Source organism: Zingiber officinale, chromosome 8B (assembly GCF_018446385.1).
Source record: "Zingiber officinale cultivar Zhangliang chromosome 8B, Zo_v1.1, whole genome shotgun sequence".
In the NCBI taxonomy this organism is placed as follows: Eukaryota; Viridiplantae; Streptophyta; class Magnoliopsida; order Zingiberales; family Zingiberaceae; genus Zingiber; species Zingiber officinale.
The window spans coordinates 51,187,221-51,259,309 of NC_056001.1; the positions used below are offsets into that span (position 1 = coordinate 51,187,221).

Here is a 72,089-nt window from a genome sequence, read left to right on the forward strand (position 1 = left end):
AATTTAAATTATGTGTAATTTTTTAAATTCAACTAAGTCCCCTAAAAATCTATGATAATATATTATTTGTATTCCAACAGTTGGTTGGAAACGCGGCTAGCGATAACAAGAAGAACCATATCATTCAGTTGACCATGAAGAATGATGAGGAGCTTGGCAAGCTCCTAGCCAGCGCGACGATTTCCATTGGTGGGGTTGTGCCCAATATCCACCCGGCTTCATTGCCCAAGAAGCAAGGTGGAGAGCGAAGGGTAAAACAGAGATTGCATCAGCCTCACTAGAATTTAGGTTTTTTTTTTCCATACTGTTCATCTTCCTGTTTTAGTTGCATTCTATTCATCTTCCGGTTTTGCTTGCAAAGGTAGCTTTATCTGATATCTTCATTGAATTTATGATCCTTGTTCCTTGATATTACATGCTTTTGATCTTAATTTGTCTTCTGCTGCAGAAGGATTGAATCTATCATAGGCCTCTTTTCGTATATTTGTAGGAATTACAAAAGTATTATTATCTAGTCAGTAGTTGTAGTTTTTAATTATTAATATTGTAAAATTATTTCCACCATTTTAATCAATAGTAGCTACTTTTAAATCTAGTTTAAATCATTCCTAAATCTTGTTTGAATCGCTCTTATATTCATGGTTTATAAGAGCAATTTAAAATTATTTTTATCTCCAATAAGCTTTAGAGCGGTTTCCTATATTTTTACCATCTATTTTTAAATTACTTTTATATTATGACATTTAAGAGCGGTAGATAATTGTTCTTATATTCAATGGTTTCAGAATGATTTGAACCGCTCCTAAATATCTGACTTTAATGGTGTTTTAAGGTGTGCTTATACTCATGACATTTAATTGTGGTTTGAAATTGTTCCCCAATTTTTTGCATTAATAACGTTTCAAAATAGCTCTTATATGCATGATGTGTAGGAACAGTTTAAAACCATTCTTATACTCAACGTATTTTACAACGGTTTAAACCATTCCTAAATTTCTAGCTTTAACCTATACACAAGTTATTTAAGAGTGATTTAAAACTACACCTATATTTCTTGCATCAATAGCATTTTGAAATCGCTCTTATATCCATGGTGTATAGAAGCGATTTAAAACTGTTCTTACACCTAAAGAATTTTAAAGCGGTTTGAACCGCTCCTAAATTTATAACTACAGAAGCAATTTAAAATCATTATTATATGCACAACATATAAGATCGATTTTAACCCGTACCTACAAAAAAAATATTAGGAGCGGGTTTCCAACTTGTACCAATGGTTACGAAAATCACTTCTATAGGATATAGGAACGACAATAAGATGAGCGGTTTTGTAACCGGTGGTAAAAGTGTAGGAGTGGTTGAAAATCACTCTTGAAAGTCAAAACTGTTGGATCCCGTGGTTGTTTTGATGTGATTAACCAAGTTAGGTTATGTTCTGTTTTGTTTTGATTCCTGTGTCTAAGTGTGCAGGAGTATAGGAGCACAGAAAGTCGAGCGGAAGACACAGCTAGCGAGAATGATGATACGGGAAGGGAGCCAACTAGCTCAGTGCATCGAAGGGACGAAGTACTGCGGAAGAGCACATCGGTGGACGAGAAGAACGTACGTGATGTTTGAGGGGCGAGAAGTCGGAGCGGAAGCCTGCCCGAGAAGAAGACCGGAAATTGGGTTCGGGTGAGCTCTATTTCAGTTGCCCACAATCACCCAAGCGATCGGAGCAGCAGAAGAACCAAAGGAGTTGGAGAATACTGCTGGAGGCGCCCTCAACAGGAGTTGAAGGCGCCTCCACCACTTTCAGGCGGAAGGCGCCTTCCATAAACATGGAAGGCACCCTCCATAAGCATGGAATACGCCCTCCATGAGTATGGAAGGCGCCTTCAGCCAGTCAAAAGTTACCGTTGGCAATGGATAAAGCTTTATCCACTGCGCCTCGCTGGAGGCGCCCTCCAACCCCATTGGATCTGTCTTCAAGCCACGGATAAGATTTTTTAGGAGCTATAAAAAGACGCCTAGACCTAGGAAATTAGTATCAACTCTTTCTTTCATTTCCTAGCACATTCCTGAGCTTTTTAATAGTGAATAAGTTTCTCCGCCTACATGAAGGAGATCTTTTAGTGCTTTCTTTTGCCTTAAATTAACAACCACCTAGGTTGTAACCAAATAATTCCTTTGTGTCTTTTTGATTTATTAGTTGCTTAATTTCATTTATATAAGTGTGCTACTAATCCAGGTTGAAGAACGAGGAAGGGGTTTATTTTTCTATTTCAGGCAATTCACACCTTCCCTCTTGCCAGTCCCGTTGAGCCAACAAGTGGTATTAGAGCCCAATCGCCTTAGAAGGACTAACCGTCGACTGATGCATTAAGATCAAGATAATGGCTGGACCAATGAGCTATCCACCAAAATTCGAGGAAGAATTTGCGTCCTAGAAGAAACGAATGGAGGTATTCTTCAAAACTGATTTTGAAATATTATTGATAATTAAATATGATTTTGTAGCTCCAAAAATCCCCCAAGGAGAAGAAAAAGAAGAATATCAATGGACCAATAAGGAGCAAGTAGACTTCGTAGCAAACGGACGAGTCGATTTCCACCTACTCAGCGTACTTCCACCCCAGGAAGTAAATCAAATCGAAGATTATGACTGAGCAAAGGAATTTTTGGAGAAGTTCTTGGAACTGCACGAAGGAACTTCCGAAACAAAGCTTACGAAATGGGACGCCCTCCGGAATCAACTGACGAACCTATAGATGGAAGAAGGAGAATCAGTAGTACAACTACACGGAAGACTCAAGGAGCTAATCACCGGATTATCAGACCTCGGAGAAATGGTAATGAATCGGGACAAACAAAGATATACATTAAATACATTTCCAAGAACATCAGAATGGACATCTATAGTAGACTCCTACTATATTTCAAAGGATCTCGAGGTAAGTACACTAGACAATCTCTTTTTCATTTTCGAATTACACGAATCTCGGTATGCAGGACAAAAGAGACCGAGTCAGAACATTGCCCTAAAGGCAAGAGCGAACGATTTAGACTCTGACAAATCAATCAATGAAGTCGAAGCTGCCCTAATGTTAAGAAAGTTCAATAAATTTATTTGATCTAATAAATTTAAATCACAGACGAATAAGGATTATCGAAGCAAAAGGAAGACCCGCTACTATAACTGCAATGAAGAAGAGCACATCAAGGATGAATGCCCTAAACTAAAGAAGAAGGAAAAGGAAAAGTACAAAAGACTAACATCCTCCAAACACAAGAACCTGAAGGCCACATGAGATGACTCATCATCCTCTGAGTCCGAGGTTGAGGCCTTCTCAGGACTAGCCCTAATGGCCAACCATCAAGTAGAAGATGAAACCATCTCAGAAATGAGCACTGATGAAGGGAGAGAGTCATCAGAAGAAAGTTCTAATGAAGGGGGAGCATCAAAAATTAAGATAAATAAGATACGTACTCTATCTCCTAAGTAGTCTTTTAACTTTATCAAAATTATTTCTAAAGATTTAGTAAAGTTAGAAAAGAAAATTGCTGAGTTAAAATTGAACTTAGCTAAGACATGCCCCTTGGAATTATTTAACAATTTAAAGTTAGAAAATGATAAATTGAAAATACAAATCAAAAGTTTAAAAAAAGATGCATGCTTGAAACCAATTAACTTCAAAAATCAAAACTTAGAATTTATAGAAGGTTAAATTGATACATTAGAAAATATCAGGGACAACTTAGAAGAATTTCCAAAGGATATGTACCCCCAGATTCTTAGCTAACTCAGTATGAAGGAACCTATATTGAGTTTCAAAATCATACTTAGATTAAATATTTTTTTTGGATTTAAGGGTTTCAGAAAAATTAAATGTTTAAATTCTTTAAGTGGCTTTGTCTAGAAGTGGTTGATGATCCAATAACCAAGAAGGCCTAGTGCTTCGTCATAGCCTGAAAGCCAATTATTGAATTGAATATTTAATTGACAAACTGATAAGCATGTGATAAGATACTGCTTTTAATATTTGTCAATTGTTTGGAAATTTCATAACTTCAAAATTTCTTTTGTGACTTGTTTTCTTAACTTTCAAAACTTATTATTGTACCCTATTTTTTTTATGTGATTAAAGGGGGAGGAATAGGTAGGAACAAGTTTAGAGGGAGTTAGGATTTTTAAACTTTTGAATTTTGCTAACTCTATTTTTTAGTTTGAATTATACTTGATGTTGCAATTTCTTTTATTGCAACCTTATGCTTAAAATGTTTGTTTTACAATTTTCTTTTATTACTGCTTGTTTGTTTGTACCCTAACTTGAACTTGGGTTGATGCACATCAAAAAGGGATAGATTGTTGGACCCCGTGGTCGTTTTGATGTGATCAACTGAGGTAGGTTAGGTCATGTTTTGTTTTGATCCCTGTGTCTAAGTGGACAGGAGCTTAGGAGCACAGGAAGTCGAGCGGAAGATACAGCTTGCGAGAAGGATGTCATGGGAAGGTAGTCGACGGGCTCTGTGTATCCGAGGGATGAAGTGTTACGGAAGAGTACACCGGTGGATGAGAAGAATGTACACGATGTTCGAGGGACGAGAAACTGGAGCGGAAGCCTGCTCGAGGAGAAAGCTAGAAATTGAGTTCGGGTGAGCTCTATTTCGGTTGGCCGCAATCACCCAGGCGATCGGAGCAACAGAAGCAAGAAAGGAGCTGGAGAATACTACTGGAGGCACCCTCAACAGGAGTTGAAGGTGCCTCCGCCACTTTCAGGCGAAAGGCGCCTTCCATAAGCATGGAAGGCGCCCTCCATAAGCATGGAAGACACCCTCCATGAGTATGGAAGGCGCCTTTAGCCAATCAAAAGTTACCGTTGGCAGTGGATAAAACTTTATCCACTGCGCCTCGCTAGAGGCGCCCTCCAACTCCATTGGAGGCACCTTCAAGCCACGGATAAGATTTTTCAGGGGCTATAAAAAGACCCCTGTACTTAGGAAATTAGTACTAACTCTAGCTTTCATTTCCTAGCACATTCCTGAGCTTTTAAAGAGTGTAATAGGCTTCTCCGACTACACGAAGGAGATCTTTTAGCGCTTTCTTTTGCCTTAGATTAACAACCACCTAAGTTGTAACCAAGTAATTCCTTTGTGTCTTTTTGATTTATTAGTTGCTTAATTTCATTTATATAAGTGTGCTACTAATCTGAGTTGAAGAATGAGAAAGGGGTTTATTTTTCTATTTCAGGCAATTCACTCCTCCCCTCTTGCCGAATCCGCTGAGCCAACAAAAACAACTGCTCTTATATGAGTGGTTTTTTTTTTTTTTTTTTGTAGTGAATGGTTGACAAATGAAAACTTCAAAATACAAACTAGAGGGAAGATGTAAGATGCAGTAACATGTCAAAGGTATAGGAATAATACCATAATCAAGAGAAAACACTAAATACCTTGAATAAGCTCAGGTGTCACCGGACAAGATTTTTCAACAACAACATGTGTGCACTCAGAACTCCAGCTATTGGTAGCATATGCCCCTTAAATTAAAACTTCAACTATTAGTGTTAGTAATTAATAAAGTGAATATCTTAATTGACCCCGCATGAGAACAAAGTGGCATACAATTCAAAGGAGAAGCCACTATATTACAGTGTAATAACCATTACTCAAAGTGGATAAAAAATTACGATGTAAATAAAAAGTGAGAAAAGTTAACATAGCCTTGGTATGGCAAGTCCTCGAGTTGACCAGTATAAGATTATTAAGTTGACAAATTAGTCTTTTTATAGTCTCAGTATGGCATGAGACTTCTTGTCCAGCAAACATCCACCCAGAATTAGAGCAATCAGTATTAGCAAAGGTAGTCACTTTGCAGTACCACTTGAAAATACATAGAAATATATTATCTAACTCATTGTGCAGTACACTTGTAGTTTAAATCAGTATACAAGAGGACGGTACATTATGTATAATCTAACTCCTAAATAAATTTGGAGTAGCACATTATGTATATTCCACATATAACTTTTTAGATGATCAGAAAATGAACCTAACTGATTTGCTCATAAAAAAAAAAAATCCAAATTCAATAAATGTCTATAGAAGCGATTAGTCCTTTTGAGGGTGTTGCACTCTGATACCACTAAGGCGATTAGTCCTTTTATAAATATTTATTTAAAAATAGATATTTATCGAACTCATAAAAAATAAAAAATTTTTAACCGTCGACAGAAGTAGTTAGTCCTTCAAGACAATTACCTCATATGTCTATATAATTTTTTTATAATTTTAAAATAAAATAGTACTTTTCATCCAACATAAATATTCGTTTATGTCTAATTATATTTAAAATACATGTTTATGGATACATTTGATTGATGAAATCTTTTAAAGTAAAATGTTGAAAATATGAAATATTTTTTAAAAAAATTTGATGGGTCCGTGGGTTGGCCCGTCAAACCCATAACCTGCCTTGGATTGGCTTAAAGATATGAAAATTTTCCTGACTCCACAACGATTCGCATCTTCATAGGTGCCTTTTGGCATGGGCATGCCACTGCCCCTATGATTCCCACGGCCAAAGCCCAGGTTTTTGACTTTTCCCCTGCCAAATGGCACGGACACCAAGTAATAAAGGGAGCCAACCGTGCTAATTGGTACGGGCACAAGACGAACAAAACATAGCCATTCTAGCTTTGCCCGTGCCAAAATGCACGACCTTAAGGAAGAAAATGTGGGATGTTAGTGCCAATTTGGCACAAATCGTACCATTTGCCAAATTGGCACGAGTAGTGCTAATAACACACGGTTGGGCTATAAACTCTGCCGTGGTCGTGTCTTAGGGCACAACAGCCACCCCAAGTCCCAACTACCTCTTTTTCCACTATTCACCTCTCTTCTTCTTCTATATTCTTTTCCTCAAAATCTCTTCTTCTTATATGAGATATGCTACTCCAACCCTCTAAATCTCTCCTTATTTTAAATAAAAGTGGATCTCAAACAAAAACCTCTTTTCTTCTCTTAAGATCAAGATATCTTTTTCTTTTCTTACTTAGAATTAGTTTCTTTACTTGCAAATAATTCTCCCCAATTTGGACATGTCTAACATCATGAAGAGAATTCATAGGTTAGCTAGATCTAGTGGAGGGGAAGATCCAGACAAGGGGAAAGGGAAGGGCAAGGCACCCATGAAGGAGAAGGCACCAACGAAAAGAAAAGGAAAGCGTCCTACGGTAGATGAAGGTAACACCACTACAAGAAAACATGGCTTCAGAGACGAAAAAATCTGTCTCTGAAAGATAATTTTCTGTCTCTAAAGAAAATTTGAGACGGAATATTCCATCTCTAAAATCTGTTATTGAAAGCCCCGTTGCTAATTTAAGAGACGGAAATATTCCATCTCTAATTTAAAAACAGATTAGAAATCAGTTTATAAATCTATTTTTAAATTGACCAAATTAATTTAGTTTCAAATACAAATTCTGTCTCTAAATTTTATTTTAAATCAGTCATTAATCTGTCTTAAATGACATATCAAATATAATTTAAATCTATTTATAAATCTATTTATAAATCAATAGCTAATTTTTTTTATTAAATTCTATTTATATATTCATATCTACATATTACCTTTACAAGAAACACTCACACATTTCAAATAAATTTAAAATATTTAAAATAACTAATTTCTAATCCAAAAGTATAATACAATTAATATTGAGATAATAAATATTCACATAATCTAAATAAATTTCACCATAATCAAATTGTAAGATATTGATAAATTTTTAAATCCAAGTACAATAATTTAATATGTATTTCATCTATCACAATGCTCATGGGGATTAGATCCTTCTAGATATGAATGATTATATATTCCACCTCTTGAATCATCTTACGAACCATCTTCTTGAGTTTTTCTTCAATTTTCCTACCTTTCTCGATAAGCTTTTCTTTACGAATACCAATTTGTTGTCAATAAACTGGGTACCTTGCTTTCTTTTATGCATTCATTCAAAAACTTCTCGTCCCAAATCTTTTTTCTACAATCATATATAAATATGTCAATATAAAATAAAACAATTGAGATACAAATTGGATTATGCATGTAAATTGAAGAATTTTGAAAAAGAAAACATTTTTAGGTAAATTATGAGTTCTTGTGTCATGTCGATGTTGTCAATGTTAAAATCTATGACTTAACAAGTACATGAATGGAAGATTACTTTTACAAGATAGAATGAGTTGTGAAAATGATAATCATGATGGCTGGATTAATTGAATGCAAGATAATGAATGGAAGAATTGGTGATGAAAAAAATAAAGATTACTAGTATTCAATTTGAACGTTGAAGCATGACAAAGCATGTCTGATCAACACATAATAAAACACATTGGAATCATAACAAATATCATAAGATATAGTACTAGTATCAACGTTGTCAACGCATTTTGGTGATTGAGAATTGTATATGCTTTTGTTATTCATATATACTACACTTTGTCAACATGTTTCATGAAACAAAATAAAAGAAAAATTACCGAATTGATCAAATTGAAACCTGGCATTTCTATGGGAAATAATATCTCATGACATTATGCAATGTATGAAACAAATGCCAAGGTTAGCAAAAGTTTAATCAAGTTTTGGAGCACAAAGAATAAAATGAACAAGTTGTTTATGTTTTTTAAGGAAAACATCCTAATTGATGCTAACATTTATCAAATCAAATCTCAATACCTAAACTAACATAAAATGAGCCATAAAGAAGAGGCACATGAATATTTCCTACAAATTTTTTGAAATGGTTAGGCAAAAGCAGCACAAAAGAAAAGAGGAATAAATAAATGGGAGAGATTTGGGCTATTTGGGAAATAAGCATACCCACCGCAGCTAGATGCCAATGCTCAATAGTTTTAGGAACTTGATTATCAATATTTGATTCATAATCAATTGCCCATGTACTGCTACTTCTTCCCTAATGATGAAGAAGAAAGGATATTTCATCCAAAAAAAATGAAGAAGGATAAACGAAATTTCAATAAAGGGCATTACACAATGTATCCAGAAAAATGAGGAACAAAAAAAAGCTAGATAAAAGAACTTATCTTCAAAAGATATGACCCTACAAAGGCTTCATCTCCTTCTAAGGATATTTCATCCAAAAAAACAAAGAAGGAAAAAAGAAATTTCAATAAAGGACATTACACAATGTATCCAGAAAAATGAGGAACAAAAAAAATAGTTAGATAAAAAACTTATCCTCAAAAGATATGACCCTACAAAGGCTTCATCTCCTTCTGACATTCATCTAGTATGCCTTAACAATGTTGGTTCAACATTATGTACAAGCTAAAATAAAAAAAAATACATTACTTATTTTAAGGATAAAATAGTGATTGCTTCAACACCTAAGAAACAATATGACATGGAATGAAATAATGAATCATGTAGAGTAGTATCAACGTAAACAACATATTTTTCAAGCACAAATATTCCTGAAAGGTCTTAGAAATGAATTGATACAGATGTGAATAACTGTACCTCCATAATGTTGGGATTATTCCATGGCCCTTTGTTGAACTTCAAACATCCACCTTACTAGAGCAAGTGCATAAGTCACTCAAGAAATCTAGAAGTTGGCTGAAATTTGAAGAGCATGTAATTTAACCATCAAAAGAACAAATATTAGTAGTATCACGACGAGAAAGATATGACCGTATAAAGAGTTGATAAGTTCAAGAAATGCACTCTAGAACTTTGTTCCCAGTACCTTCGTGATATAGTAGTCAAAACGTATTGCAATAAATACCAGAAAATAAGACACTTTCAATATTAGAAAACTTACATGTATCTTTGAAGTTGTTTTTGGGTCAAGAAAACCTTTAATGGTGTTCCAAAGGAGCCTAAAGCCAGTAGAAAAGTTTGCAGTTTAACAAGCAAAATATTGAAGAGAGGAATAACAAAGATGATGAAAATGGATAAAGTCCAATACCTCAGGATAGTAGTCTCCATCAAATTTCTGCATTTTGAGCAAAAGAACTCTAGCTATCTTGATGAAATTCTTTAAACCCTAACTCAGTGGAATGCAACTTGAAAGATCAGTATCGCAGCTTGTTCGAGGGCACGCAATTGCTGTCAAATCATGGTTGATTCCAAAGGAAGATATTGAAGCAACAACTAGAGCTTCACATGAAGATTCAGCATAAGAGCCAAAGAGGTCTGACCCCATTCCAGCAATGCCACCGACATTATCACCGACATTATCACCGACATTGTTGGCAACAACAGCTGGGTTCCTTGGATCATCCTCGGGAATGTTCCTCTCGACCTTCCCAACTAGATCAGCCCCAACATCAGTAGCTTTGGTATAGGTACCGCCGCCAACCCTACCAAAGAGAGCCATGGAAGACTCACCAAGGCCATAGCTAGTGATAGCCTCAAAAAGACCTTCCCAGTCATCACCATAATACAATTTGAATAAGTTAATAGAAATAAAGAGAACTAAAAGTCCATTAGCGGCTAGCAAAAAGGCCATGACAGCGCCTGATCGGAATGCAGTGATGAAAGTCTTCCCAACACCCTTTCTTGCCTCAAGAGTTGTCCTAGCATAAGCATATGTTGCAATCTTCATGCCAAGGAATCCAGATACCAAACCTCCAAGTAAGAAAGACAATGTGATAAAGATGGCATTGGCAAGGGATGGCTTGCAAGTCTTGTCCTTGTTGTAAGTGCAGGGTTGGCTCTTTGTGCTGAAGCCCTCGATGGAGCCAAGGAAGAGGAAGATCAGTATGGAAAAAATAGCCATAAAGATTCCAACATACTGGTATTCAGTGAAAAGGAAAGAAGTAGCTCCTACCGAAATGCCTCTCTGGATCTCGGCACACTTGACGACCACATTGTGATCATTGAGCCCCTCCTCCTCGTCGATCAAGTACTCAGAGTACCCATTCTTGCCGGTGCCCTCCGCGTCAGCCTCCGCCGGCGATAATCACACCTTGGAGACCAAGATCCACTGCAAGAGCGCGAACGTGATCCCAACGATGGCCGTCACCGTGATTAGGACATTGGTGAAAAGATCTGAAAGGATCGCCTCCCCCATCGCCGGATCTGCCACACCACCGTCCAATACGCTCGAAGATCGATCGATCGATCGACCAACACGGACGAAATTGCTTCGAAGGTTTCCGAGCTCCGCCTCACGGATGAAATTGCATGTGGTTGAGGTCGCACCCGACCTCGTGACCTCGTAACCTCCCTGCGAAGCAGTGGCGGGCACGGCGAGGTCGCGCCTCTGCTGCCCTGTCGACAGATTGCGGTATCCTTTTTTGTTAAATCTTAGGGAAGCGATCGCACCCTACGCTCTTGTCGTCGTCCATGGCAGAAGACCACGAACAAGTAGTTGCAGGGTCGTGTGGATGCGACGGGTGTCAAACAAGGAAGAGAAGATTAGGGATTGAGGAGAAAACAAATTTTATTTTATTAAAACAAAATAAATTAATAATTATCTAATAAATCCTTTCTAATTTATATAAATTAAAAATAAAATTTTATTCGTTTAAATTTTTTAAAAATAGATTTGTTGGACAAATATAATTTCGTATCAGATTTTATTTTTAATCCATATTTATTTTTGTTTATAAAATTATATTTATAAATTTGTTTCTAATTCATTTTAAATTCTATCTCAATTTTTTATTTGTATATTACATTTTATTTATGTGAAACGGAATGATAATTCTGTTGCAAAACCGTCTCTGATTTACTAAAATCTAAAACAGATTTTAATTTCATTTTAAAAATCCATTTATGAAGCCCTATTTTCTTGTAGTGCACTAACGAATTTGGTGTTATGCTTAGAAATGAAGATAAAAAATCCAGATTTGATAATTTGTTAAGCCGTAAGTTAGTTTGTACACTCTACATGGACAGTACCACCATGGAGTATCTAGGAATCAAAGATGATGTAGATTGGTTGATTGGTAATCTAGATTGTAGTGATAATGTGACATGATGTATACTAGTGAACCAACCTACCCACGACTTGCCCTTGAATTTTTGATTTCTTTAGAGTCTAATTTCACTTTTGATGATGATCATGACGGACAAATTAGTTTTAGATTAATGAATCATGATTACCTTTGGACTTTGTATGAATTTATAGGGGTGCCTCACAAGTTTGATTCTAGATATAATGCTAACTCCTTTTGGAGTTTAATCACTGGTCTGAATGAACCTCATGGCCAGTCTAGATCTAAAGCCTCCCAAATGCAAAACCTTGTCTTTCGATACCTCCACCGTGTTATGAGCAAGACAGTCTATGGTAGAAGTGAGAGTGACAGAGTGGTAAGGAAAGTGGAGCTTTACTCTATATAGGCTATGATTCACCAAGTTGAATTTGATGGAGGGTTCTACTTTTTACAAACTATGCAGAGGGCAGGTAAGGTGAACTCAGGGGCAATTGTGTTTAGGGGATACATTACAACCAATGCTAAGAAACTTGAGCTAGATCTCTCGTGTTTAGAAGCTATACATGGCAATATCAAAATAGATATAGACGCATGCTTAGCAATAAGGATGATTTGTTGGGACAAAAATGGGTTTAGTTTTCCTAGAAGGGATGGATTCCCTATCCCTTTACCAAATCCTGACTCCACAACGATTCGCAACCCAAACAATTGGATTATCAAAGATCCAATTCCCGGTTCCTCAACATCCCCTAGAGAGCATCATGAGTTTCCATTGTCTAGAGGCCCACCGTCGGTCGGATTTCCTGACCCGACTAGATATTCATTTGCTTATGGTAGTACGAGTTCTTCTAGTTTTGATTTCTCTGCTTTCCGTACATCATTGGACTCTCTTCATGAGAAGCAAGACATTTCTCATAAGATGTTAGAGGATCACTGTGACTTTACTCCTGATCAGTTCAAATATGTGTAGGATCAATTTCAGAAGTAGGGGTATCTAATTTTGTGGGAGACTATTACACTTACTAAGAGAGAATGAATAAATTCATGGACTCCATGGATATCATTAGACAGTAGGTGGCCTCGATATATCGTTACCATGAGAACATGAGCCACCTCCCTTGAGTCCCTAGATATCTCCCTGGGCCAGATTGCAGACCTCTTTCGGGTAGTCAATCTACCCGATTCCCTCCCCCTTTTCGTTACCCACCCCCATAGGTTTACTTTCATTGAGGGCAATGAAGTGTTCAAGTCTGGGGGGTATGTATAATTGTACTTTATTTTTTTCCATGTTTGCTTTCTTAGTACATTTGCACTTTATTTTCTCTCATGATTTGAGTCATTTAAGTTACACTATCCACACTATTATTGCTGACTTATCCAAGAGTAAACTTCTAGCATGTTTATTATCTGGATTTCATGAGTTACATTTTTTCAATGCTAGTATATGTAGTGATTAAATTTTTTTTTCTATCTTTAGTGAACCAGAATGAGCATAGCATTTGTTTGATAACAAAATTTTTCACACGTTTATTGTTTAGATCCATATGATTGGTAATTAGTGCTAGTATGTTTGGTGATCTATTTTTCTCTATCTTCAATACTAGGACATGAGCATTGGATTTTATTGAAAAGATTTGATTCTAATCTAACTTAAGGATCTCTTTACACTTTGCCTATTTTGATAGTTGACAGTTCCGAAAATAGTCATGATTCATTAGACTTGATGAGTACTTGAATTTTCATGATGATTTCTTAACTACATCTTGGTCATTAGATTGATGCTCGAATCATTAAAACTCATTTGGAAAAATGTAAATCCCATCAATTGCATTTTTACAAATGTGCAGTTGAAGAAAAGAAAAAGAAAAAAAAAGAGAAGCAAATGATGAAATAAGGGATTGAAAAATTTGTTGTCATGAGTGGAAACTAGTTGTTTGCCCCTTTGAGACCGAGTTAGATTACTAGGAAAACAAACACTAGATTTCTCTTAATATCTAGCACATTCTTTAGACCTTAGGTAGATTTAGGATAGATGAACTAAGCAGTGTTTCTATTGGAAATGAAAGGAAAAGATGGTTTAATGACAACTTGACTAGGATTAGGAGTGAATACTTGAGGAATTTAGGCCACGATTTGCATTGAACATGGAGAACTTATTCATAAACTAAGATTAAATCCATTTATGGTCATGCTCATTATTGATATTATTTGATAGAGTTAAGTTAATTCACCAAGGATTATGATGCACTTATTCCTACATATGTTTCTAGACTGTAAAATTTTATTTGATAACAATTAAGTGCTTTATTTTAGACCATTCTTGATTATTCTCATTGATTTTGCTAGTTTGATAGAAATGGATACAATCATTAGGTATACACATTTTAACTCATGAATCTGGATTACAGATTTTGCTTGACAACAAGCAAAGGTTTAAGTTTGGGGGTGTGATGTACGTATATTATATATGTTATTTTGTAGGGTTTAACGCACATCTTCTTGCATTCATTATGTATAATATATGCTTTTGCACCCTGTATCATATTAATTTCAGCATAATTACTCTCTTGCATTCAAAGGTATGCTCGGAGTCTATTTTCATTTTTAGAAGCAGTCTGGAGTGGAAATGTATTGGGGTTGCAAGGTTGCAAACATAGTCCCACATTGAAAATACATGAAAAAGATCATGGGTTTATAAGAAAAAGATATCTCCATTAGCATGAGGCCTTTTGGGTAGAGCCCAAGAATAAAGACATGAGGACTTAGGTTCAAAGTGGACAATATCATACTATTATGGAGATATCTAAATTTTTTTCGATCCTACAATTGGTATCAGAGAGAGGTCGTTCTTCACCGGGCTAACCTTTAGAAGAAGCACGAGGCAAAGCCATGATCCAAGATCGAACCATGTGGATGAAACCTTGAACGAAGTAGGGGAGGCCCTGAGCAAGTCAGTGACCTGATACTTGAGGGGACCCTGAGCAGGTCAAGAGTGACCTGATGCCCGAGGGGAGACCCTAAGCAGGTCAAGAGTGATCCGATACTTGAGGGGGGCCATGTGGTCCTTTGTTTGAGGGGGGGGGATTATTGGGGTTGCAAGATTGCAAACATAGTCCCATATTGAAAAATAAATGGGAAAAATCATGGGTTTATAAGAAAAAGATATCTCCATTTGAATGAGGCCTTTTGGGTAGATCCCAAGAGCAAAACCATGAGGGTTTAGGCCCAAAGTGAAAAATATCATACCATTGTGAAGATATCTAAATTCTTTTCGATCCTACAAAAAGGATTCTAAAGGTGCAAAGGAAGATCATTTGATGAAGACCGGGACTTGGCTTTGTCTACCCGTGGAGAGAAAAGCTGAGGAATGTAGTGCCCAAGGTAAAGAAGCGAGCAAGAATGGCTCTGGCTGTGCCAAAAGGCATGGCCAAAGACCTTACCCGTGCCACATTCTAGAGCCAGAATGGGTTTGGTCATGCCTTGAGGCATGACCACGTCTCCAGATTTCCAATTTTGAATAACAGGTTATGCCAAATGGCATGGCCATGAAGGCAAAACAAGTCAACCTCTGCCTAAGCCGAGCCAAAACACACGGCTAAGTAGACAAAGGAGAGCTTTGGCCGTGCCATTTTGCATGGCCTAGCTATTTGAGCCAGAGCCAACTTGGCTCTAGCTGTGCCTTAAGGCACGACCAGGTAGCCAAGAGCCGGTTTGGCCATGCCTAGAGGCACGACCACCTCGTGCCTCACCCTTATAAAAGAGGCACTTCATCTCCTTCCTAAGGGGGGAAGCTTGGTGGACAGGAGGAGACCATCTAGGTTGAATCCTTGCATCCGGAGTCGTCATCTAGACGATCTGAGGCTATTTTGCTGCTCCATCCTCATCGACATTCTAAGATCTACATCCAAGCACTTCACTTGATGTTAAAGGATAAGTTTCTACTTCCTTTCCTTATGGTTTTGGAAATTTCTATGTTTTTGAGTTTTGGATTGTATTTCTTCCTATTATGGAGTAGATTTATACTGTTCTAGAACATAAGATATAATTGTAATATGTGGATGATGTAAACTCTATGAATTGCCAATTTTCTAGTTTGATAAAGTTTGTATGCACTTGTTCTGTTTGATGAAATGCTTGCATAGAAGCTTTCCTTTATGATCATTAATTTGTCTATCTACATTGCATTTTTGTATGCATAGATCTTATTCTGAGTAGATACATTGCTGTGTGTCTAAATTGGGACTATGCATGAACCTAAATTTTCATTGATCAGATGCATAAATCGCCATCTCTTTTGAGTGTGCATTCTGATATAGCTTGGTATGACTTTAGGATGTTTGTTTCTAAGTTGAGTATCTAAGGTAACTATCATTCTATATGGAATGTAATCTCCTAAGGGATGACGATTATATGGATGAATAAGTCTATCACTTAACTTAATAGGCTTTCCTAATCATATGCTACGTAAGTGACCTACGTAATTTATAGACGTATACCTGGGAGAGACCTTGTGATAGGAGGTACTCTACTAAAAACCCGGACTCTCTAAGTTACTTCCTCACTTGATGACATACTTGGTTATTGGCAAGGGAAGTACTCCGATACACCATCGCGGGGTGACATTCGGTAAATCTTTAGACTGTCCTACAAACATATAAGAAGAGAACTAGGAATGAGTCAATTCGTAGTACAACATTCACCATTACAATGAAACCTTCGACCTATAACATCTTCTGAATTAAAGACTACCTCAATTTTCTTTCTTTTACATATATATTTGATTGAAAATCTCAAAACAACCTATTATCGATTTTATCTAGTTAGATTTGAAGTGTAGGACCAACTAGCATTTAAACTTCAATTCTCGTGGGATCGACTTTTATAAATTTTATTACTTGACGACAACCGTGCGCTTGCGGTTCATCCACATTAACAACTTCAATAATATTTTTATTCTATGCTTTTGAATGTATTGAATATTAAATATTTTATATTTTTGAAAAATTAATATTCACATAGTTTTTTATTTTTATTTGTATTTTTAAATTAATTAATTTTTTATATCAATTATAGTGTATGGTCAGCCGCAAGTAACTTTGAATCCTGGCTACGCCCCTGCTGAGCATATACCGGCCATCCTATATGTTCTTGTATTAAGTCGCTTTTTATATATTGAAGGTTATTTAAAAATCCACTCGGGAAATAGCTTTGGACATGTTGGGAGTCTGATTGAGAAACAATATGATAACATGTGCATGCTGGAAATCCGTCCGGGTAGTAATATGAAGCTAAGCACTTTAGACCCGGTCGGTATTTTGTCCGGCTGAGTATATAATTAGCCTCTGGAGAAATGAAGTTGTGTTCTGAGAGGTCCGGTCGATATTTTGAACCAAAATACCTTAGGCTTGATCGATCCTTTATCCGACCGAATGTATAGTAATTTATAAGTAAAAGTGCACTTGGAATTCTGACCATATTTATAAAGTTTCCTTAGGCCCGATCGGCCCTAGTTGAGCTCGCTAATTGCTACTGGATTTGGCACCAGATTAATACTTGACTTAAAGGCAAATAATGACAAATTACACGTACGGAAATTTAATTAAAGAAAGAAAATGAATGATTCGATGGCAACAACTTTAATTAATTAATTAATACTAAACCCCTTGAGCTCGGTAATTGCTGCTGGGTTTATCCTTGACTTAAAGTCCTGATTAAGCTCGTTTAGCATCATTAATTCCATATATATCCTAATATTTCGCTTCGCGGCAACTAATTCTGTTTAGTTTAAGTGTGCTTGCGATTTTCTCTCGTTGAGTTCCATTTCCTGCTCTATTTAAACTCCCCCTCCCTTTCCATTTTAATTTCCACTCCAACTCGATCGAAACCTAATTAACATCTCCTCGATCTCCAGCCTTCCACTACTTTCGTATTTCTAATATCATCAAACAGACTCATCATGGCTGTCGCAGTCGTCAACAATAACGATGTGCTAATTTCCTCTTCCGCCGCCAGCGCCAGCAGAGTCGAGGTTCGCTCCGTGTGGGCTCATAACCTCGACGAGGAGTTCGCCCTTATCCGCTCCGCCGTCCCGTTCCACCCCTTCGTCGCATTGGACACCGAGTATCCTGGCGTCGTCGTCGCTTCCAAAAATCCCTACTGCACCCTCACCCTCCCCCAACGCTACGAATTGATCCGCGCCAACGTCGAGGCCCTCCGCATCGTCCAGGTCGGTCTCACCCTCTCCGACGCCGCCGGCAACCTCCCATGTGCCATCTACAGCGACGGCACTTGTGTGTGTTACGTGTGGGAATTTAATTTCCGCGACTTCGACATCAGCCGCGACCGTTACGCCCCTTCCTCCGTCGAACTGCTCAAGGCTAATGGCGTCGACTTCCAAAAGAATCAAATATGGGGCATCGACTCTTGCAGATTCGCCCACCACTTGGCCACCTCCGGCTTGCTTTCCTTTGGCCATTTTTCTCCCGTCTCTTGGGTTACCTTCCAAGGCGCCTATGACTTCGCCTTCCTAGTGAAGATGCTGACATGCGACTGCAAATTACCAATGACCGTTCGTGAGTTCTTGCACCTCGTTCACTTCTTTTTTGGCAAAAGGGTGTTCGATCTGAAGCACCTTTGCAAGCATTGTCCTGGGCTTCACGGAGGATTGGAGCGGGTGGCCTCTACCGTCCGAGTTGAGCGAGCAGTGGGCTCTCGACATCAGTCCGGCTCCGATAGCTTATTAACATGGCAGGTGTTCTACCAAATCGCTTCTCGTGTCAATCCACAACTCATCCATCGCCCAGAACACATGGGAGCACTCTTTGACCTCCAACTGCCTTAGGGTTCATGGTTTATATATCACATTTATACGTTGATAGTGGTTCAGCATCACATTAATTCTTTGGATCATGAGTAGTACTTGTTGTTTTGCTTTGTCTTAAATATAATCATCCCCTAGTGTGTTTTGGATCATACTCTGCTTTAAAAACACTGCATGATTGATCTTTTGGAAGGCTATTAATGTGAATAGAAATGGCGCGCTAGAGATGACATTGAATGATGCCTTCATTTAAAAATTGATGCAGAATATATATATGGTTAGGATCTTATTAATTAATTATTATGTGTTTTTGAAAAATTGTAATCAAGACTTGGAATACAAAGACCTCAAAATATTTGGCTTTATTTGTTGAAGACTATAAATGCTAAAAATTTGTTTTCTTTGATAATGGTAAATTATCATGTGGAGCCTTATTTCATCTTTTTTTTTCCCCTCTCTTCATAACGTTATATATTAACTTTTTTGTTTGGACGAATCATTTATTGGCTACATGAATTCTAATTTGGAAAGAGGTTTGATTTAGTTATTATTTACTTGTATGGAACCATTTTCTTGATTTTTTAAAAAACTAATTTGTGGTATAGATTTACATCATACTATAAGATTATGAAGGAAATTTAACTTTCTTAACCATTAAAATAAATGATTTTTTTCCTTTTATTGATAGTTATAGTAGCCTCAAGGGGTTTATAATCACTATTTTAGTGAATACTGTTAGTGTTACATAGGTGAGCGGTAATTTGCACTAAAAAAAACTGATTTTTAGCAAAGAAATTTGAGACGAATTTGTTAAAAAAATTCGTCACAAAATATTTTGCGACGAATTTTGGGACGAATATAATTCCGTCCCAAAAATGGCGTTGCAAAATTTGGCGGCAAATAAATAATTTTTGCGGCAAATTTCAATTTTCGTCGCAGAATTCGTTGCAAATCTACAACGAACATTAATTTGTCACAAATTTCATCTTATATCTGCGACAAACTTATATTTTCGTCCCAAATTCGCAATGAAAATTTTTCGTGGCAAAAAACGTTGCATAATTACAAATAACTATAAGGAAAAAAAATCCTATTTTCGTCACATATTTGCGAAAAAACATATTTTAGTTGCAAATCTGCAACGAATCAATATTCTTCGCAAATCTGCAACGAATCTGGATTTGTCGCAAAATTGCAACGAGCTGGATTCGTCGTAGATTTGCGACAAATCTGGATACATCCCAAAAAAATGTCACTTTAAGCTCGTCCAGCAAAAAAAATCCTTTACAAATTTGCGAAGAAGTTTGGGACGAATTTGGATTCGTCCCAAAAGTTGTTCCTAATTTGCTATGAAAACTAAATTTTGTCTCAAATCTGCGACGAATTTTGATTTATCGCAAAAGTTGTTTGTTTTCTCGACCAAAATTTGCGACGAAAAACTAATTTTTGTTCCAAATTTGTGACGAAGTTTGGGACGAATATGTATTTGTCGCAAATTTACAGTGAATCTTGATTTGTCGTAAATTTACGATAAATTTGTGACAAAAATTTGTCACAAAATTTATCCCAAAAACAAAAAAAAATTTCAAAATCTTTCTTAATTTTTCTGTTATCCTGTTTACATGTTACACTTACAACATCTTCAACAAATTATATCTAATACATCCATATCCAACATCTAAACAAATCATCCCAAAACTAAACACATCCTATCCAACATGTCCATATCTTACATCCAAACAAATCATCCCAAAACTAAACACATCATATTCATATATACAAATAACCAAAATCCAAACAACAACAAATACAACAAATCATAATATCCAAACATGAAAGTTCTATCATAATCCAAACAACAAATGTAACAAGGTATCCAAAGGAAAAAAATATATATCGTCATGTCTCAGGAGCTTAGGTCACCTTCCGTGCTTCTTTTCCTGCGTCAAATTACAAACAAACAATAAATATCATTTATAACTAAAAAAAATATATCAAACATATTAATGATATCTATATCTAACATTTACATACATGAATGAAATTTGTTACTAAGATCATTTGTCATAGCATGCAAAGTATCATCATGACATAAAATGCAAAGTATCAAGGTGAAATTAAAGTTGTTTGCAATTCATATCCTTTGTTCAAGACTCATGTTTCTTGTTAATCTTTTGTTTCATATTTCTTGTAGATTGTTGTAATACCTACCAATGTCAAACTCATAATATTGTTTTGAATATATTTTTTTGTACAGTTATGACAAATAATGTACTTGTAAATATATACCAAACATGACATAAGATGCAATGTATCAAGGTAAAATAAAAATATATAATCAACTATAACATGACATGAAAAAAAATTCAAATATAAAATTTACCATAAATTTACGAAGAATTACCACTACCGCCATTATCATCATCACCATCATCACCGTCATCGGGAGTTTGACTTGGAACAGAACTTAATTGAAGATGTCGCATAATAAAGTCTTGTTATTGTCACATTTCTCTCATTTCTTCATCCCTTTCCTTTATAATGCCCTTCAACTGGGAAGAAGATATGCATCTGCTAGTATGTGAGGAGTAGGAAGAAGATATACGACCAACTCTATGGGTTCTACTCAAAGAACCCATTCTGAATATTTCCTCCCCCTTTTGGCCCCTACTCGCCTGTAGCGATAAATTGAAATTAGTATCAACAGATGGTTCAAACCTCTCAATATCAACACTAGTAGAAGCTGAATATCTCTGTGCTGCCTCTAGCTTAACATATTTTTCTTGTATCGTAATTAAAAAAAATAAACCAAATTTACAATAATAAAATTTTAGGAATGCAAGAGTATAAAGTTAGAGTAGGTACATTAATAATAGAATCTAAGTTATAAATTAAGATCCAAAGTTTATTTAAATCTTAATTGCTTTAGCTCTGACCCCGTTTCAAGTCTTATCTTTTTTCTGAAATGTGCGGGTGAAAGTATCTATAAAATTAGACTCCTTTCACAATTCTTTGGTCTAAAAAAGATAATTAAAAATAATAAAATAGTGTAAAATAGATTAAGAAAATATTAAGAGAGTTAAAAAATTACCAATCTGCTTCTATACTCATCCACATTGATAGAACCTCCCGCATATGTCGCTGACATATCTCTAGAATTAAAAGATTGATTTATTTTATTTTGGTGACTTCTTTTTTTAAACTCCTCACTTTCCCAGAAATTTGAAATGTTTATCCAATTTTCCTTGATGATGAATGCTGGTTTTTTTCCCCTCGACTTTGCATAATTGAGTACATGGTGAATGTGATCGCCACATTTTTTTCATGAAAATCCTCTTTATTTTCATCTCATCAATCATGTCCCAAGTGAATAATCACTGCAATGGAAGAAAAATAAATATTTATATATTCACTTTTATTTAAGATATGAAATGATTGAGATATACCTTAAATTCACTCCACCATAGCTCTCTTGTCGGTGCTGGAGTGCTTGTATAACTCATCGAGTCTCCTCTCCAATGGTTATTCACGATTCTATTAATCTCATGAATAACACGAATATAATTATCAAATCTATTATAAATTACAAAAATGTTTAATAATTAAAATAGTTTTAAAAAAATGAAATAGTTTGATTCTATTTACGAATCTCCATAAGGGGATATAGACTCTCGAGTGTTCGACCTCTCAGCAACCGAGTGTCGAGAAGGAACGAAAGAAGGTACTGGTTACTCAATCGGTGAAGGTACTATGGAAGGAGAAGGCACTGCGGAAGGGGAAGGCGATCCTGTAGAGGAAGGTACTGACATAGCTATATGTGATGGTACTGCCATAGGTGTATGCAATGGTACTGACATAGGTGTATGCGACGGTACTGCCTAATCAGATGGGGGCATAGCAACAGTGTCTGCAGGTGTTGTAATTTCATATCTCCGTCTGCAACCACCCCATCGAAACATATTCTGAAAATTCAAAAAAATGATAAAGTAAATATAAATATGATGCATAATGAATAATATGAAGAAAAAAAACTTACCATAATTCCTAAAAATACAAAGTATTAATAGATAAAATATATAAATTTAAAAATAAAATAGTTTTATATTAATTGAGACAGATAAACTAATTGGGCTATAAGTTTTGTAATCTGCAGATTAAAACTAAATTTACTCCTAAAAAATTAGTATCATATATGAAAATAAAATATCATAAAGTTTAATTTATTAAGATAAAAAACTTGCCCATTACAGAAAAAAATCAAAGTTCTCATTGTCATTATCATTATCATCCTCGTTGTCATCGTCGTCGTCGTCGTCCTCCTCCTCCTCCTCCTCATCATCATCATCAATTTTCAGTTGCATCCACCTTTATGACTAATCCGTTGGGGTCTCGTAATGTTGGGATAATATATTCCTCAGTATGATATGTATTCGTAACTTTCTCTTGTTGATAAGTAATGTCCTCCCAATGTTCCTCAATTTTTTTTCCATGCTTTCGTTTTATAAATGGCCCACGAATCAACTTTGTCATGTTTTAGATTAGGATATGAAACATAGAAAACCTGAATTGCTTGCTGTGCCAACACAAATGGTTCATATTTCTTGTACAATCTCTTATGATTTATTTCAACCAAATTATATCGTGGATGCACCTTCATCCCTATGATAGGGTCAAACCAATGACACATGAATAGAATTATTTGCATTTCTGGGCCAGGATATTCTATCTCTATAATTTCATCTAGCAAACCATAAAAATCTTTACTTGTATCTCAATCATTGGATGACTTAACACAAACTCCATTATTCATTGTAGTTTTTCCGATTCCATAATTTTGAGTATGAAAATTATATCCATTTATGAAATAAGCTGGCGAACTGCATACCATTTCTTTTGTACCCCATGCCAGATGAATTAGTAATTCTTGCTCAATGTGAGTTTTATTATCAAGAACCTAAAGTCAAATACAACAATTATTACAAAATTCTTAAGCAAAAACCAAATTTAAATTGACTACTTACATATGATTTAAACCATGGTGCAAAATTTTCTTGACATAAGCGATCAAACTCTTGTATCGACAAATCAAAATATAAGTTTTCAAAAATCCTATGATAAAAAAATAAAATATAACTTTAAATGGTACGATATAAAAAATATAATATATATATATATATATATATATATATATATATATATATATATATACTAACTCGTAAAATGATGATACTTCTAGACAATTCAGTAAAATATATGTATGGGTTGCCCGCCATTCTTGACCAGTTAAGTATTTCTGCTTACATGGTCCACTTGATCAACCAAGGTAGTTCAAAATTGAGAATTAGTTTAAATTGGGATCAATAGGGCCCTCATCATTTCTTCCTGGCCTTCGCCATTTGCTCTGAACGTGAGGCTTAAAATAATATGATGCAAAAGTTGTCACTTCCTCGACAATATATGCATTAACAATAGATGTTTCAACATGTGCCTTATTTTTGATTTTTTTCTTCAAATGATATAAGAATTTGATTATGATAAAACAAATCGTATTATATATTAATATATAATTAAATTAGTAAATTTTTATGCATTCAGATGATCGAAGCATAAGAGATAAAAAATTTACCTTTCAAAGGGATACATCCATCGAAAATGAACAGATCCTCCAACTTTGGTCTCATATGGCAAGTGAATCAAAAGATGTTTCATGGAATCAAAAAATGAGGATGGAAATATCCTTTCCAAATTACACAAAATGATTGGAATGTCTCTTTCTAATTTCTCCATGTGTGATTATCTCAAAATTGTGGAGCAAATATCATGTAGAAAAATGCTTAACTCTGTAATAGTACCCCATACAAAATTTAGTAAGAGTTCCTTAAAGGCAATAGGAATGAGTCTTTACATTATTATATGACAGTCATGACTTTTCAAACCAATCAATTTACATTCTTTCATATCGACACATCTTCCAAGATTAGAGACATCCTATCTGGAAATTTTAATGATTTTAAGCATTCACACAACACGTCTCTGATCCTTATTCAATGTATAAACTGTCTTTGGCTTTGGTCCCCTACTATTTTCATTGACATCAAGAGTGGATCTTTTACCAATGAGTCGCATATCTATGTATCGTAGTTGAATTAAGAGCCCATTTTGGGAAGTATGGGCAAGTGATGTCCGCAGCTATATATGTTTATAAATAAATAAAAAAGAAAAACTAGGGGCATCACATATTCAGGAGACAACATCATCCTAACATGGCGGTCGACTTAAGAACCGACCGAGACATATTTATAGACAACATCCTAACAACCTGTCATAATAACAACTATGTGTCAGAGAATATTCTACTGGAACTTTCTTCAGGGACCATCGTGCCTCCCATCAGCAGACCAATTATAATAGCATATTACTTCGTTCATCTCAGTGATAACAGAAACTATAAACAACAAAAGAGATATACATTTGGGTCAGTAGAAGATTTCTTGGACGACTACGACGTATCGCCTAGGTTACACCCTCTTCTTTACTTAACAACCTCTAACACATTTTACTACCTTATAATTATATAACTTATGTGAGGTGGTATATGAAAAGAGAGTCTTCTCCATAACAAAGGAACACTCACAGAATATCTGCAGCTTATTCTTGCATGCAGATAACGTACTTTCTTATTTATCCATATTTGAAAGGCTAAAATGATGTAACAGGAGCTCAAATCAAAATAATTCTTTAATAAAAAACGTACTTTCTTATTTATTTCTCAATTACAAATTTGCATTTAATTATTATTTTTTAAATTACATTTTAAACTTTAGATATTTACTTTTAAGCTCCATGCTTATTATATTTCAAAGCTTTTTAATACACGTTTTTTTATCGTATTATAAAAGTTTTTTGTAAAATAGTTTATTCACCTCTCAATTGCAGCTGGATTTGGCGCCAGATTAATACTTAAAGTCCTGATAAAGTCGTTTAGCATCATTAATTACATATATGATATATATATCTCCTAATATTTCGATCGCTTCGCAGCAACTAATTCTGTTTAGTGTGTTTGCGATTTTCTCTCTTTGATTTCCATTTCCTGCTCTATTTAAACTCCCCCCTACCTTTCCATTTTAATTTCCACTCCTCGATCTCCAGCCTTCCACTACTTTCGTATTTCTAATATCATCAAACAGACTCATCATGGCTGTCGCAGTCGTCAACAATAACGATATGCTAATTTCCTCTTCCGCCGTCAGCGCCAGCGCCAGCAGAGTCGAGGTTCGCTCCGTGTGGGCTCATAACCTCGACGAGGAGTTCGCCCTTATCCGCTCCGCTGTCCCGTTCCACCCCTTCGTCGCATTGGACACCGAGTATCCTGGCGTCGTCGTCGCTTCCAAAAATCCCTACTGCACTCTCACCCTCTCCCAGCGCTACGAATTGATCCGCGCCAACGTCGAGGCCCTCCGCATCGTCCAGGTCGGTCTCACCCTCTCCGACGCCGCCGGCAACCTCCCATGTGCCATCTACAGCGACGGCACTTGTGTGTGTTACGTGTGGGAATTTAATTTCCGCGACTTCGACATCAGCCGCGACCGTTACGCCCCTTCCTCCGTCGAACTGCTCAAGGCTAATGGCGTCGACTTCCAAAAGAATCAAATATGGGGCATCGACTCTTGCAGATTCGCCCACCACTTGGCCACCTCCGGCTTGCTTTCCTTTGGCCATTTTTCTCCCGTCTCTTGGGTTACCTTCCAAGGCGCCTATGACTTCGCCTTCCTAGTGAAGATGCTGACATGCGACTGCAAATTACCAATGACCGTTCGTGAGTTCTTGCACCTCGTTCACTTCTTTTTTGGCAAAAGGGTGTTCGATCTGAAGCACCTTTGCAAGCATTGTCCTGGGCTTCACGGAGGATTGGAGCGGGTGGCCTCTACCGTCCGAGTTGAGCGAGCAGTGGGCTCTCGACATCAGTCCGGCTCCGATAGCTTATTAACATGGCAGGTGTTCTACCAAATCGCTTCTCGTGTCAATCCACAACTCATCCATCGCCCAGAACACATGGGAGCACTCTTTGACCTCCAACTGCCTTAGGGTTCATGGTTTATATATCACATTTATACGTTGATAGTGGTTCAGCATCACATTAATTCTTTGGATCATGAGTAGTACTTGTTGTTTTGCTTTGTCTTAAATATAATCATCCCCTAGTGTGTTTTGGATCATACTCTGCTCAAATTCTGAACGATACTTAAAAACACTGCATGATTGATCTTTTGGAAGGCTATTAATGTGAATAGAAATGGTGCGCTAGAGATGACATTGAATGATGCCTTCATTTAAAAATTGATGCAGAATATATATATGGTTAGGATCTTATTCATTAATTATTATGTGTTTTTGAAAAATTGTAATCAAGACTTGGAATACAAAGACCTCAAAATATTTGGCTTTATTTGTTGAAGAATATAAATGCTAAAAATTTGTTTTCTTTGATAATGGTAAATTATCATGTGGAGCCTTATTTCATCTTTTTTTTTCCCTCTCTTCATAACGTTATATATTAACTTTTTTGTCTGGACGAATCATTTATTGGCTACAGGAATTCTAATTTGGAAAGAGGTTTTTGGTTATTATTTACTTGTATGGAACCATTTTCTTGATTTTTTTAAAACTAATTTATGGTATAGATTTACATCATACTATAAGATTATGGAGGAAATTTAACTTTCTTAACAATTAAAATAACTGATTTTTTTTTCCTTTTATTGATAGTTATAGTAGCCTCTAGGTTATTTGCTCACCTACTGGGACAAGGGAAGGATGACCCATGAGAGGACATGGAAGGGGTGGCATTCTCATACATGGGATAGAAGGCAACGTACGCAGGATCTATTCGAACTCTAATAGATCATAGATTTTTTTATTGGGATTTAACCATGTGATATTAACCCACCGAAATCGAAACTCTTTTAAAGATATACAGTTGATTAATAGGTGAAATTCGTAACAACACAATCTCATGCCTAAAAAATATTGTTAAACTTTTTGTTATTTTCATCTTTTAATATCTTAGGATTTTGTGTCACGCCGTGTACAAGCTAAGCTTGCCACGACGCTAACTTTACTCTCCGAGTGTGAACGATAACAATGTGAGAGTAAAATATAGAGAAAAACTAACCAAACTACATGTAAACCTTTAAAATACTCCACTAATGTATATCTCAGTATGGACCTAGAGGTCAAAGAATAAGGAGAGTAAGCACAAAGTATAAACTGGAGATAAAAAGATGTGCATGAAAATATAATCAAAGAGAGCAACATAATTTACAAATTATATTTCTATATCATTCGTCTTGTATTCTCTTCTTAATTAATTTCATCACTTCTCCTTAATTTCTTATTTTCCAACATTATCCAGATTTTAGTTTATTTTATCAAACAATTAATATAGTTCATTAAGTCGGTGACAATACAAAAAAACACTGTTTTAGGACGAATTTTGGGATAAATTTCTAAAAAAAATTCCATTGTAAAAATTTTTGGGACGAAAAAAATTTAGTCCTAAAATTCTCGTTGCCAACTTGGCAACGAATTTGGGGAAGAAATTGGTGGCGAATAATATTTTTGTTGTCAAATTCGTCGCCAAGTTTGCAACAAAAATAATATTCGTTTGGGAACGAATTTGACGACAAAATTGAAAACTAACTATAATTTTGTCTCCAAATTTATTGCATATTCTACAACAAAAAATTTAATATTTGTCACAAAATTGTCATTGACAACTCTGCATCAAAAATAACTCTTGAGATGAATAATATTTTTCTTGTAGAGGTTGCAACGAATTTGGTGACCAAAATAATAACATAAAAAAAATTGTGATATGCGGCAAATTAATTTTCGTCCTAAATTTGTAATAAATTTGGCGATGAAAATAATAATATAAAAAATTTCTAATCTGCGACAAATTAATTTTCGTCCCAAATTTTGGGATGAATTTTGTGACGAAAAATATTTGTTGCAAAATTATTGAAAATTCTTTTTGTCGCCAAATTCGTCCCTAAATCCCAAGAATTCCAACATAACCAATTTAATTGCACTAAAAAAAATTGCTTTTTAGCAATGAAATTTGGGATGAATTTGTTAAAAAAATTCGTCACAAAATATTTTGCGACGAATTTTGGGATGAACATAATTTCGTCCCAAAAATGACGTTGCAAAATTTGGCGACAAATAAACAATTTTTGTTGAAAATTTTGTGTTAAATTTCAATTTTCGTCACAGAATTCGTTACAAATCTACAACGAACTTTAATTTGTGGCAAATTTCATCTTATATCTGCGACAAACATATATTTTCGTCCCAAATTTGCAATGAAAATTTTTCGTGACAAAAAACGTTGCATAATTACAAATAACTATAAGGAAAAAATCCTATTTTCGTTACATATTTGGGAAAAAAACATATTTTGGTTGTAAATCTGTAATGAATCAATATTCTTCACAAATCTGCAACGAATCCAAATTCTTCGCAAATCTGCAACGAATCTGGATTTGTCGCAAAATTGCAACGAACTGGATTCATCGTAGATTTGCGACAAATCTGGATACATCCCAAAAAAATGTCACTTTAAGCTCGTCCAGTAAAAAAAATCCTTTACAAATTTGCGAAGAAGTTTGGGATGAATCTGGATTCGTCCCAAAAGTTGTCCATAATTTGCGACGAAAACTAAATTTTGTCTCAAATCTGCGATGAATTTGATTTATCGCAAAAGTTTTTTGTTGACCAAAATTTGCGACGAAAAGCTAATTTTTGTTCCAAATTTGTGACGAAGTTTGGGACGAATTCGTATTTATCGCAAATTTGCAGTGAATCTTGATTTGTCGTAAATTTACGATAAATTTGCGACAAAAATTTGTTACAAATTTGTTCGAAAAACAAAAAAAAATCCAAAAATCTTTCTTAATTTTTCTGTTATCCTGTTTACATATTACACTTACAACATCTTCAACAAATTATATCTAATACATCCATATCCAGCATCTAAACAAATAATCCCAAAACTAAACACATCCATATCTTACATCCAAACAAATCATCTCAAAACTAAACACATCATATTCATATATACAAATAACTAAAATCCAAACAACAACAAATACAACAAATCATAATATCCAACACATGAAAGTTCTATCATAATCCAAACAACAAATGTAACAAGGTATCCAAAGGAAAAAAAATACATATCGTCATGTCTCAGGAGCTTAGGTCGCCCTGCGTCAAATTACAAACAAACAATAAGTATCATTTATAACTAAAAAAACTATATCAAACATATTAATGATATCTATATCTAACATTTACATACATGAATGCAGGGGCGGATCCAGAATTTTAAATTTGGGGGGGCCACATGATAAGTGACAAAAATAATTATCGTCAGAAATTTGTACACCCTTGAACAACCTCCGAATTCTCAATTTACGACTGAAATCGAAATCAAAATTTACCTAGAAATCACCGTCCTAGGTTACCGTGGTTGACAAGATAACAATAGCGAACAAGCTCAAATGTAGTTCTGACATGAAACAAGGGCCAACGACTCTTCTCAAGTTGCGATATTACTTCAAGATTTTGATATCAAACTACCAATAGAAAATTTAGATTGCGGACTTTCTAAATATGTAATCAATTTTGAATTCTGACGATCAACGATGTTACAATTGACAATGAAAGCAACAACAATGATTTTGGAGTGAATTGGAAAAGATCGAGATGTCTAGCCATAGGAGAGAAAATGCCTATATCATAAATTAGAAAAGATTTCTATATAGTAATAAACTAATAATATTATTACTAATAATATTTGTATATAATTAATGATTTGTAGTTTCCTTTTGTTAAATTTAATTTTTTTTTCAACATAATTCCTATTAGGTAAATTAAAAAACTTCCAAAAAAAATATTTTTCTCTTAAATTATATAGCATATTTAATAAGTATATCATTCATCAATTATATTAAAATATATTCAAAAGGAAGATTAATTTCATCATTACTCCTTCACCATTCTAATTAATACTATATATATATCCTAGTATATATAATACAACCATGTATATATAGGGAGGATTTACATGGAAATTTGGGGGGGCCGTGGCCCCCCCAAACCCCCTTGTAAATCCGCCTCTGCATGAATGAAATTTGTTACTAAGATCATTTGTCATAACATGCAAAGTATCATCATGAAATAAAATGCAAAGTATCAAGGTGAAATTAAAGTTGTTTGCAATTCATATCCTTTGTTCAAGACTCATGTTTCTAGTTAATCTTTTGTTTCATATTTCTTGTAGATTGTTGTAATATCTACCAATGTCAAACTCATAATATTGTTTTGAATATATTTTTTTGTATAGTTATGACAAATAATGTACTTGTAAAAATATACCAAACATGACATAAGATGCAATGTATCAAGGTAAAATAAAAATATAGAATCAACAATAACATGACATGAAAAAAAATCCAAATATAAAATTTAGGAACATATTTTTCCTGTGCTGCCTCTAGCTCAACATATTTTTCCTGTATTGTAATTAAAAAAAAAAAACCAAATTTTCAATAATAAAATTTTAGGAACGCAAGAGTATAAAGTTAGAGTAGGTACATTAATAATAAAATCTAAGTTATAAATTAAGATCCAAAGTTTATTTAAATCTTAATTGCTTTAGCTCTGACCCCGCTCCAAGTCTTATCTTTTTTCTGAAATGTGCGGATGAAAGTATCTATAAAATTAGTCTCCTTTCACAATTCTTTGGTCTAAAAAAGATAATTAAAAATAATTAAATAGTGTAAAATAGATTAAGAAAATATTAAGAGAGTTAAAAAATTGCCAATCTGCTTCTATACTCATCCACATTGATAGAACCTCCCGCATATGTCGCAGACATATCTCCAGATTAAAAGATTGATTTATTTTATTTTGGTGACTTCTTTTCTTAAACTCCTCACTTTCCCAAAAATTTTAAATCTTTATCCAATTTTCCTCGATGATGAATGGTGGTCCTTTTCCCCTCAACTTTGCATAATTGAGTACATGGAGAATGTGATCGCCACATTTTTTCATGAAAATCCTCTTTATTTCCATCTCATCAATCATGTCCCAAGTGAATGATCGCTGCAATGGAAGAAAAATAAATATTTATATATTCACTTTTATTTAAGATATGAAATGATTGAGATATACCTTAAATTCACTCCACCATAGCACTCTTGTCGGTGCTGGAGTGCTTGTATAACTCATCGAGTCTCCTCTCCAACGGTTATTCACGATTCTATTAATCTCATGAATAACACAGACATAATTATCAAATCTATTATAAATTACAAAAATGTTAAATAATTAAAATAGTTTAAAAAAATGAAATAGTTTGATTCTATTTACGAATCTCCACAAGGGGATATAGACTCTCGAGTGTTCGACCTCTCAGCAACCGAGAGTCGAGAAGGAACGAAAGAAGGTACTGGTGACTCAATCGGTGAAGGTACTATGGAAGGAGAAGGCACTGCCGAAGGGGAAGGCAATCCTGTAGAGGGAGGTACTGACATAGCTATATGTGTTGGTGCTGGCATAGGTGTATGCAATGGTATTGGCATAGGTGTATGCGACGGTACTGCCTGATCAGATGGGGGTGTAGCAACAATGTCTGCAGGTGCTGTAACTTCATATCTCCGTATGCAACCACCCCCATCAAAACATATTCTGAAAATTAAAAAAAATGATAAAGTAAATACAAATATGATGCATAATGAATAATATGAAGAAAAAAAACTTACCATAATTCCTAAAAATACAAAGTATTAATAGATAAAATATATAAATTTAAAAATAAAATAGTTTTATATTAATTGAGACAAATAAACTAATTGAGCTATAAGTTTTGTAATCTGCAGATTAAAACTAAATTTACTCCTAAAAAATTAGTATCATATATGAAAATAAAATATCATAAAGTTTAATTTATTAAGATAAAAAACTTGCCCATTACAATAAAATCAAAGTTCTCATTGTCATTATCAGTATCATCCTCGTCGTCATCGTCGTCGTCGTCGTCCTCCTCCTCCTCCTCATCTTTATCATCAATTTCAGTTGCATCCACCTTTATGACTACTCCGTTGGGGTCTCGTAATGTTGGAATAATATATTCCTCAGTATGATATGTATTCATAACTTTCTCTTGTTGATAAGCAATGTCCTCCCAATGTTCCTCAATTTTTTTCCGTGCTTTCATTTTATAAATGACCCACCAATCAACTTTGTCACGTTTTAGATTAGGATATGAAGCATAGAAAACCTGAATTGTTTGCTGTGCCAACACAAATGGTTCATATTTCTTGTACAATCTCTTATGATTTATTTCAACCAAATTATATCGTGGATGCACCTTCATCCCTATGATAGGGTCAAACCAACGACACATGAATAGAATTATTTGCATTTCTGGGCCAGGATATTCTATCTCTATAATTTCATCTAGCAAACCATAAAAATTATTACTTGTATCTCAATCATTGGATGACTTAACACAAACTCCATTATTCATTGTAGTTTTTCCCATTCCATAATTTTGAGTATGAAAATTATATGCATTTATGAAATAAGCTGGCCAAGTGCATACCATTTCTTTTGGACCCCATGCCAGATGAATTAGTAATTCTGGCTCAATGTGAGTTTTATTAACAAGAACCTAAATTCAAATACAACAATTATTACAAAATTCTTAAGCAAAAACTAAATTTAAATTGACTACTTAAATATGATTTAAACCATGGTGCAAAATCTTCTTGACATAAGCGATCAAACTCTTGTATCGACAAATCAAAATATAAATTTTCAAAAATCCTATAATTTGCATTCTTTCATATCGACACATCTTCCAAGATTAGAGACATCCTATCTCGAAATTTTAATGATTTTAAGCATTCACACAACACGTCTCTGATCCTTATTCAATGTATAAATTGCCTTTGGCTTTGGTCCCATACTATTTTCATCGACATCAAGAGTGAGTCTTTTACCAATGAGTCGCATATCTATGTATCGTAGTTGAATTAAGAGCCCATTTTGGGAAGTATGGATAAGTGATGTCCGCAACTATATATGTTTATAAATAAATAAAAAAGAAAAACTAGGGGCATCACATATTCAGGAGACAACATCATCCTAACATGGCGGTCGACTTAAGAACCGACCGAGACATATTTAATAGACAACATTCTAACAACCTGTCATAATAACAACTATGTGTCAGAGAATATTTTTCTGGAACTTTCTTCAGGGACCATCGTGCCTCCCATCAGCACACCAATTATAATACCATATTACTTCATTCACCTCAGTGATAACAGAAACTATAAACAACAAAAGAGGTATACATTTGGGTCAGTAGAAGATTTCTTGGATGACTACGACGTATTGCCTAGGCCGTACCCTCTTCTTTAATTAACAACCTCTGACACATTTTGCCACCTTATGATTACGTAAGTTATGTGACGTGGTATATGAAAGAAGAGCTTTCTCCATAACGAAGGGACACTCACTGAATATCTGCAGCTTACTCTTGCATGCGTGTTCTTACTGTTCTTCAGCCACTCGTTCGGATTCATATTGACTTGAGCGTTGGAGGACCTTTACCAGGGACTCCCCTTGATTTTTGGGTGCTAATATTTTATTGGCTCGTCTATTTATGCACAAGATCGAAGGAGTAAAGGGAAGCTTATTTTGGAAGAGAAATGGTTGGAGCAAAGGAAAGCTTCTTTTGGAAGAAAAAGGTTTTCTATTGGTCAATCATTTATCCGCCTTACCCAACACACCCTCTTTACAAGTCTTAGATAGGATATCCTCCTGACTGAAACCGGCTAGCTAGGCTAGTATTAAAGTTTAGAAATAAAATCATAAGTTTAGTTTAATAATTAAAGAAAATTATTTAAAAAAAAAAGAGTGATTCGGTGGCAACAACCCTTGTAATTAATTAATACTAACCCTTGTTGAGCTCGCTAATTGCTACTGGATTTGGCGCCAGATTAATACTTGACTTAAAGGCAAATAATGACTAAATTACACGTACAGAAATTTAATTAAAGAAAGAAAATGAACGATTCGACGGCAACAACTTTAATTAATTAATTAATTAACTAATACTAAACCCCTTGAGCTCGCTAATTTCTGCTGGGTTTATCCTTGACTTAAAGTCCTGATTAAGCTCGTTTAGAATCATTATATATATATATATATATATATATATATATATCCTTATATTTCGCTTCGAGCGGCAACTAATTCTGTTTAGTGTGTGCGATTTTCTCTCTTTGATTTCCATTTCCTGCTCTATTTAAACTCCCCCTCCCTTTCCATTTTAATTTCCACTCCTCGATCTCCAGCCTTCCACTACTTTCGTATTTCTAATATCATCAAATTAAACTCATCATGGCTGTTGCAGTCGTCAACAATAACGATATGCTAATTTCCTCTTCCGCCTTCAGCACCAGCGCCAGCAGAGTCGAGGTTCGCTCCGTGTGGGCTCATAACCTCGACGAGGAGTTCGCCCTTATCCGCTCCGCCGTCCCGTTCCACCCCTTCGTCGCATTGGACACCGAGTATCCTGGCGTCGTCGTCGCTTCCAAAAATCCCTACTGCACCCTCACCCTCCCCCAGCGCTACGAATTGATCCGCGCCAACGTCGAGGCCCTCCGCATCGTCCAGGTCGGTCTCACCCTCTCCGACGCCGCCGGCAACCTCCCATGTGCCATCTACAGCGACGGCACTTGTGTGCGTTACGTGTGGGAATTTAATTTCCGCGACTTCGACATCATCCGCGACCGTTACGCCCCTTCCTCCGTCGAGCTGCTCAAGGCTAATGGCATCGACTTCCAAAAGAATCAAATATGGGGCATCGACTCTTGCACATTCGCCCACCACTTGGCCACCTCCGGCTTGCTTTCCTTTGGCCATTTTTCTCCCGTCTCCTGGGTACCTTCCTATAGTCAAGATGCTGACATGCGACTGCAAATTACCAAAGACCGTTCGTGAGTTCTTGCACCTCGTTCACTTCTTTTTCGGCAAAAGGGTGTTCGATGTGAAGCACCTTTGCAAGCATTGTCCTGGGCTTTACGGAGGATTGGAGCGGGTGGCCTCTACCGTCCGAGTTGAGCGAGCAGTGGGCTCTCGACATCAGTCCGGCTCCGATAGCTTATTAACATGGCAGGTGTTCTACCAAATCGCCTCTCGTGTGAATCCACTACTCATCCATCGTCCAGAACACATGGGAACACTCTTTGACCTCCAACTACAATAGTATACATAGTAATTAATCAAGCTAGCGATGACTTTTGGGTTCTGCATTAGAGTTCATGGTTTATCACAGTTGATAGTGGTTCGGTCAGCATTAGCTTAATTTGTCCATAAGATTAATTGTCCATTGTTTCATCGTATCTTCTTGTTTGTAAGTACAGATTACATGTTGTCGCATCGTCAGACAAATTGTCAATATTAATTCTTTGGATCGTGAGTAATACTTGTTGTTTTGCTCATCCCCTAGTGTGATTTGGATCATATACTCTGCCTAAATTCTGAACGATACTCAAATACATGCTACACTGCATGATTCAATCAAGACATGGAGTACAAAAGAGCTCAAAAATATTTGGCTTTATTTGTTGAAGAATATAAATGCTAAAAATTTGTTTTCTTTGATAATGGTAAATTATCATGTGGAGGCTTATTTCATCTGTTTTTTGTTCACTCTTTTATATATTAACTTTTTTGTCTGGACGAATCATTTATTAGCTACATGAATTCTAATTTGGAAAGAGGTTTGATTTTGTTATTATTGACTTGTATGGAACCATTTTCTTGATTTTTTAAAAAACTAATTTATGGTACAGATTTACATCATACTATAAGATTATGAAGGAAATTTAACTTTCTTAACAATTAAGATAAATGATTTTTTCCTTTTATTGATAGTTATAGTAGCCTCTAGGGGTTTATAATAACTATTTTAGTGAATAGTGTTAGTGTTACATAGGTGAGCGGTTATTTGCTCACCTATTGGGACAAGGGAGGGATGACCGATGAAAGGACATAAGGGGTGGCATACTCATACATGGGATAGATCATAATTTTTTTTTTTTTTTTTTTTTTGGGTTTGGATTTAACCATGTGACCTCAAAATACTCAAAAGTAGGGATGACAATTGATCGGATTTAGATAGGTGGGTTAATGGATTGGAACATCAAAACTTGAATCCAATTTGATAAATATTTCAGGTCAAATTGTTCAACCCGTACCTGACCCGTTTATCTATATTTGACCTAAACCTGATCCGAAATGACTCATTTATAAAAACATATTCATCTTAACCCGAACCTGACCCGAAAAGACCGATTTTATAAAAATATACTTATTTTAACCCGAACTCAACCAGAATCCAACCCAAACCAGATCCGAGAATATTTATAAACGGATTCGTGGGTTGTAATTAGGTCATTTCAGGTTGACCCGAACCCGATCTATTTATTAATCATGTTAATTAGGTCAACTTGAACCCGACCCGAACCCAATAAGACCTGACCCTAAACTAATTTTTTCATGTTCGGTTCAGGTCGTGTTTTTGTGTCTAGTCAGAAATTGCCACCCCTACTCAAAACAAAACTCTCAATTGATTAATAGATGAAATTCATAACAACCCAGTCATATGCCTAAAAAGTACTATTTAAGACATTTTTGGAGGCTTCGAAGATCTTTTTCCTTTTGTGTTAATTTTTTTTATTTCTGTTAGAGTTATTTTCATCTTTTTATATCTTAGGATTCTGTGTCACACCATGTACTGGCTAGGATTTTGTGTCACACTGTGTCATGGCTAATATAGTTTATTAAGTCGATAAATCACATATTTAATATATTCATTAAGGATGTATCATATAAACATAATACGAATATATCATGTATAAATGTAAATGTATAAGGGTGAGTGACCTGCAAGGCTGCAACCCACCCGAGAAGGATGCATTGTATATAAAAGTACCCCGTGGTAGTTTTAATGTAGTCAACCGAATTAAGTTAGATCATGTTTGTGTTTGATGTCTTGTTTCTAAGTATGCAAAAGCTTAGGAATACAAGAAGTTGAGTGAAAGACACAGCAGGTGAAAAGGATGGCACGAGAAGCGAGTCGACAGACTTGGTGTGTCCGAGGGATAAAAAGCTGTGGAAGAGTACGCTGACAGATGAGAAGGACGCGCATAGCGGTTCGAGGGATGAGAAACCAAGGAGGAAACCTAATCGAGGAGAAGGCAGGAAGATGAGTTCGGGTAAGCCCAATTTCGGATTGCCAAAATCATCCAAGTGAAAAGAGCAACGAAAGAAGTGAATAGAAACTTTGATGCTTGTCCTTGTGCCTGGATAGGGTCCAAGTGCTCGGACTCTAGGCGCCTAGACCCAGTCCAGGCGCCTCACCCAAGCGACACAGCCAAGGCTCCTTCAAATTATTGAAGGTACCCTAGCGCCTTTTCGGAATGCACCCTCAAGTTGTTTGAGGCTCCTCCGGTAGCTGTTAGGCTACCGTTGCGAAGAGGATAAAACTTTATCCTCGTGGAGGCACCCTAAACCTCATTAGAGGCGCCTCCGAGCGATGGATAGGTTTTTCCAAGGGCTATAAAAAGAATCCTGGAATTAGGAATTATACAACAATTGAACTACAAGTCTTGTAATCACTTCCTAATCTTTCTTGTGAGTTATCAAAGGCTAATCCGCATTCAACAAAGGAGTTTTTCTAGTGGATTATTTTTGAAGCTTTGGATTAACAACCACCTAGGTTGTAACCAAATAATTCCTCACCTCTTCTTTATTTTTATTTAAATTAATTGTGCTTACTAATCAAAGTCCAAAGCACAAGAAAGAGGTTGTTTTATTTCTGCAAGCAATTCACCCCCTCTTGCAGGCCACATTGGGACTAATAATTGGTATCAGAGCAAGGGAGCTTCAGAAGGACTAACCGCCGACCGAAGCAAACAAGACGATGGTGGAACCAAATATCTACTCGCCGAAGTTCTAGGGGGAGTTCGCTTTATGGAAAAAGCGAATGAAGACATTTTTTAAAACTGACTTTGTGGTTTTATTAATAATCAAATACAATTTTGTAGCTCTAAAAGATCAAAAAGGTGAAGAAAAAGAAGAGTACCTTTGGACAAAGAAGGAGCAAGCGGACTTTGTGACAAATGGACGAGCTGAATTCCACCTGCTAATCATGCTGCCACCTCAAGAAGTCAGCAGGATTTATGCCTACGGATCAGCAAAGGAACTTTAGGAGAAGTTCCTAGAGCTACATGAAGGAATGTTCAAAGAAAAGCTTGCGAGATGGGACCTGCTCCGAAACCAACTGACAAACCTCCGGCTAAAAGAAGGAGAGTCAGTAATACAACTGCATGCTAAACTAAAGGAGCTAATTACCGGACTCACGAATCTCGGAGAAAATGTAGTAAATCGAGATTCACTAAGGTACGCTTTGAATGCTTTCCCTAAAACACAAGAATGGGCGTCCATAGTTGACTCTTATTACATTTCTCAGGATCTAGAGGTAAATTCATTAGAAAGTTTGTTTTCAATTTTACAATTTCACAAATTTAGATGTGCAGAATTAAATAATGAACTAAGTCAGACAATTGCCCTGAAGACAAGAACAAACGATTCGGACTCTGAAGCATCAATTAACGAAGACGAGCCAACCTTAATGGTAAGAAATTTTAGTAAATCTTTTAAAGCTAATAAATTTCATGTCGCAAGCGAAGAAGCATCTTCGAAACAAAAGAAAAGTTTGATGCTACAACTGCTAAGACGAAGGGCACATCAAGAACGACTGTCCTAAATTAAAGAAAAAGGAGAAAGACAAGGGCAAAGGACCAACAAGATTGAAGTATAAGACCGTGAAGGCGACATGGAATGATTCCTTGTCATTAGAATCAGAGTTAGAAGAGTACGCCGAATTACCCCTGATGGCAGACCACCAGAGGAATGATGAAAGTTTCTCAGAAATTAGCATCGATGAAGGGAGAGGATCTTTAGAAGAAAGCGGCAATCAAGATGAAGCATCTGACCACGAGGCAAGTGAGGTATGAGCCTTACTTCTTGAAGAATATTTTAAATTTATTAAAATGCTATACAAAAACATGCTAAAATTAGAAAATGGAAATGCTAAGCTCAAATTAAACCTAGCAAATTCATGTACTTTAATAATGTATGATAATTTAAAAATGGAAAATAAAAAACTAAAAGCACAAATAGAGAAACTGAAAAATGACTATGCAAGTTCAAATATTTTTAAAAATCAAGGTTTAGATATTATAGTAGAATTAACCGGTACAATAAAAATTATAAGGGATGGATAGGGAAAATCCCTATAAATTATGTACCACCAAAATTTTAAGTAAATCAAGTAGGTAGAAATCTATATTGGGTTCCGAAATCCTTTTTAGATTGAATTCCCAATTTTTTGTCAGGGTAGAAATTATTTGACTTAGAAATTTTTTTCTAATAATCTTCTATTTAAATTTTCTATTCAAAATTTCTACACTAATAGAATGGTAATGTTTCTATTAAGGGAAATTATATTTAGAATTTTTTGATAAATAATAAAATTTTTATGAATTATTTTCCAAAAAGTTAATTTTTAATATTACAAATTCAAAAATTAGGAACTTGGAAACTTTAATTTTTTTTGTCATTAAACAATCTATTTTACATATCCAAGAAAATTAGAAAAAAATTTAGAATTGAAAATATATGTTTAAAGATTTATTTTTAAAAATTAGGTTGCTCTACTGAAATAAATCATTTATGTTAGATTAAATAATATCTTTATGTGAAAGTATTTCTACATATCTAGCTTATTCTGTTTAAATTTGACCAAAAATTTTAAAATTTTTCTAAATTGAAAAGTAATTTTTTAATTATTATTTTTTTTAATTTCAACCGCACCCTTATTTATTTAAAGATGTAATATCCTATCCCGAAATTTGGTCCTCTAAATTTAATTGTTATTTGAAGAAATGAGATGAGGAAATTATTTTCGCATGTCATCCTAATGCCCCTAGATAATCTCCTAATCAGAATGATGGTCCTCTAAATTCAATTGATATTTGAAGAAACGAGATGAGGAAATTGTTTTCGCATGTCTTCATCATACCTCCAGATAGTCTCCTAATCAGAATGACGATCCTCTAAATTTAATTGTTATTTGAAGAAATGAGATAAGAAAATTATTTTCGCATGTCTTTCTCATGCCCCTAGATAGTCTCCTAATTAGAATGATGTTGTCATGATACTTTCATGAAATGTACCCTCTTCTTTCGAAATTGGTGCGCTCTTTGTGCTCCAAAATACAGAGTGGATGTTCGTCATAAATAATATCTAGATAAAAGGTGCCATCAAACTTTCTAGCATATGAGATGGATTAAAAAAACACATCTCTACAGCATCGATACATGAAGCTAGTGGACATGGTAGAGCAAGCTTATAAGCCACTAGGTCTACCCATTCAAGAATCTAAAAGGATCTAATAAATCTAGGTGTTAATTCATCCTTAACACCAAATATCTGTATGCCCTTAATAGGAGATACATGAAGAAATACATGATCCCCTCAGAGAACATTAGGTCTATACGTCTTTTATTTGCATAACCTTTTTGGCTACTATGAACGGTCAACAACCTTTGTCTAATCATCTTCACCATTTCTGCATCCCTTTTTAAATGCATTATGAACCAAGTAATTAGCATTCACCTACTTCATCTAAAATATTACTCTTTAAAAGAGTTACATGACTACTCATACTCTACTAAAATATGGGTAGTCCCCCCAACTATCTCAAAACCTAGAATACAAGCTCATAGGAGGCCCTCTACACGCCAACTGACCATCCATTTAAGGTTGGAAAGCTAAACAACTTGTAACTCAATTTCTAAAGCCATTTAAAAACTTTTCCAAGAGTCTAGACATGAGACGAGAGTCACGACTGGATATGACAATGGGATAATGTATAGTCTTACAATTTCTCAACTATAGTGTAGGATCATTGTGTGAAACTAGTGTGAATTAACTCAATTGTGCCTTTCTTATTTGTGTTCAACTATAACCACATCGGTACATAAAATATTCAAATAATAGAGTAAACAAACATAAGCACAAACATAAACATAAACACAAACACAAACACAAGCACAAAACACAAGCATGAACATAATGTAAGTACAAGCACAAACACAAGCACAAGCACAAGCACAAGCACAAATGTTCTTACTCTGCGACCTATGATCTTTAGGTGGGTCATTCCTAAATTTCCTCTTTCTTTTCTTCAAATATCTAACAAATCTCTAACAATCTATCAAGTCCTAGTAATAACCACAAATACCAATAATGTAATGCATGCCATGAAAGAAGAACCATTGAAATGAGGAATAGAACCATGGTAATGTTCTTCTCACAACTTTGGAAAATCGTAGAAACTCTTTTGAGTTCCCTCCTCTATTTACAAGACTCTTAATGAGACAAGTCTTTTTTTTTCCCTAAATTCCACAATATTGTCATTAAGAGCACTTGGATCGTTTGACCACTACAAACTACAATGGATCTCCAATGGTTTCTATTTGGTTCCTATCCCATCTAATATCTTGTTCAAAAATTAAAACCCAAACTAGGTCCATTAGTTCATGGTTGAATACACCAATAGGTAAAATTTAGCTAAGCGGTCCGATACCTCCATCTTATTCAAATTCTAAGGCCTCTTCTAGATTAATTTTAACTTAGAGTCCAATCCATTTAATTCACAACTAAAATAATAAATATAGTTATATTAAGAGAATTCTCATAGATAACATTTATTATTTGCCCACTTATATGTTAATAATTTTTAATACAACGTAGTTACTTAGCACAATATTTTAAATATCAAATCATTTTCTTTCTAAGTTCTACACCAGTTTGAATTATATGTTACACAAATAGAGACAAATACTTTTCTTTTTTTGCCTCACACGGTACTTTTTTTTACTTATTTACTGAAAACACTTCTAAACTAACATATTTATAGTTACTTGCCTTTCTATAGCTACTAGTACTCAAATGACAAATGACAATGTTTCAATTATGTATATCATTTATATTTCTAAATTTTATGTTTATGAAGATTGAAGAATATGGTTTGAAAACGGTTGGCAGAGCAACCCTTGTAAATGGCAAGGCTTCAGGTGTCTTCCTAATCTAGTCAAAGCAATGAGGCAGGCAAAAAGAAGTTATGGGTTTTGTTCTTCCTCAATTAGTAGAAACATGATCAATGACTACCCTAATGACCACAAATTAATAATTCAATATACAAATTAATATACAGCTTCTAAGTTAGTAGGACTACATGCATACCCTACTAAGCATTGAACTGTCGGAGAGGATGTAATGTAATTCATGAACGAAAATGAGGCACAAGTTGTTGGGATGATTTTTTTTTGGTCATGTGTGCTAAGTACTTTTCTTAATATTGGGTTAATGATCACATGAATACTATCGAAATAGTTATTGATAACTATTAAAATTTGACACATTGGTTTATAGACTAAATCTCCAACTCAAGGTAAGTGGAAGGGAGAAGATTTTGTTAGATCGGTTGGACCGGCTAGATGGGGAAGAATAGCTTGCAAGTTAAAATTCAAACCTCTCTTGCTAACGTAACATACTTTAAGCAAGGACACACTAATTAAGTAATAAAAAGAAATAGCATTAAATAAAGTAAGAGACTCAAGATTTATTTGGTTACAACCTGGGTAGTTGTTAATGTTAGGGCAATTTCCCTAGGTCAACTTTGACCAGTTTGACTAAGCTTGAGTTGAGTCAAGCTTGAGTCGGGATTTGAGTTTTGATGTTTGACAATATAAGGAGTTTGACAATATATGGAGATTGCGGGAGCAATTGTTCGATTGTGGAGATGGTCAAGGGATTGACCAGATTGATGAGAAGACAAGTCAAGTGGGTCAGTGTTGACCGGAGACTTGACCGGGTAAGTCCTAACTGGAGTTTAGGCAATGGGAAAGTCCTAACTGGAGTTTAGGCAATGGGAAAGTCCTAACTGGAGTTTAGGCATCTAGGAGAGTCCTAATTGGAGATTAGGCAAAGGTAAGTCCAACAGGAAGGTTTGCAAGAGTGAAAATCCAAGTAGGTCAGTGTTGACCAGACTTGGTGGTGGAAGTCCTGATAAGTGAGATCAGACAATTGGAAAGTCCAAGTGTGATCTTGGCAAAGGAGAAAGTCCTGGTGAGGAGCCAGGCAATTGGGAAGTCCTGGTGAGAAGCCAAACAATGGAAAGTCCAAGTGTGATCTTGGCAAATGCTGTAAGTCCAAGCATGTGGTCTTGGCAAGGTAAGTACTAGTGTGACTTGGCAAGGAGAACTCGACAACTAGGATGAGGCCGAAGGAAGCTCTTGAAGGTAAGGCGTGAAGGATGGGAGATATCCGAGGGACACAAGGCTGATGGAGGAGGCTAGAAGGTTAATTCAAGGTTGGTCAGGTGTGGCCAAATGCTAGGCATGGAAACCCAACAGGTCACAGTTGACCGGCAGTTGGGGTGGAGACTTTGGACTTGAGTTTGAGTCAAGTCTAGGATGTTCAATCGATCGGCCGATCGATTGAATCAGGCTCCAATAGATCAGTCGATCGATTGGAGTGTTCTGCGAGTATGGGATGGCTCCAATCGATCAACCGATCGATTGGGAGCATTACTCGCGAGCACAGAAGCTATCCCAATCGATCGGGCGATCAATTGGAGCTACCAATCGATCAGTGGATCGATTGGGACTTGGAGTTCTCATGCGAGGAGTCGCGAGAATAGCTGGATCGATCGGTCGATCGATCCAATCATTTCCAGAGAGAACAGAAAGGCTTTGAATCGATCGGCCGATCGATTCAGGAAGTCCCAATCGATCGGTCGATCGATTGGGAAGTGACCATTACGCAGGTTGCAGGCGATGGACGGCTGGGATTGCTGGGTGCTGACGTGGCAATAGATTGGAGATGATTTGGATCGATTGGGAGCACTGTTTAAAGCATAGGCGAAGCATTTTCTCCGCAGTTCTTTGCGAACTTTCTTGCGCGAGCTTATTGCGATCTACAGCGATTTTCTCCGAGCTTCTCCGCCAGTTCTTGAAGGCTCTTGGGGTGCATCCCCAAGGTTCAAGAGGCCACGACAATCAACAAGAAGCAAGAAGAAGAGTGTATTGCGTTGTATTTTCGTTTCTTCTTGTTGTATTTGTGTTGTGTTGTGTGTGAGTGTTGTACGAGGCTTCTCCGCCTCTGGCTATGACCGAGAAGGAGGTTTTCATAGTGGAGATAGCGTGTCGTGTGTGGATACTTGGATTAGTCACCTCTTCTTGAGGTGGATACCAAGTAAATCCTTGAGTTAGTGTTGTGTGAGTCTTGTATTTCATTTCCGCTGCATATCAATAACAAGACGAAGCAAACGATGTAAGGAGCACGACGAGATGCTATTCACCCCCCCCTCTAGCGGGCACAAAGGTCCCTACAGTTAATTCAAAACTATGAAAAGCACTATTAATTAAGCTCATTATTCAACAAGGCCAGAAGCGGAGTAGTCCCTTACAAAGCTCAAAAAGAAATTGCAAAAGTTAATATAAGTTTGTTGTCTAACTTAGAGGACAAGACCTCTATTTATAACATTCTAGTTGAAATGACCGTTTTATTGACGTGGAACTTCGGAGGTGCCTCGGTTGATTAGAAGCGCCTCTAGTTGCCTAAGCTTTATCCTTATCGCTACCAATGTCCAGTTGTTCTAGCATGTTGGAAGCACCTCTATTCATTGGAGGCACCTCGGTTCGGTTGACCTAGACTCCACGACTTATCTCTGTGGCAATGACTCCAATTCTTTAGAGGCGCCTCTGATAATCAAAGGTGCCTTAAGTAGGGGTGTTCATTATTCGGGTCAATCCATTAACCTGCCTAATCCAAATAATATTCAGGTTATTTGGTTTGGTTAAATGAAATTTAGGTCGATTGAATGAACTGACCCGAAATATCAATTGGGTTCATGGTTTGATTTTGGATATAGCTTCCCATCCAAATAATCCGCTCGAAACCCGAATAAGAAATTAATATATATTTTATAATTTTTTAGTATAATCTTTGGAATCTGTAGAAAGTGTAGGTTTTTTTCTTATATTGAATGAAACTATTTTATAAAATTTAGAGTTTATTTATTTATAAATGTAAATTATTTGGAGTTTATTTATTTGAAGAACATTGAAAATTTGAAATAAAAAAATTGGGTTAATTAGTACCCGAACCAAATAACCCGAATTACTTCGGGGTAATTCGGTTTGGTTTATAGTTAATTCAGTTTAGTTTTTGGTTGAATTTAAAAAATTATAAAATCTAAATAACCCGAATTGAATAATCCAAATAACCCAAACTGATCCAAATGAACACCCCTAGCCTTAAGTCCTACAGCTGTCAACGACTACTCTCTGCATGTGAGGTGCCTGGAATGGAGGCTCCCTGGATCATTGAGGCACCTTGAATGGACAACCTTAGCAGTTGATCATTCTTCGTTCCGCTCGCTTGGGTGATCATACGATTGTCCGAAGTTGAGCTCACCCAAACCCAAATTCGACCTTCTCCTCGAGCAGGTTTCCTCCCAGTTTTTTGTCCCTCAGATGCACCGCGTGCGTCCTTCTCACTCCATCGATGTACTTTTTAACAACTCCTCGTCTCTCGGATACATTGAGTTCGTCAACTCCCTTCCGTGTCATCCTTCTCGATTGCTGCATCTTCCGTTCAACTTCTTGTGTTCCTAAGTTCATGTATACTTAGACATAAGAAATCAAACTAACATGACCTAACTTGACTCAGTTGATCAACATCAAACTAACTTGGAGTACTTATAATCTCTCCCTTTTTAATATGCATGAACCTGAGTTAAGTTAGGGAACCAAAATAAGAAATTATATATGAAAAACAATTATACACTCATAGCACAAATATTGCAATTAAGTCATCCCCTTAACTTAACACCTATTAATTCTCTCCTTTTGATCACATCAAAAATATGTTTTTTTTAAAAAGAGTAATGAAAATTTTTTAAAAAAAATCTAGGGGATGTACATATCATATGCAGGACTGTGTATTTTTACCGTAATTATTTTTCAAATAAAATAATGTTTAACAATTAAACTTCTGATTTTAAAAAAAAATTGAAAATTATTTTTAACTTTTGAAAAATATTAAATTGTTTTTTCCAATGTTAAAAATAATCAATCTAATCACAGGAAAAATTTTCATAAGAAAAATATTTTCTTATAGTGAGAAAATATTTTTATTTATAGAAAAAACTGATTTTTTTAAATTAAATGCTTAAAAATAGTTTTCAATGTCAAAACAACTTGCTACTTTTTCTAATATAACGTTTATTTAAAAAAAAAAATCAATTTTTTTAAAAAATTAATCTCTAAAAAATTTTAATTTAAAAAATTATTTTTTTTGTTAAAAAATTCATAAAAGATTATTTAAAATTTAAAAAATTCTGCTTCTAATAGATAACATATTTGTTTATCATTGAAAATTTTCAACCTAGAGAAAATTGAGCAGAAAGTCTACGAAAATTAATTTTGCTAATAATAATTCAAACAAATTAATTTCTTGCAACTAAGTTTCTAGCAATTCCACATAAATCTAATATGTTAAAATCGATTTTGGAATCCAAAATAAGTTTATATATATTGGATTTATCAAGATTTTTTTTTTTTTTTTTTTTTTTGTAGAATATCAAAATTTGACACCTTTCTAATTTGACTTCTATGATTCTTTAAATACCAATTTTGTCCTCCATAGGATCTAACATTTGGAAGTTGTATGAAATTTAAATTTGAGCATGAATAATCCTTTTCTAACATATCTATTTGATCTTTCAATTTTGCATTTTCAATTTTAAGTTTGTCAAATTCTTGTAACTTATTCTCTAATTCTAATTTATTTTTCTTTATTTCAACATATTGATATTGTATTTTGCATAGTGATCTACTTAACATCTTAATTGCTTCGTACAATTTATCAAAAAATAAAAGGCCACTTACCGTGTCGGACTCGTAGGTGGATGCACCCCCTTCATTAATGCTCTCCTCCTAAGTGTCTTCGTCATCTTCTTCTTGGTGGTTGGTCATTAATACTAATCCGGCGTATTCCTTCATTTCAGACTCTTTTGATGACTAGTCGTTCCATGTGGCTTTTAGGTTTTTTCTATCTTGTCTTCTTTGGTTGTTTGTTTTTGAATTTTCCCTTCTCCTTTAATCTAGGGCATTGATCTTTGATGCGACCTTCTTCATTATAGTTATAGCATTCTACCTTTCTTCTCCCATTACTTCTAAGAAACTTTAAAAATGCCACTTATCAAAATTGTTAGTTTTAAAAACTATATTAAATTTTCTTACCATATATGCTTCTTTGACTTCGTCGAGAGATGACTCTGAATCTGGTTCGTTCTTCTTGGCTTTTAGTGATAGGTTCTGATTCGATTCCTTTTCTTTTTTTCTTAGTTCTGTACATCAAGATTCATGAATTTTGAAAGTTGAAAATAAAGTTTTTAAACTACTTATCTTAAGGTCTTAAGAGATGTAGTAGGAGTCTACAATTGATGTCCATTCCGGGGTTCTTGGAAACACATTTGATGCAAACCTTAGCGAATCTCTGTTTGTTACTATTTCACCAAGGTTATTGAGGCCAGTTATTAATTCCTTCAATCTGGCATGCAATTGTGTTACCTTTTCTCCCTTTTCCATCCAGAGGTTACTTAGCTAATTTTTGAGCAAATCTCGCCTTGCTAGTTTAGTCTCTGAGGTTCCTTCATTTATCTCAAGGAATTTCTCCCAAAGTTCATTGGCGGAGTCATAGGAACTGATCCGATTGACTTCTTGAGCCGGTAGTATGCTCAAAAGATGGAATTTGACTTTGTCGTTTGCTATGAACTGGGTCTACCGCTTCTTGTTACATTGGAGCTCTTCTTTTTCTTCTCCGTTCTCATCCTTGGGTGCTTCAAAATCATATTTAATAATTATTAATATATCAAAATTAGTTTTTAAAAATACCTCCATTTGGCTTGAGCTTGGTTTGTTTAAATGTTACCGAGCTCTCACAATTCAAGCTTATCTTGAGTTTGGTTCGAGCTTAATTCATTTAGATATTATCGAGCTCTAAATTCAAGCTTGTTTGATTGATTGAAACTTTTAATTATTTGATTAGTTATTAAGATTGATAATTCAAACTTATTTATTTTATTTTATTATTTATTTAGCATATTGAAAAGAGTTTTATTAATGATATAGTTTGTGAACATTGTTCACGAATGTTGTTCACGAACGTTAATGAGTTGAATACATATGTGTTCAAACTTATTTGTTTAATTTAATGAGTTATTCATATTGAACGAACATAAACAAGCTCTTACCAAGTCGAACACTAAACTTGTTCACGAATGCTTGGTTCATTTATAGCCCTAATAAGTAGGACATGTAAAAAAGCTGTTGAAAGATTTTTTCATGGTAGAGAGAAGAATAAATTGTTTTTCTTTGATGTGCCATTGTAGGAGCCATAAAAAACCGAGAGCTCCTATTACTGGAGAATTGAACATAAAAAACTAGAGAGAAAGAAAAGAGATATGAGAGAGAGAGTAAAGAGCGTAAGTGAATGAAGGATGATAGATACCAGGATTTGGGTTACTTACACCCATGTAGGAGTTCTAACTAAAGTCTGGTACAATCCCGCGAAGATCGCACCGAAGAGTTTACCCAAGTTCTAACGCTATTAAGTAGAAGAGGTAATTTAGGAAGTCCGGTTATAGGGCTGTCCTTCTGTCACAAGGGCCCCCTAGTCATACGTTCCTAGATTACATAAGTCACTTCCTAACGGTAGATTAATGCAATTAAGTAAAAGAGGTAATTTAGGAAGTCCAGTTATAGGGCTATCCTTCTGTCACAATGGCCCCCAGTCATACATTCCTAGATTACACAGATCACTTCCTAACATTAATTTGGGAAAAACCGCTAAACTCTAATTAATCTTCCTAACAAGGATTAGTCCCTATGTTAAGATCTTTTGACGTTAAAAATTGGGTAAGTATCGATGTCCTCTGTCACGAAGGGCATAATATGTCTGGTTGAATGGATATCATTCTGTCACAAGGATCCCCCGATTATCCAATCTAGTAGCAACCTTAACATAAAGACAAATCCCTTATATCTGTTGGTGCAACCTTAGGTCAAGGTTGACCTGGTTGACCCGACTCGAGTTGACGTGACTCGAGTTGTATTTTGATGTTTGACTTGGGAAGATTGTCGGTGCAACCTTAGGTCAAGGTTGACCTAGTTGTGTTGCATGTTGATGTTTGACACTCGTGAGAGAGTTCTATTCTTGATGTGGGACAAGAATAGATGTTTGGGAGATTATTGATGCAACCGTAGGTCAAGGTTGACCTGGTTGACCTGATTCGGGAAAAGTCCAAGTATGAAGACTTGACACGGAAAAGTCCAAGCAGGGAGCTTGGCACGCGAAAAGTCCAAGTATGGAGACTTGGCACTGGAAAAGTCCAAGTATGGAGACTTGGCACGGGGAAAGTCCAAACAGGGAGTTTGGCACGGGGGGAAAAATCCTAGTAAGTGAAGCTAGGTGAAGGTGGAAGTCCTGGTGAGTGAAGCCAGGCATTCGGGAAAATCCTGGTGAGTGAAGCCAGGTGAAAATCCTAGTGAGTGAAGCCAGGTGAATGAGAAAGTCCTAACTGGGATGTTAGGCAGTGTGGAAAGTCCTGGTGAGTGAAGCCAGGCAGTGGGAAAGTCCTGGTGAGTGAAGCCGGAGAAAGGTCTACTGGGATGTTAGGCGTGGAAATCTGGTGAGTGAAGCCGGTGAAAGTCCCTGGTGAGTGAAGCAGAAGGGAAAATCCAGATGGATCGGGGATGATCGGACTTAGGTGTTGGAAAGTCCAAGTAGGTCAAAGGATTGACCGGAAACTTGGCGAGGAGTTCTAGAGGTCAAGGAGTGACCGGATACTTGGGATGAAGTACCAATAGGTCAAGGTTGACCGGATATTGGTTTGAAGTCTTGGAACTTGGTTTGGGCAAAACCAAGCTCGGATCGGTCACCGACCGATCCGGTGATCTGTTTGCTCGATCGGTCGGTGACCGATCGATCTCGAAACTCTGTTATCGATCGGTGACCGATCGCCAACGAGGCGAAAAAGGCGGTGATCGGTCCACGGCCGATCAGGCCATTCTGATCGGTGCGGGGACCGATCGGAGACGATGTCGCGGAAGCACAGACCGATCAGGCTGATCAGAAGGTTATCACTAGCGGGCTCTGCGGGCCAGGCTGAACTGATCGGTCCGTAGACCGATCAGGGTTCTAGCCGTTGCGACGCAACGGCTAGTTTCTTCGCTGTCTTCTTCGCAGGTATAAAGGGGTCGAGAGCTGCTGCTGCGCGAGAACTTCTTCCTTTTCTCTTCTGCTACAGAGCTGTTGTTCTGGTGCTTGAGCTTTGTTGAGCTCTTCTTCGCAAGCTTCGCGTGAGCTTCTCGACTGGGATATCCTGCTGTTGTAGGTGTTCTGAGGAGCTGCTGCTTCAACGAATCCAGTCGGCAAGGAGGCAAGAAAACCTGTGTTTTTACATTCATTGTTCTTGTCTTCTTGTATCTCTTGTTGTATTCCTTTCTTGCTGTTGCAAGAATATTGTGGCGAGGTTTCTCCACCCACAAGGAGTATATTGTATTAGCCGGTTTTCCGGGGACTCATCCACCGACGGATTGAGAGGCTTCGTCCACCTTACGGACACGCCGAGGAGTAGGAGTATCATCTCCGAACCTCGTTACATCGACGCGTTGAGGTTTGATCTTTTTCGTTTCCTTGTTTGTTTTTCCGCTGCGCTGACGAATTGTAGGAATAAACGCGAGAATTTGGGGTCGGCTATTCACACCCCCCTCTCTAGCCGTACGAAGGATCCCAACAAGTGGTATCAGAGCGAGGCCGCTCTTCGACGGATCAACACCCGGGGGAGCACGAGCTAGAGATGGATCTCTATGGAGAAGACATCACCATTCCACCCTTCTACGAATGCGGCGACTTCGCGTATTGGAAGGTAAGGATGAAGTACTTTCTTATGACTAACATAATGAATTGGTTTTGTGTACAAGAAGGTTTTACTCCTCCGGTGGATAAGGAAGGAAAACCACTTGAGAAGGAGGAGTGGACAAGAGAACAAATTCACAAATCCGAAATCAACGAAGAGGTAACGAGAATAATTGAATTTTCATTGCCTACTAACATCTTGTGTAAGATAGGTTACAACAATGCCAAGGAATTATGGGATAACTTGGCCAAGTACCATGAGGAGAGCTCCACTTCAAGCCATGAAGAGGAGCCTAGTGAGCCAAGTAGCTCACATCATGGAGGGAGCGAATTGGGAGTTGAGGGCTACTCAACATCCAAGGAAGAAGAGGAGGAGAGTTCCTCTTGTTCAAGATCGAGCAAGAAGAAGATTCTACCTCCGGAAGGGATGAAGGAGAGAGTCATCCATCCCAAATCCTAGGTAACTCAAGCATTTTAGGTTCAAATAAATTACATATATTATGCTTTGAGTGTAGGGAGTATGGACATTACAAGAGCAAATGTCCAAAGAGAGTTAGGAAGACTCCACCGGCGCCAAAGGTCAAGGTAGCCGGAGTCCCAACACGCAAAGGCAAGAAGCACGTGGTGTGCTTTCAATGCAAGCAACGGGGACACTATAGGAGCCATTGTCCGAGGGGGAGGCAACCTCACAAGGGCAAGAGACCGGGCACATCGATAGGGGGAGCTAAGGCAAACCCTAAGGTATCTTTTAAGGCTCATTCGTGCAAGTCTAGTAGGATACATGCTAGTAATTTTATTGCATTAGTCAATAATGATAAGCATGTTAACACTAGAAATCAATACATGTGCTTAGGTGCTAAACATGTCAACCTAGATAGGGATACTACTAGGAATGCTAACCCTAGGATTAACACTTCTAAGGTTAAGGAAAACCTAGGTAGAAACCCCAAATCAACTAGACACATGCCTAGGAATGCCTCAAAGAAGAATGACAAATCAAAAATTGAGGTATTAGAGAAGGAGAATCAAGTCTTGAGGTCAAGACTTGATACTTTGGAAAAGGCTCTTAAAAACTTGGAGAAGTCATCTCTAGGGTTTAAGGGTCAAAAACCAATGTCCAAGGACAAAAAGGGTTTGGGTCACAAACCTAAGTCCCAAATGGTCAAGCCCACCTATCATAATGTTCCATTCGATTATGGAACAAAACCTAAGGCTAGGAAGACCATTACCAAGGTCACAAGGGGAGTCACCCCTATAGTTGACCTTGATGAGACCCAAATGACCAAGGCTTTAAAGCCTAAGAGGGTCATTAGGAGGGTTGCTAGGGAAGTCATCCCTAGTGAATATTTAGTGAACCCAATGAGCTCAAGTAGGTATTGGGTTCCTAGGAGCATCTTCTCTACCCCATAGATGGGTTAGAGAGTGTCAACTCAATAAGAAGGGTAGTTAACCCAACTTTGAGGAAATTGACACTCAAGGAGCATTTTCAAGGTTTTTGGGAACCTTTGAAAATGAAATGGAATAATCTTTATCATTCACTCCTTGGAAGAGTAAAGTGTGCCAAAGTGAGAATATATTAATCTTACTTTAAATTGACACAATTTGGAAAAACCTAGAGAAATATCAAATTGGGATTTTGATATTCTCTTAGGTAATCAAGGCAATCCGGGCCTTAATTTAGAAATGCTACTCTTGTAGAATTTTAAATGGTATAAATCAAACAAGAGATCAAGAAATGCCAATTTGGGTTTTGACATTTTCTTGGAGCACTTTTGGTAATCTAGGATTAGAATTTAAGTTAGCTAAGTGATTAAGGATACTTAGATAGGTAATCTAGGTATTTTATTTGTGTTAACTTACCATGGTTGTTTGCCATATGCCATGTCATGACATCATATTTAATTTATGATCATTTGAAATGTCATGATAATGCTTAGGCTAGTTTTATGTCATGTTTATTTAAGTTTCAAACTTTATGCCATGACATCATGACATTGGCACATGTTTTCATTTATGATACCATTTTATGTCATGTCATCATCTCTTGCATTAGTAATCAATTGAATTGATTTAAGGATGAAAAACACACTTTGATATTGAGATCAAATTTGTGTTTAGAAAATGCATGAGACCTTAGTCTAAGATATCTAAACCCATATCTCACATCAAAATTGACTTGGATGTGTTTGATGCACTTTAGATGTGTGTGAGATATTAGGATCATGAGTTAGGATCAAGGTGCATAGTTTTTGTACCTAGATGAGCCTAATTCAAGAAAATGGGGATCATAGGGAAAGCTTGTGTACAAGTCATGTGCATATAGCCCTAAGATTGTGGTCCCAAATTAAAGAGTTTGAAATCATTTCAAAATTGTTTTGAAAAACCTTGATGAAGCTTTCCTAGTGATAGCATTCATCATTGACCAAAGTGATACAAAGTTGGACTTAACTTTGAACTATTTCAAAGTTTTTGAACTTTGTATCAAGATTGAAAAATGGAAGTTATTTTCATAGAAAACTATTTTTCCATGATAGTGTATGATATGAGGAATGTATCCTCAAAGTTTCGTAATTTTTGGAATTTTCTTGAATTTATTAGGAGTTTCTGAATTTCCGGAAGGAGAAATCAGAAATTCTGATTTCAGTGTCTGGATCGGTCCGGGGACCGATCCAGGGAAGATCTGATCGGTCTGCGGACCGATCCAGAGTATTGTGGATCGGTCTGCAGACCGATCCAGTGAGTTCCAGTAGCACGAGTGCGATCTGGTGAAGGGCTGATCGGTCTGGGGACCGATCAGGGCGTGCCGAATTTCTGATTTTTCAGCTGTTGTCTGAAATTTCAGTTATGGAAGTGGTGTTTTTGGATTTCTAAAGGTTTGGAACTCTCAAAGACATTGTTGGTGCAATGGTCAAGGGGGAGTTGACCTTTAGGGGGAGTTTTACCTAATTGTCAAGAGGAGTTGACTTTTAGGGGGAGTTTGTACTCCTTAAGACTCTTGAGGATTAGTGATATGGGATTATCGCTAAGTTGATTGTTGAGTTTAGTATCAAGGGGGGAAATTAAGAGTTTCAAATGAAAGGTATGGGACTTTCATTAGGAAGAAACTCTTGACCTTGATACCCTCCTTGTTCTTTTTGATGTGTGTCAAAAAGGGGAGAGTGTTCATTGGAGAATTATTGGAGAACCCAAGTTAGGTTATCGGGTTAACCTAAGCTAGGGAAAGAATGTCAAGGAATGTTCAAGGAAGAACATTGGAATACTTGTGGATGTATGTCAAAAAGGGGAGAATTATTGGAGAACCCAAGTTAGGTTATCGGGTTAACCTAAGGGGAGAATGTCCAGAGAATGTTCAAGGAAAGAACATTGGACATTGGAAGATGATTGAAAACCTAAGTTAGGTTATCGGGTTAACCTAACTTGATTATGGTTTTGTCAAACATCAAAAAGGGGGAGATTGTTGGTGCAACCTTAGGTCAAGGTTGACCTGGTTGACCCGACTCGAGTTGACGTGACTCGAGTTGTATTTTGATGTTTGACTTGGGAAGATTGTCGGTGCAACCTTAGGTCAAGGTTGACCTAGTTGTGTTGCATGTTGATGTTTGACACTCGTGAGAGAGTTCTATTCTTGATGTGGGACAAGAATAGATGTTTGGGAGATTATTGATGCAACCGTAGGTCAAGGTTGACCTGGTTGACCTGATTCGGGAAAAGTCCAAGTATGAAGACTTGGCACGGAAAAGTCAAGCAGGAGCTTGGCACGAAAAGTCCAAGTATGGAGACTTGACACTGGAAAAGTCCAAGTATGGAGACTTGGCACGGGGAAAGTCCAAACAGGGAGTTTGGCACGGGGGGAAAAATCCTAGTAAGTGAAGCTAGGTGAAGGTGGAAGTCTTGGTGAGTGAAGCCAGGCATTCGGGAAAATCACGGTGAGTGAAGCCGGTGAAAATCCTAGTGAGTGAAGCCGGTGAATGAGAAAGTCCTAACTGGGATGTTAGGCGGTGTGGAAAGTCCGGTGAGTGAAGCCAGGCGATGGGAAAGTCACCGTGAGTGAAGCCGAGAGAAGTCCTAGTGATGTTAAGCGGTGTGGAAATCCGGTGAGTGAAGCCGGTGAAAGTCCAGTGAGTGAAGCGAGAAAATCCAGATGGATCGGGGATGATCGGACTTGGTGTTGGAAAGTCCAAGTAGGTCAAAGGATTGACGGACACTTGGCAGGAGTTCTAGCAGTCAAGGAGTGACCGGATACTTGGGATGAAGTACCAATAGGTCAAGGTTGACCGGATATTGGTTTGAAGTCTTGGAACTTGGTTTGGGCAAAACCAAGCTCGGATCGGTCACCGGACCGATCGGTGATATGTTTGCTGATCGGTCCGTGGACCGATCGGATCCTCACTTGGTCTCTTGATTCTTGATCGATCGGTGACCGATCGGCAGCAAAGAGGCGAAAGCGGTGATCGGTCCACGCATCGCCATTCTGATCGATGCGGGGACCGATCGAGAGACGATCGCGGAAGCAGCGTAGCTGATCGGTCCACGATCTCGAAGGTTACGTACTAACCGATCGGGGACCCGATCGGCCTGATCGGTCCGTGGACCGATCGGGGTTCTAGCCGTTGCTCGCTAGTTTCTTCTTCGCGGTATAAAGGGGTCGAGGGCTGCTGCTGCGCGAGAACTTCTTCCTTTTCTCTTCTGCTACAGAGCGTTGCGGTGCTTGAGCTTTGTTGAGCTCTTCTTCGCAAGCTTCGTGAGCTTCTCGATGGGATATCCTGCTGTTGTAGGTGTTCTGAGGAGCTGCTGCTTCAACGAATCCAGTCGGCAAGGAGGCAAGAAAACCTGTGTTTTTACATTCATTGTTCTTGTCTTCTTGTATCTCTTGTTGTATTCCTTTCTTGCTGTTGCAAGAATATTGTGGCGAGGTTTCTCCACCCACAAGGAGTATATTGTATTAGCCGGTTTTCCGGGGACTCATCCACCGACGGATTGAGAGGCTTCGTCCACCTTACGGACACGCCGAGGAGTAGGAGTATCATCTCCGAACCTCGTTACATCGACGCGTTGAGGTTTGATCTTCTTGTTTTCGTTTCCTTGTTTGTTTTTCCGCTGCGCTGACGAATTATAGGAAGAAACGCGAGAATTTGGGGTCGGCTATTCACACCCCCCTCTCTAGCCGTACGAAGGATCCCAACAATATCTTTATGAATTGTCCTCACACATATTTCGTCAAACACATACAAGGCACAATACACAATAGAATATGATATAAACACTTCATAGCATAAGGAAACATCCAAATACATAGTTTATACATCACAATGCATCATAACTACTTCCTAAATCCTAGATTTGGAGATCTAATCCATTGTAAAGGAATTTACAACCAAAGACGATAAGTAAAACAAACTACAACTCAATATACGAAGATAAAGAGAAGAGAATGCTTATCCTTGATGTGTGGCATCCTTGGAGGCACTCCCTTGCTCCAGAGGAGGACGGATCGATAAAGATGGAAGATCTAGGGCCTCCCAAAAGGGGAGAACCCGTCCCCAAGAAATGGGGAACAACCCCAAGCTAAAGATGGATGAAAAGGGGGAGAAAACCTCCTTTTATAGAGCTTAGCACGAGCACCACATGGCCCGCTCACACGGCCATGTGGTCCACACGACCAAGGTCTTCTTAGCCTCTGGTTCGGCGGCACGACCGTGTGGTCCACATGACCAAGGTTGATTCCTTCTCTAGAAATGTGACACGGCTTGTGCCACGGCCGTGTGGTCCACACGGCCTCTTTATTCTTTCTCTCAACTAGGATGACACGACCGTGTGGCTCACACGGCCATGTTCTTCTTTAGTTCTAGATGGGCTACATGGTCGTGTGGCTCACACGGCCTAGCTCTTTTTGACCTTTAGAAATGCTGCACAACCATGTGGCTCACACGTCCTAGCTGTTCTTTCTCTCTGAAAATGTTGCACGACCATGTAGATCCACACAGCCATGCTCTAGTTGTGCTGGTGAGGTGACACGACCGTGTGGCTCACATGACCTAGTCTTGTAGGCCATTTTAATACCTCTTATCGTGGTCTTCTTTGTAGGATCGAAAAGAATTTAGATATCTCCACAATGACATGATATTGTCCACTTTGGGCCTAAGCCCTCATGGTTTTTGCTCTTGGGCTCTACCCAAAAGGCCTCATGCCAATGGAGATATCTTTTTCTTATAAACCCATGATCTTTTTCCATGTGTTTTCAATATGGGACTATGTTTGCAACCTTGTAACCCCAACAATCCCCCCCTCAAACAAAGGACCATGGGCTTCCCACGTCGGATCCTCGACCCACCAGGTCTTCCTGTCCCTCGGTCTACTCGACCTACTAGGACTTCCTGCCCCTCGGTCTACCCGACCTACTAGGACTTCCTGCCCCTCGGTCTACCCGACCTACTAGGACTTCCTTGCCTAGCCGCAACTAGGACTTCCTGCCCCTCGGTCCACCCGACCTACTAGGACTTCCTGCCTGGTGTCTGGTCCTCTTGATCCGAACATAGGAGCCCCCACTTTCTTTGTTCGAGGTCAATATTGTACTCACATGGTTTAATCAGACCATAGCTCTTGTGCATAGTCGGCGGTTAAACCTTTTGGCAGTCCGGACTCTGATACCAATTGTAGGATCGAAAAGAATTTAGATATCTCCACAATGGCATGATATTGTCCACTTTGGGCCTAAGCCCTCATGATTTTGCTCTTGGGCTCTCCCCAAAAGGCCTCATTCCAATGGAGATATCTTTTTCTTATAAACCCATGATCTTTTTCCATGTGTTTTCAATATAGGACTATGTTTGCAACCTTGTAACCCCAACATTCTTGAGTTGAGATCTTCAGAAAAGTTGTAGATCTTGAAGTTAGCTACAATTAGATATAAAGAACAGTCCAAAACTCCAACGGAGCACAAAGTTATACCTGTTTTACTCTTGTTGTGCAGTACAAAAAATGCGGGATTTGACACGACTGTGTGCCAATGCCATGTCTCATAGAAACACATTTTATACCTTCAAGATGTAGTTTTCTCTGGTTGAAGTCTTCATAAGAGTTGTATATCTTGAAGTTATCTACATTTTTATATCTAAAATGGCTCATAACTCCAACCAACCATAAAGTTATGACTATTTTACTTTTGGTTTGCAGTGTTGAAAATGACATGGCCGTGTGGAATTGACACGACTGTCCCTTTTAGGCACGGACAGGCTATGTGGACCTTGTTTTGTGCCATATTTTCACACATCTATGCCTCATAAGCATGGCCCTGGCATTTTGGAAGCTCTAGACTTCATTTGAGTTCTGTTTTTACTCCAAATCATGTCCTGTTAATCAAAATATACATAGAGCAGATCATCTCCGAACAGAATATAATGGAAGTATGATATAATAATGAAATATGGTGTAATAAATATAGATTATACTAATGAAATACAAGTAGATGTGTGTTAAAGTTTGCATAAAAGTGTATATAATCTACGCATATTACTCTTACCAAGTCGAACAGTAAACTTGTTCACGAACGCTTGATTCATTTACAACCCTAATAAGTAGGACATGTAAAAAAGTTGAAAGATTTTTTAATGGTAGAGAGAAGAATAAATTGTTTTTCTTTGATGTGCCATTGTAGGAGCCATAAAAAACCGAGAGCTCCAATTACTGGATCAGAGAATTGCACATAAAAAACCCTCTCTTTGATGTAGGTCATGCCAGGTTTCTGCTTCACTTCCCACTTCATAGGTCGAAGCAAAACACACATTGTTTAATTAATTGAAGAAGAATTGCACAACATAAATATGAAATTATGTTAGCTAAAAGCAATTTGAGCCCACACATAGGTCACAGATCAATCTTTAAATGTGGAATATAGAGTTAACACGCATGTTCCTCTACCTGCCCACATTATATCAACCTTCTAAAGATTAATCATAACATAATTCAAAGCAATGTAGCGTGAGTATAAGCATATATTAATAAGAGCAAACACATTTATAGATTGCGTCAAACACCAAACTTTCTTTAATAGTATTTCAAACTGTGGAATATCTTGGCTTAGTATTTACTGAAGACCATCCATGCTAAACCTAGCAAATGTGGCAAATTGAAGGTTATGGTGCATTAAAGTGGATCACTATAGCTTATCTTCTCCGAAGAATAGAAAGTTTTAGTCTTTCAATGCTACTATCTTTCATTAATTGGAAAATAAAAATAGAGAAAAATAAAGATGTTGCGAGATACGGCAATAAATATTAATTAAATAATAAGTGTTATTGAAAAAATAATTTTATTAGAATTTTTAAAAATTTTTAGAAATTTTTCAATATTTAAATGGAGTTCGTATGACACGTTTTAAGAGGATTGATGTATTGAGTTAGGAGAAAGTATGTTTGAAATATTCCTTAATTGGGAGATGAGTGGGAATTGATTGATTTAATTAAATCTAAGTTTATTTAATTAATCTAAGTACATATATATACCTTAACCTAATCTAATCTTTCAGCATCCTGATTCCTCCTCTTCTCCTTCCCTGATCTCCGCCGACCCTCTCTCTCCCTCCTCTGTTCATCATCGTTGACGACCACGACTGTCAGTGTGTCGCCTCCCCGATCATCTCCAGTCGAGCTTTTCGTCAAGATCCCCTACCCCTAGCTCCTGATCCAGGACGTCTTGCTCTAATTCGCTGACGCCACTATCCTCATGCACTGTCGTCCCCTTTCTTGATCACCATGGGTCTTCCAGTCATTGTTGTTAGATTCTGTTGACATCACCCGGAGACTACTGCCAGATCCCTCTCATCCACGTCATCATTTCTTCGAGTGAAGGCAACTTGGCATCGCCTCCTCTTCTTCCCGATTGACCCATTGTCGGCCATCTGCATCACTTCCAGGTGAGCAGGGAGGTGGATGATGACATCAGTAGCTCTTCAGGCCATTGATTTTCAAGTTGATTGAGGAGACACACTGCCAGCCTTCCCAGGCGCTACCCCCATCATCAGAGTTATTCCAGCCACCGGTTGGAGGTCATCTGACTCCTATGCACGTCCAATGTCGCTTCGGTCACAAATCAAAGGCTGAGAGCACTTGGAGTGGGGGTTTCTTTGCAAGCTAGCTCCAGCCATCAATGTTCACCGGCTATCCAGAGCTCTACCCATCTTTTCCGATGGTCCATCACCTCCTATTGTGAGACACCAATGACTGCAATAAATCTTGGTGAGTTTTGGATGATGAACTTGATGTAAACCCTAATGTAATTAGTGTATGGAATGGATTAGGGTTAAACCTAATCTAATTACATTTATGAACTAGATTAGGGTTAGTGGCATGATTAGAACCCTAGCCTAATTATTCAAATGGATTAAACTAGGATTGAACATGACCAAGTTTAATCATGTGATCAAGTTAAGTGAACTTAATCGATAGACAGGTTCGATTAGGGTTGCCCAAAATTGATTTCGGATTTCATTTAGCTATTTACTTCATATGTAATTAGTTAAATAACATATGTTGATGCAAGACTTTGATTAGAGACGAGCATCTCGACATGGGGAGCTATCTGACATGAGCTACATTTAATGTGGGTACTTCTTCCATGGCCTCTAAGGTCATTGAACTTAGTGCATGGTTTTTATTTGATGGATTAGATCGCTTTACCTTAAATCTACTCATATTTATCCATGCTCGATACTTGCATACTTGATCTCAGAGATGATTTGTTTATTATCTATACAGTCTCGTCTTTAGATATTCTTATTCTTTAGCATACACACATGTATGGTGTGTACTATGGAGTCATCATGCTGATTATGCATATGTTAGTGTGCACACGTGTATAGGTGTTGCTACTTATTACATATGTTGTTGGTAAAGACACTTGTTGGATCTTTTTATACATATAGATATTTGTCGTTGATAGATCATATTTCTAGGGATACCCTTATTATATATGCACATGCGCCTGACATATTTTATTGGTAGTATCTTGTTGATTATACTCAAGTTGTATGTACGTACATATATGGTGAGCATTATTGGAGGTATCTTATTGATTAAACTTATGCTGAGTGTGCACACATGTTTGGCATGTACTGATAGAGGTATCATGTTGATTATGCATGTGTTGTATGTGCACACGTGTCTAGTGTGTATTATTAGAGGTATTATGTTAATTATACCTATGTTGTATGTGCACATGTGTCGGATGTGTACTATAGGAGGTATCATGTTGATTATACCTGTGTTGTGTGTGTGCACGTGTCTGGTGTGTGTTGGTGCGGTTAGCACTAACGGTCTAACTCAAATTTTGATGAATGAAAAAGTAGGTTAAGTTAGGTTTGTTGTGATCTAACACTTTGACTGAATGTGCAGGAGAAGTCTAGATAGGTCGACAGGCCGACCGGATATCTGGCACGAAGCCCAACCAGGTCGACGGGTCGACCGGATAACTAGCACGAAGCCCAACTAGGTCGACGGGCCAACCAGATAGTTGGCACGAAGCCCAGTTAGGTCGACAGGCTAATCGGATAGCTGGCACAAAGTCCAGCTAGGTCAACTGGATGACCTGATAGTTGGCAGGAAGTCCAGACAGGTCGACGGGCTAACCGAATGTCTGGCAGGTGAGTTAAGGTTAGTCATTGGAGGGGAGTGACTTGGTGAGGACGCATTCCTGGTCAGGGAACTTAGGCGTTGATCCAACTTAGATCCATTTCAGAAGTCCAAGTTGATATAGCGACTAGATTTTGGTCTCAGGAGACAAAATCTAATTACTACTTTATTTGATTATAACTTGTGCTAATCTTTATTTTGCAGGGCAGTATAAATTATATTTTGCCTCGGACTAACATTTTCTTGCAGGAAAAAGGTGTGCTGGAAAATGATGGTCCGAGCGCCCGGAACTAGTCCGGGTGCCCGGAACTTTATCCTGACAGCTAGGAGTGCGCCAATTGGTCTAACGACATCATGGTCCAGGCGCCCGGAAGGGATCCGGGCGCCTGGAGCACTCCTATAAAAGAAGGCCTCCACCAGAGCTTCATACAACAACTTCTTTCTACTACTGCTCTGTTGCGACCTGCTCCTGCGATGTTGTGAAGCTTCTCCGACAACTTGTGGCTCAAGTTCTTTTTCAATTGTTGTCGGTATTTCTTTCAAGAGTTCTTGTACTTATTTTTGTAATCCTTTTTATGAACTACTAGTGAATTGTCCAACGAAAGCACTCGACTAGTGCGAGCCTTAGAGTAGGAGTCGATGAAGGCTATGAACCAAGTAAAATTGGTGTTGTTAGCGTCGTGTTTTTCTTATTTTCACTGCATACTCGACCTGACTTTGCTACGGATTTTCGATCGCTATTCACCCCCCCAGCTTACTCTACGATCTAACAGTGTGTACTATTGGAGATATCATGTTGATGATACCTGTGTGGTGTATGCATACGTGTCTGGTGTATACTATTGGAGGATCATGTTGATTATACCTATGTTGAAATATGTACACATGTCTGGTGTGTACTATAGGTGTTGTTACTTACTATATATATTGTCTAGTAGACATCTGTTGAATCTTATCATACATGTAAATATATATGTGATTGATAGATCATGTTTCTGGATATACCTAGTGTAAGTACCCCAGGGTAGTTTTGATATAGTCAACCAAGTTAAGTTAGATCATGTTCGTGTTTGATGCCTTGTGTTTAAATATGTAGGAACTTAGGACCAAAAGATGCAGCATACAAGAAGGATGACATGGGAAAGGAGCCAATGAGTTCGATGCATTCGAGGGACGAGGGGCTACGGAAGAGTACACTAGTGGATGAAAAGGATGTGTGAGACGTTTGAGGGACGAGAAGCCAGGGTGGAAGCTTGTGTTGGCGTAGGTAGGCCAACAAGAGGGGGGTGAATTGTCTATAAAATAAAAATAATCCTTTTCCTATCTTTCAATTCAAATTAGTAGCACAATTATAATAAATTAATTTGACAACTAAAAATAAAAGAGATGGAAATATTACTTGGTTACAACCTAGGTGATTGCTAATCAAAGGCAAATGAAAGCACTATAAAGTCTCTTTCATTGAAGGAGCAGAAGCCTCTTACACTCATTGAACGCTCAGAAATGTGATAGGAAATGAATACAAGAGTTGTTGAATATTTTCTAGCTCCAGGGATCTTTTTATAGCCCCTGAAAATGTTATCTGCAACTTGAAGGTATCTTCAAAGTGGTCTAAGGCGCCTTCCATCGGATAGATTTTATCTTCCAAAGATAAAACTTTATCTTGGGGTAACAGCTAATGAAGACGCCTTCCATAGGTTGGAAGGCACCTTTATGAAGCATTGAAGGCTCCTTCCAACCCATGGAAGGCGCCTTCCACAAGGCAGACTAGGCTGGTCTATTTCGTGTGGGTGATGCTCCAGTTATCCATAGTTGAGCTCACCTAAGTCCAACTCCGACTTTTTCCTCGAGCAGGCTTCCTTCTCAACTTCCCGTCCCTTAAACACCATGTACGTTATTCTCTTCCACCGATATACTCTTCTGCAACACCTCCTCCCTTGGATGCACCAATCCCGTCGGCTCTTTTTTTGTGTTATCCTTCTTGGTAGTTATGTCTTCTGCTCGACTTCTTGTGTTCGTAAGCTCCTGCACACTTAGACATAAGGATAAAATACACAGGACCTAACTTAATTTGGTTGACCACATCAAAACTATCACGGGACACTTACAACCTGCTCGAGGAGAAGGTTAGAGTTGAGTTCTGGTGAGCTCAACTCCGGTTAACCGGAGCATCACCTAAGCGAACAAAGATCAACTAAGAGGTTGACCTGTCTCATGGAAGGCACCTTCAATGGCTTGGAAGGTGCCTCGCATGAATAGTGTCGAAGGTGTCTTCCAGTCTGTTGGAGGCGCCTTCAATAGCCGTTAGCCGAAGATAAAGTTTTATCTTCGGTAGATAAAACTTAGCCTATTGCAAGTACCTTGGACCCACTTGAAGGCGCCTTGGATAGAATTTTCCAGAGGCTATAAAAAGACCCCTAGAGCTAGGAAATCAACAACAACTTCTATATTCATTTCCTAGTTTATTTCTAAGCTTTCAAAGAGTGTAAGAGGTCTCTCTGTCTTCAACTAAGGAGATTTTTATTGAGCTTTCAACAACCTTGGATTAACAACCATCAAAGTTATAACCAAGTAAAATACTGTAGTCTTCTAACTTATTGCTTTTTATGTTGTTCTTCTTTAAAGTTATAATTGCTTAATTAATATTGCATCCTTGCTCTATTCAAATAGCAAGAGATTTTTTTTAACTCTGATTACAAGATATTCACCCCCCTCTAGCCGCCTAACGCGGACCAACAATTGGTATTAGAGCTCAACTGCTTCAGAAAGACTAACCGCCAAATGGAAAAAGCGAATGGAGGTATTTTTTAAAATCAACTTTGAAGTTTTATTAATAATCAAATACAATTTTGAAACTCCAAAAGATCAAAAAGATGAACAAAAAGACGAACAAAAAGAAGAGTACCTTTGGACAAACAAAGAGCAAGTGGACTTTGTGGCGAATGGACAAGCTAAATTCTACTTGCTAAATGTGTTGCCACCTCAAGAAATCAGCAGGATCGGTGTGTACAAATCAGTAAAGGTATTTTGGGAAAAGTTTCTGGAGCTACCCGAAGAAACGCTTGAAGTAAATCTCACGAGACGGGTGTTGGTGCAACCTTAGGTCAAGGTTGACCTGGTTGACCCGACTCGAGTTGACTTGACTCGAGTTGTATTTTGATGTTTGACTTGGGAAGATTGTCGGTGCAACCTTAGGTCAAGGTTGACCTAGTTGTGTTGCATGTTGATGTTTGACACTCGTGAGAGAGTTCTATTCTTGATGTGGGACAAGAATAGATGTTTGGGAGATTATTGGTGCAACCGTAGGTCAAGGTTGACCTGGTTGACCTGATTCGGGAAAAGTCCAAGTATGGAGACTTGGCACGGAAAAGTCCAAGCAGGGAGCTTGGCACTGGAAAAGTCCAAGTATGGAGACTTGGCACGGAAAAGTCCAAGTATGGAGACTTGGCACGGAAAAGTCCAAGCAGGGAGCTTGGCACGCGGAAAGTCCAAACAGGGAGTTTGGCACGGGAAAAATCCTAGTGAGTGAAGCTAGGTGAAGGTGAAAGTCCCGGTGAGTGAAGCCGGGCATTGGGGAAAATCCTGGTGAGTGAAGCGAGGTGAAAATCCTAGTGAGTGAAGCTAGGTGAATGAGAAAGTCCTAAGTGGGATGTTAGGCGGTGTGGAAATCCTGGTGAGTGAAGCCAGGTGAAAATCCTAGTGAGTGAAGCTAGGAGAAAGGTGAAAGTCCTGGTGAGTGAAGCCAGGCGGTTGTGGAAATCCTGGTGAGTGAAGCCAGGTGAAAACCCTAGTGAGTAAAGCTAGGTGAAAGTCCCGTGAGTGAAGTCGGGCAAGGAAAATCCGGATGGATCAAGGGTGATCGGACATCCGGTGTTGAGAAGTCCAAGTGAGTGAAGCTTGGCATATGGAGTCGGAGAGGGCTCGGTGGCTCGTTCTCGAACTAGGTTAGAGGGCACTCTAAAGAGGGAGTTGGATCGGTCGGTGACCGATCCGGTGATCTGCGTTGCCACTGATCGGTGCGGTGACCGATCGAATTAGATCGATGGCTCATCGGTTGCAATCGATCGGTGCGGAGACCGATCGGAGGCAACGCAACCTTGCGAGAAGAAAACCGTGGATCGGTCTGCGGACCGATCCACCCACTTGATCGGTCGGCGGACCGATCGATGAGATCGAGGCGAAGAGAGCCGATCGGTCTATGGACCGATCGGAGGTTCCCTGATCGGTCCACGACCGATCAGGGCTTGATCGCGACACCTGATCGATGCGGGACGATCGGTGACAAACGAAGCTTCAGCGTCTGGGCGATCGGATGCGGGACCGATCAGTGTTCTAGCCGTTGCGATGCAACGGCTAGTTTCTTCGTCGTTTCTTCTTCGCAGGTATAAAGGGGCTGAGGGCTTCTACAGGGCTTATTCTTCTTCTTTTGGGAAGTACTCCTTCTGCTGAATCTTTTCTGCTTCCTGCTGAGCTTTGGTTGAGCTCTCATTGTGCTGAGTTCTGTTGAACTCGTCGAAGCTCTGCGTGAGTTTCCTGCTGGTGTTCTAGCTGCTGGATCCGAGAAGCTGCTGCTTCATCAAGGTTCCAGTCGACAACAAGAGGCAAGCAAGTGTATTACAATTTCTATTGTTCTTGTTTGTTTTTCTCCATTGTTGTACTCCTTTGTTTGCTGTTGCAAAAGATTGTGGTGAGGTTTCTCCACCCATAAGGAGTTTATATTAGCCGGTTCTCCGGGGACTCATCCACCGACGGATTGACCGGACTCGTCCACCTTACGGACACGCCGAGGAGTAGGAGCCCTAATCTCCGAACCTCGTTACATCCATCGAGTTTGAGGTTTGATTTCTTTCCGTGTCGCTTCTATTGTTTTATTTCCGCTGCGCTAACTCGACATTGTAGAAAGAATCGAACGAATTGGGGTCGGCTATTCACACCCCCCTCTCTAGCCGTACAAAGGATCCTAACAAGTGGTATCAGAGCGAGGTCGCTCTTCATTGGATTCACACCCGTGGGAGCACAAGCGCTAGAGATGGATCTCTATGGAGAAGATGTCACCATTCCACCCTTCTACGAATGCGGCGACTTCGCGTATTGGAAGGTAAGGATGAAGTACTTTCTTATGACTAACATAATGAATTGGTTTTGTGTACAAGAAGGTTTTACTCCTCCGATGGATGAGGAAGGAAAACCTATCAAGAAGAAGGAGTGGACGAAGGAGCAAATCCACCAATCAACCATTAATGATGAGGTAACGAAAATCATTGAATTCTCTTTACCTAATGATGTGTTGTGTAGGATAGGCGAATACAATAATGCCAAGGAGTTGTGGAACAACTTGGCCAAACTCCATGAGGAGAGTCCCACTTCAAGCCATGAAGAGGAGCCTAGTGAGCCAAGTAGCTCACATCGTGGAGGTGAGGAATTAGAAGTTGAGGGCTACTCAACATCTAAAGAAGAAGAGGAGGTGAGTTCTTCTTCAAGATCGGAGCACGAAGAAGAAGCTTCTACCTCCGGGAGGGATGGAGAAGAGAGCATCCATCCATCCTCGACCCTAGGTAACTCTAACACGTTAAGTTCAAGTAAATTGCATATAATGTGTTTTGAGTGTAGGGAATTTGGGCACTACAAGAGTAAGTGTCCAAAGAGGGTAAGGAAGACTCCACCGGCGCCAAAGGTCAAGGTAGCCGGAGTCCCGACACGCAAGGGCAAGGAGCACGTGGTGTGCTTCCAATGCAAGCGAAGGGGACATTATCGGAGTCATTGTCCGAGGGGGAGGCAACCTCACAAGGGCAAGAGACCGGGCACATCGATAGGGGGAGCTAAGGCAAACCCTAAGGTAACCTCTAAGGTTCATTTTTGCAACTCTAATAAAATGCATGCTAGGAATTTTATTGCACTTGTCGATAATAACAAGCATGATAACCTTAGGAATCAATACATGTGCTTAGGTGCAAAACATGTGAGCCTAGATAAGGATAACACTAGGAAAGCCAACCCTAGAATTACCTCATCTAAGGTTAAGGAGAACCTAGGTAGGAATCCCAAATCAACTAGACACATGCCTAGGAATGCCTCAAAGAAAAATGACAAATCAAAAATTGAGGTATTAGAGAAGGAGAATCAAGTCTTGAGGTCAAGACTTGATACTTTGGAAAAGGCTCTTAAAAACATGGAGAAGTCATCTCTAGGGTTTAAGAGTCAAAAACCAAGTCCAAGGACAAGAAAGGTTTGAGTCACAAACCTAAGTCCCAAATGGTCAAGCCCACTTACCACAATGTTCCATTTGATTATGGAACAAAACCTAGGGCTAGGAAGACCATTACCAAGGTCACAAGGGGAGTCACCCCTATAGTTGACCTTGATGAGACCCAAATGACCAAGGCTTTAAAGCCTAAAAGGGTCATTAGGAGGGTTGCTAGGGAAGTTATCCCTAGTGAATATTTAGTGAACCCAATGAGCTCTAATAGGTATTGGGTTCCTAGGAGCATCTTCTCTACCCCATAGATGGGTTGGAGAGTGTCAACTCCAATAAGAAGGGTAGTTAACCCAACTTTGAGGAAATTGACACTCAAGGAGCATTTTCAAGGTTTTTGGGAACCTTTGAAAATGAAAGGGAATAATCTTTATCATTCACTCCTTGGAAGAGTAAAGTGTGCCAAAGTGAGAATATATTAATCTTACTTTGAATTGACACAATTTGGAAAAACCTAGAGAAATGTCAAATTGGGATTTTGATATTCTCTTAGGTAATCAAGGCAATCCGGGCCTTAATTTAGAAGTGCTACTCTTGTAAAATTTTAAATGGTATAAATCAAACAAGAGATCAAGAAATGCCAATTTGGGTTTTGACATTTTCTTGGAGCACTTTGGGCAATCTAGGATTAGAATTTAAGTTAGCTAAGTGATTAAGGATACTTAGATAGGTAATCTAGGTATTTTATTTGTGTTAACTTGCCATGATTGGTTGTCATATGCCATGCCATGACATCATATTTATTTTATCATTATTTGAAATGTCATGATAATGCTTAGGTTATCTATATGTCATGTGTTAGTTTAGTTTCAAACTTTATGCCATGACATCATGACATTGGTACATGTTTTCATTTATGATACCATTTTATGCCATGTCATCATCTCTTGCATTAATAATCAATTGAATTGATTTAAGGATGAAAAACACATTTTGATATTGAAATCAAATTTGTGTTTAGAAAATGCATGAGACCTTAGTTTAAGATACCTAAACCCATATCTCACATCAAAATTGACATGGATGTGTTTGATACACTTTAGATGTGTGTGAGATATTAGGATCATGAGTTAGGATCAAGGTGCATAGTTCTTGTACCTAGATGAACCTAATTCAAGAAATGGGGGATCATAGGGAAAGCTTGTGTACAAGTCATGTGCATATAGCCCTAAGATTATGGTCCTAAATTCAAATGGTTTTAAAAGGATTTTAAAATTGATTTGGAAAACCTTGATGAAGCTTTCCTAGTGATAGCATTCATCATTGAACTTTGTGATACAAAGTTGAGTTAAAACTTGAACTATTTCAAAGTTTTTGAACTTTGTATCAAGATTTGAAAATGGAAACTATTTTCATAGAAAATTATTTTTCCATGATAGTGTATGATATGAGGAATGTATCCTCAAAATTTCACAATTTTTCGAATTTTCTGGAATTTATTAGGGGTTTCTGAATTTCGGGAGAGGAAAATCGAAATCCTGTGATCGATGTTCGGATCGGTCGCCTGGACCGATCCGAGGGCTGGATCGGTCCTGGACCGATCCAGTCTTGTGGATCGGTCGGTGACCGATCCGGTGAGGTCGATAAGCGTGCCAATGTCGAAATTCGCATGTATGCGAAATTTTGAAAGTTGGTTTTAGATTTATAAAGGTTTGAAACTCTCCAAGACATTGTTGGTGCAATGGTCAAGGGGAGTTGGCCTTTAGGGGAGTTTTTAGTCAAGGGAGTTGACTTTTAGGGGAGTTTTACTCCTTGAGGATTAGTGATATGGGATTATCACTAAGTGGATTGTTGAGCTTAGTATCAAGGGAAAATAAGAGTTTCAATGAAAGGTATGGGACTTTCATTAGGAAGAAACTCTTGACCTTGATACCCTCCTTTTTCTTTTTGATGTGTGTCAAAGAGGGGAGAGTGTTCATTGGAGGATTATTAGAGAACCTAAGTTAGGTTATCGGTTTAACCTAAGCTAGGGGAAGTTTGTCAAGGAATGTTCGAGGAAGAACATTGGAATACTTTGATGTGTGTCAAAAAGGGGAGAATTATTAGAGAACCCAAGTTAGGTTATCGGGTTAACCGAGAATGTTCAAGGAAAGAACATTGGACATTGGAAGATGGTTGGAAAACCTAAGTTAGGTTATCGGGTTAACCTAACTTGATTATGATTTTGTCAAACATCAAAAAGGGGGAGATTGTTGGTGCAACCTTAGGTCAAGGTTGACCTGGTTGACCCGACTCGAGTTGACTTGACTCGAGTTGTATTTTGATGTTTGACTTGGGAAGATTGTCGGTGCAACCTTAGGTCAAGGTTGACCTAGTTGTGTTGCATGTTGATGTTTGACACTCGTGAGAGAGTTCTATTCTTGATGTGGGACAAGAATAGATGTTTGGGAGATTATTGGTGCAACCGTAGGTCAAGGTTGACCTGGTTGACCTGATTCGGGAAAAGTCCAAGTATGGAGACTTGGCACGGAAAAGTCCAAGTATGGAGACTTGGCACGGAAAAGTCCAAGCAGGGAGCTTGGCACTGGAAAAGTCCAAGTATGGAGACTTGGCACGGAAAAGTCCAAGCAGGGAGCTTGGCACGCGGAAAGTCCAAACAGGGAGTTTGGCACGGGGAAAAATCCTAGTGAGTGAAGCTAGGTGAAGGTGAAAGTCCTGGTGAGTGAAGCCAGGCATTCGGGAAAATCCTGGTGAGTGAAGCCAGGTGAAAATCCTAGTGAGTGAAGCTAGGTGAATGAGAAAGTCCTAACTGGGATGTTAGGCAGTGTGGAAATCCTGGTGAGTGAAGCCAGGTGAAAATCCTAGTGAGTGAAGCTAGGAGAAAGGTGAAAGTCCTGGTGAGTGAAGCCAGGCAGTTGTGGAAATCCTGGTGAGTGAAGCCAGGTGAAAACCCTAGTGAGTAAAGCTAGGTGAAAGTCCTGGTGAGTGAAGTCGGGCAAGGGAAAATCCAGATGGATCAAGGGTGATCGGACATCTGGTGTTGAGAAGTCCAAGTGAGTGAAGCTTGGCATATGGAGTCGGAGAGGGCTCGGTAGCTCGTTCTCCGAACTAGGTTAGAGAGGGCACTCTAAACCGAGGAGTTGGATCGGTCTGGTGACCGATCCAGTGATACTGCGTTTGCCCTGATCGGTCTGGTGACCGATCAGAATTAGATCAGTGGCTCACTGATTGCAATCTGATCGGTCTGGAGACCGATCAGGAGGCAACGCAACCTTGCGAGAAGAAAACCGTG

General features: G+C 37.8%; 4 protein-coding genes and 2 long non-coding RNA genes across 11 annotated transcripts in view; 4 read left to right on the forward strand and 2 right to left on the reverse strand.

The window, feature by feature from the left end:
* The window catches only part of LOC122013806 (histone H2A-like), a 2,110-nt gene extending 1,701 nt beyond the window's left edge, over positions 1-409 (forward strand). Inside the window, exons 3-4 of the mRNA XM_042570031.1 lie at positions 81-251; positions 326-409. Of these exons, the coding sequence (XP_042425965.1) occupies positions 81-251; positions 326-409 (255 nt within the window). The remainder of the gene's footprint in view (positions 1-80; positions 252-325) is intronic.
* A 7,331-nt stretch (positions 410-7,740) lies between these two features.
* On the reverse strand, positions 7,741-11,415 carry LOC122016672. Of its 6 annotated transcripts, none has more exons than XR_006121172.1 (7): positions 10,842-11,415; positions 10,210-10,734; positions 9,978-10,117; positions 9,831-9,888; positions 9,527-9,625; positions 8,871-9,334; positions 7,741-8,024 (listed from the first exon to the last, which is right to left on the reverse strand). It is a non-coding gene; the product is annotated as an uncharacterized LOC122016672 (long non-coding RNA). The 6 variants fall into 6 exon arrangements; XR_006121171.1 differs by having other exon boundaries at positions 8,871-9,128; positions 9,266-9,334; positions 9,978-10,734; XR_006121173.1 differs by having other exon boundaries at positions 8,871-9,128; positions 9,978-10,734.
* A 6,493-nt stretch (positions 11,416-17,908) lies between these two features.
* Positions 17,909-18,793, forward strand: LOC122013807 (probable CCR4-associated factor 1 homolog 11). Its single transcript, XM_042570033.1, has one exon. The coding sequence runs from the start codon at positions 17,909-17,911 to the stop codon at positions 18,791-18,793; it is 885 nt and encodes a 294-aa protein (XP_042425967.1).
* Positions 18,794-25,969: 7,176 nt separating this feature from the next.
* LOC122013808 (probable CCR4-associated factor 1 homolog 11) lies at positions 25,970-26,860 on the forward strand. Its single transcript, XM_042570034.1, has one exon. The coding sequence runs from the start codon at positions 25,970-25,972 to the stop codon at positions 26,858-26,860; it is 891 nt and encodes a 296-aa protein (XP_042425968.1).
* Positions 26,861-31,908: 5,048 nt separating this feature from the next.
* On the reverse strand, positions 31,909-32,079 carry LOC122014767. Its single transcript, XR_006120760.1, has 2 exons — positions 32,015-32,079; positions 31,909-31,945 (listed from the first exon to the last, which is right to left on the reverse strand). It is a non-coding gene; the product is annotated as an uncharacterized LOC122014767 (long non-coding RNA).
* A 3,175-nt stretch (positions 32,080-35,254) lies between these two features.
* On the forward strand, positions 35,255-35,857 carry LOC122013809 (probable CCR4-associated factor 1 homolog 11). The gene has a single exon (XM_042570035.1). It carries the CDS (start codon positions 35,255-35,257, stop codon positions 35,855-35,857), a length of 603 nt encoding a protein of 200 aa, XP_042425969.1.
* Positions 35,858-72,089: the final 36,232 nt, after the last annotated feature.

Excerpts from the sequence above, each read along its gene's own strand:
- LOC122013807 (XM_042570033.1), top strand. The coding sequence starts at position 17,909 with ATGGCTGTCGCAGTCGTCAACAATAACGATGTGCTAATTTCCTCTTCC.
- LOC122013808 (XM_042570034.1), top strand. The coding sequence starts at position 25,970 with ATGGCTGTCGCAGTCGTCAACAATAACGATATGCTAATTTCCTCTTCC.
- LOC122013809 (XM_042570035.1), top strand. The coding sequence starts at position 35,255 with ATGGCTGTTGCAGTCGTCAACAATAACGATATGCTAATTTCCTCTTCC.